This window comes from Atractosteus spatula, chromosome 8 (assembly GCF_055471065.1).
Source record: "Atractosteus spatula isolate fAtrSpa1 chromosome 8, fAtrSpa1.hap1, whole genome shotgun sequence".
Classification (NCBI taxonomy): domain Eukaryota; kingdom Metazoa; phylum Chordata; class Actinopteri; order Semionotiformes; family Lepisosteidae; genus Atractosteus; species Atractosteus spatula.
In genome coordinates this window covers 4,411,194-4,483,282 of record NC_142713.1, presented here as the reverse complement: position 1 = coordinate 4,483,282, position 72,089 = coordinate 4,411,194, and positions in this window count along the sequence as shown.

Genomic DNA, 72,089 nt, shown 5'->3' with positions numbered 1-72,089 from the left:
CAGAGAAGCACATTTTCCATTCAAATGAGTGGAATATTGAGAAAATGGTCTTTGAGAAATATTTGAACCCTAACCCTAACTAGCAAAACCCGAAGGTAGCGTTAGGGTTTTATTCCCATACAATGTAGACAGTTTTTGATGGCATGGCTGTGTTTTAGGGCTGAAAGGATACCTAGGAATTTAGTTCTTTCAATGTTTTCTAAAAATTTTTTTCTGACCTCTAAGGCTATATACAGTGCTTTGCCCCAAAAAGGAATGGTGTCTGAATTGCCCGACAAGCAACAGTTCGACAGAGCCTGATTTAACTTTCAAACTCTTGCCATGGGCTTTAAAATCAAAGGCATATTAACAAATGAAGCCAAAATGTATTAAATGTTTCAGACTTTTAGGGCACTTAAGCCTAAACGTACATTCATTCAGCACTACGTTTAACCCAACATTTCCAATGAAAGAATACCTTTCAATAATTAATTTGACCATTCCTGACACACTCTTTTGGTTTTGGCAGTGTTGTATTGTCTTTTCAGACTCATATTTTGATTCAGAGAAGCACATTTTCCAGTCAAATGAGTGGAATATTGAGAAAATGATCTTTGAGAAATATTTGAACCCTAACCCTAACTAGCAAAACCCGAAGCTAGGGTTAGGGTTTTATTCCCATACAATGTAGACAGTTTTTGATGGCATGGCTGTGTTTTAGGGCTGAAAGGATACCTAGGAATTTAGTTCTTTCAATGTTTTCTAAAAATTTTTTTCTGACCTCTAAGGCTATATACAGTGCTTTGCCCCAAAAAGGAATGGTGTCTGAATTGCCCGACAAGCAACAGTTCGACAGAGCCTGATTTAACTTTCAAACTCTTGCCATGGGCTTTAAAATCAAAGGCATATTAACAAATGAAGCCAAAATGTATTAAATGTTTCAGACTTTTAGGGCACTTAAGACTAAACGTACATTCATTCAGAACTCCGTTTAACACAACATTTCCAATGAAAGAATACCTTTCAAAAATTAATTTGACCATTCCTGACACACTCTTTTGGTTTTGGCAGTGTTGTATTGTCTTTTCAGACTAATATTTTGATTCAGAGAAGCACATTTTCCATTCAAATGAGTGGAATATTGAGAAAATGGTCTTTGAGAAATATTTGAACCCTAACCCTAACTAGCAAAACCCGAAGCTAGGGTTAGGGTTTTATTCCCATACAATGTAGACAGTTTTTGATGGCATGGCTGTGTTTTAGGGCTGAAAGGATACCTAGGAATTTAGTTCTTTCAATATTTTCTAAAATTTTTTTTCTGACCTCTATGGCTGTATACAGTGCTTTGCCCCAAAAAGGAATGGTGTCTGAACTGCCCGACAAGCAACAGTTCGAAATTACCTGATTTAACTTTCAAACTCTTGCCATGGGCTTTAAAATCAAAGGCATATTAACAAATGAAGCCAAAATGTATTAAATGTTTCAGACTTATAGGGCACTTAATCCTAAACGTACATTCATTCAGCACTATGTTTAACACAACATTTCCAATGAAAGAATACCTTTCAAAAATTAATTTGACCATTCCTGCCACACTCTTTTGGTTTTGGCAGTGTTGTATTGTCTTTTCAGACTAATATGTTGATTCAGAGAAGCACATTTTCCATTCAAATGAGTGGAATATTGAGAAAATGGTCTTTGAGAAATATTTGAACCCTAACCCTAACTAGTAAAACCTGAAGCTAGGGTTAGGGTTTTATACCCATACAATGTAGACAGTTTTTGATGGCATGGCTGTGTTTTAGAGCTGAAAGGATACCTAGGAATATAGTTCTTTCAATGTTTTCTAAACATTTTTTTCTGACCTCTATGGCTGTATACAGTGCTTTGCCCCAAAAAGGAATGGTGTCTGAATTGCCTGACAAGCAACAGTTCGAAAGAACCTGATTTAACTTTCAAACTCTTGCCATTGGCTTTAAAATCAAAGGCATATTAACAAATGAAGCCAAAATATATTAAATGTTTCAGACTTTTAGGTCACTTAATCCTAAACGTACATTCATTCAGCACTACGTTTAACACAACATTTCCAATGAAAGAATACCTTTCAAAAATTAATTTGACCATTCCTGACACACTCTTTTAGTTTTGGCAGTGTTGTATTGTCTTTTCAGACTAATATTTTGATTCAGAGAAGCACATTTTCCATTCAAATGAGTGGAATATTGAGAAAATGGTCTTTGAGAAATATTTGAACCCTAACCCTAACTAGCAAAACCCGAAGCTAGGGTTAGGGTTTTATTCCCATACAATGTAGACAGTTTTTGATGGCATGGCTGTGTTTTAGGGCTGAAAGGATACCTAGGAATTTAGTTCTTTCAATGTTTTCTAAATTTTTTTTTCTGACCTCTATGGCTGTATACAGTGCTTTGCCCCAAAAAGGAATGGTGTCTGAGTTGCCCGACAAGCAACAGTTAAAAAGAACCTGATGTAACGTTCAAACTCTTGCCATGGTCTTAAAAATCAAAGGCATATTAACAAATAAAGCCAAAATGTATGAAATGTTTCAGTCTTTTAGGGCACTTAAGCCATAATGTACATTCATTCAGCACTCCGTTTAACACAACATTTCCAATTAAAGAATACCTTTCAAAAATTAATTTGACCATTCCTGACACACTCTGTTGTTTTTGACAGTTTTGTATTGTCTTTTCAGACTAATAGTTCGATTCAGAGAAGCACATTTTCCAGTCAAATGAGTGGAATATTGAGAAAATGGTCTTTGAGAAATAATTGAACCCTAACCCTAACTAGCAAAACCCGAAGCTAGGGTTAGGGTTTTATTCCCATAAAATGTAGACAGTTTTTGATGGCATGGCTGTGTTTTAGGGCTGAAAGGATACCTAGGAATATAGTTCTTTCAATGTTTTCGAAACATTTTTTTCTGACCTCTATGGCTGTATACAGTGCTTTGCCCCAAAAAGGAATGGTGTCGGAATTGCCCGACAAGCAACAGTTCGAAAGAACCTGATTTAACTTTCAAACTCTTGCCATGGGCTTTAAAATCAAAGACATATTAACAAATGAAGCCAAAATGTATTAAATGTTTCAGACTTTTAGGGCACTTAAGCCTAAACGTACATTCATTCAGCACTACGTTTAACACAACATTTCCAATGAAAGAATACCTTTCAAAAATTAATTTGACCATTCGTGACACACTCTGTTGGTTTTGACAGTGTTGTATTGTCTTTTCAGACTAATATTTCGATTCAGAGATGCACATTTTCCATTCAAATGAGTGGAATATTGAGAAAATGGTCTTTGAGAAATATTTGAACCCTAACCCTAACTAGCAAAACCCGAAGCTAGGGTTAGGGTTTTATTCCCATACAAGGTAGACAGTTTTTCATGGCATGGCTGTGTTTTAGGGCTGAAAGGATACCTAGGAATATAGTTCTTTCAATATTTTCTAAACATTTTTTTCTGACCTCTATGGCTGTATACAGTGCTTTGCCCCAAAAAGGAATGGTGTCTGAATTGCCCGACAAGCAGCAGTTCGAAAGAACCTGATTTAACTTTCAAACTCTTGCCATGGGCTTTAAAATCAAAGGCATATCAACAAATGAAGCCAAAACGTATTAAATGTTTCAGACTTTTAGGGCACTTAAGCATAAACGTACATTCATTCAGCACTACGTTTAACACAACATTTCCAATGAAAGAATACCTTTCAAAAATTAATTTGACCATTCCTGACACACTCTGTTGGTTTTGACAGTGTTGTATTGTCTTTTCAGACTAATATTTCGATTCAGAGATGCACATTTTCCATTCAAATGAGTGGAATATTGAGAAAATGGTCTTTGAGAAATATTTGAACCCTAACCCTAACTAGCAAAACCCGAAGCTAGGGTTAGGGTTTTATTCCCATACAATGTAGACAGTTTTTGATGGCATGGCTGTGTTTTAGGGCTGAAAGGATACCTAGGAATATAGTTCTTTCAATGTTTTCTAAACATTTTTTTCTGACCTCTATGGCTGTATACAGTGCTTTGCCCCAAAAAGGAATGGTGTCTGAATTGCCCGACAAGCAACAGTTCGAAAGAACCTGATTTAACGTTCAAGCTCTTGCCATGGGCTTTAAAATCAAAGGCATATTAACAAATGAAGCCAAAATGTATTAAAAGATTCAGACTTTTAGGGCACGAAATCCTAAACGTACATTCATTCAGCACTACGTTTAACACAACATTTCCAATGAAAGAATACCTTTGAAAAATTAATTTGACCATCCCTGACACACTCTTTTGGTTTTGGCAGTGTTATATTGTCTTTTCAGACTAATATTTTGATTCAGAGAAGCACATTTTCCATTCAAATGAGTGGAATATTGAGAAAATGGTCTTTGAGAAATATTTGAACCCTAACCCTATCTAGCAAAACCCGAAGCTAGGGTTAGGGTTTTATTCCCATACAATGTAGACAGTTTTTGATGGTATGGCTGTGTTTTAGAGCTGAAAGGATACCTAGGAATATAGTTCTTTCAATGTTTTCTAAACATTTTTTTCTGACCTATATGGCTGTATACAGTGCTTTGCCCCAAAAAGGAATGGTGTCTGAAATGCCCGACAAGCAACAGTTAAAAAGAACCTGATTTAACGTTCAAACTCTTGCCATGGGCTTTAAAATCAAAGGCATATTAACAAATGAAGCCAAAATGTATTAAAAGATTCAGACTTTTAGGGCACTTAATCCTAAACGTACATTCATTCAGCACTACGTTTAACACAACATTTCCAATGAAAGAATACCTTTGAAAAATTAATTTGACCATTCCTGACACACTCTTTTGGTTTTGGCAGTGTTATATTGTCTTTTCAGACTAATATTTTGATTCAGAGAAGCACATTTTCCATTCAATTGAGTGGAATATTGAGAAAATGGTCTTTGAGAAATATTTGAACCCTAACCCTAACTAGCAAAACCCGAAGCTAGGGTTAGGGTTTTATTCCCATACAATGTAGACAGTTTTTGATGGTATGGCTGTGTTTTAGAGCTGAAAGGATACCTAGGAATATAGTTCTTTCAATGTTTTCTAAACATTTTTTTCTGACCTATATGGCTGTATACAGTGCTTTGCCCCAAAAAGGAATGGTGTCTGAAATGCCCGACAATCAACAGTTAAAAAGAACCTGATTTAACGTTCAAACTCTTGCCATGGGCTTTAAAATCAAAGGCATATTAACAAATGAAGCCAAAATGTATTAAATGTTTCAGACTTTTAGGGCACTTAAGCCCAAACGTACATTCATTCAGCATTACGTTTAACACAACATTTCCAATGAAAGAATACCTTTCAAAAATTAATTTGACCATTCCTGACACACTCTTTTGGTTTTGACAGTGTTGTATTGTCTTTTCAGACTAATATTTTGATTCAGAGAAGCACATTTTCTATTCAAATGAGTGGAATATTGAGAAAATGATCTTTGAGAAATATTTGAACCCTAACTAGCAAAACCCGAAGGTAGGGTTAGGGTTTTATTCCCATACAATGTAGACAGTTTTTGATGGCATGGCTGTGTTTTAGAGCTGAAAGGATACCTAGGAATATAGTTCTTTCAATGTTTTTTAAACATATTTTTCTGACCTCTATGGCTGTATACAGTGCTTTGCCTCCAAAAAAATAGTGTCTGAATTGCCCGACAAGCAACAGTTCGAAAGAACCTGATTTAACTTTCAAACTCTTGCCATGGGCTTTAAAATGAAAGGCATATGAACAAATGAAGCCAAAATGTATTAAATGTTTCAGACTTTTAGGCCACTTAAGCCTAAACGTACGTTCATTCAGCACTCTGTTTAACACAGCATTTCCAATGAAAGAATACCTTTCAAAAATAAATTTGACCATTCCTGACACACTCTTTTGGTTTTGGCAGTGTTGTATTGTCTTTTCAGACTAATATTTTGATTCAGAGAAGCACATTTTCCATTCAAATGAGTGGAATATTGAGAAAATGGTCTTTGAGAAATATTTGAACCCTAACCCTAACCTGCAAAACCCGAAGCTAGGGTTAGGGTTTTATTCCAATACAATGTAGACAGTTTTTGATGGCATGGCTGTGTTTTAGAGCTGAAAGGATACCTAGGAATATAGTTATTTCAATGTTTTCTAAACATTTTTTTCTGACCTCTATGGCTGTATACAGTGCTTTGCCCCCCAAAAAATAGTGTCTGAATTGCCCGACAAGCAACAGTTCAAAAGACCCTGATTTAACTTTCAAACTCTTGCCATGGGCTTTAAAATCAAAGGCATATTAACAAATGAAGCCAAAATGTATTAAATGTTTCAGACTTTTAGGGCACTTAAGCCTAAACGTACATTCATTCAGCACTACGTTTAACCCAATATTTCCAATGAAAGAATACCATTCAAAAATTAATTTGACCATTACTGACACACTCTTTTGGTTTTGGCAGTGTTGTATAGTCTTTTCAGACTAATATTTCGATTCAGAGAAGCACATTTTCCATTCAAATGAGTGGAATATTGAGAAAATGGTCTTTGAGAAATATTTGAACCCTAACCCTAACTAGCAAAACCCGAAGCTAGGGTTAGGGTTTTATTCCCATACAATGTAGACAGTTTTTGATGGCATGGCTGTGTTTTAGAGCTGAAAGGATACCTAGGAATATAGTTCTTTCAATGTTTTCTAAACATTTTTTTCTGACCTCTATGGCTGTATACAGTGCTTTGTCCCCAAAAAAATAGTGTCTGAATTGCCCGACAAGCAACAGTTCGAAAGAACCTGATTTAACTTTCAAACTCTTGCCATGGGCTTTAAAATCAAAGGCATATTAACAAATGAAGCCAAAATGTATTAAATGTTTCAGACTTTTAGGGCACTTAAGCCTAAACGTACATTCATTCAGCATTACGTTTAACACAACATTTCCAATGAAAGAATACCTTTCAAAAATTAATTTGACCATTCCTGACACACTCTTTTGGTTTTGACAGTGTTGTATTGTCTTTTCAGACTAATATTTTGATTCAGAGAAGCACATTTTCTATTCAAATGAGTGGAATATTGAGAAAATGATCTTTGAGAAATATTTGAACCCTAACTAGCAAAACCCGAAGGTAGGGTTAGGGTTTTATTCCCATACAATGTAGACAGTTTTTGATGGCATGGCTGTGTTTTAGAGCTGAAAGGTTACCTAGAAATATAGTTCTTTCAATGTTTTCTAAACATATTTTTCTGACCTCTATGGCTGTATACAGTGCTTTGCTCCAAAAAGGAATGGTGTCTGAATTGCCCGACAAGCAACAGTTCGAAAGAACCTGATTTAACTTTCAAACTCTTGCCATGGGCTTTAAAATGAAAGGCATATGAACAAATGAAGCCAAAATGTATTAAATGTTTCAGACTTTTAGGCCACTTAAGCCTAAACGTACGTTCATTTTGCACTCTGTTTAACACAGCATTTCCAATGAAAGAATACCTTTCAAAAATAAATTTGACAATTCCTGACACACTCTTTTGGTTTTGGCAGTGTTGTATTGTCTTTTCAGACTAATATTTTGATTCAGAGAAGCACATTTTCCATTCAAATGAGTGGAATATTGAGAAAATGGTCTTTGAGAAATATTTGAACCCTAACCCTAACCTGCAAAACCCGAAGCTAGGGTTAGGGTTTTATTCCAATACAATGTAGACAGTTTTTGATGGCATGGCTGTGTTTTAGAGCTGAAAGGATACCTAGGAATATAGTTATTTCAATGTTTTCTAAACATTTTTTTCTGACCTCTATGGCTGTATACAGTGCTTTGCCCCCAAAAAAATAGTGTCTGAATTGCCCGACAAGCAACAGTTCGAAAGACCCTGATTTAACTTTCAAACTCTTGCCATGGGCTTTAAAATCAAAGGCATATTAACAAATGAAGCCAAAATGTATTAAATGTTTCAGACTTTTAGGGCACTTAAGCCTAAACGTACATTCATTCAGCACTACGTTTAACCCAATATTTCCAATGAAAGAATACCATTCAAAAATTAATTTGACCATTCCTGACACACTCTTTTGGTTTTGGCAGTGTTGTATAGTCTTTTCAGACTAATATTTTGATTCAGAGAAGCACATTTTCCATTCAAATGAGTGGAATATTGAGAAAATGGTCTTTGAGAAATATTTGAACCCTAACCCTAACTAGCAAAACCCGAAGCTAGGGTTAGGGTTTTATTCCCATACAATGTAGACAGTTTTTGATGGCATGGCTGTGTTTTAGAGCTGAAAGGATACCTAGGAATATAGTTCTTTCAATGTTTTCTAAACATTTTTTTCTGACCTCTATGGCTGTATACAGTGCTTTGCCTCCAAAAAAATAGTGTCTGAATTGCCCGACAAGCAACAGTTCGAAAGAACCTGATTTAACTTTCACACTCTTGCCATGGGCTTTAAAATCAAAGGCATATTAACAAATGAAGCCAAAATGTATTAAATGTTTCAGACTTTTAGGGCACTTAAGCCTAAACGTACATTCATTCAGCATTACGTTTAACACAACATTTCCAATGAAAGAATACCTTTCAAAAATTAATTTGACCATTCCTGACACACTCTTTTGGTTTTGACAGTGTTGTATTGTCTTTTCAGACTAATATTTTGATTCAGAGAAGCACATTTTCTATTCAAATGAGTGGAATATTGAGAAAATGATCTTTGAGAAATATTTGAACCCTAACTAGCAAAACCCGAAGGTAGGGTTAGGGTTTTATTCCCATACAATGTAGACAGTTTTTGATGGCATGGCTGTGTTTTAGAGCTGAAAGGATACCTAGGAATATAGTTCTTTCAATGTTTTCTAAACATATTTTTCTGACCTCTATGGCTGTATACAGTGCTTTGCCTCCAAAAAAATAGTGTCTGAATTGCCCGACAAGCAACAGTTCGAAAGAACCTGATTTAACTTTCAAACTCTTGCCATGGGCTTTAAAATGAAAGGCATATGAACAAATGAAGCCAAAATGTATTAAATGTTTCAGACTTTTAGGCCACTTAAGCCTAAACGTACGTTCATTCAGCACTCTGTTTAACACAGCATTTCCAATGAAAGAATACCTTTCAAAAATAAATTTGACCATTCCTGACACACTCTTTTGGTTTTGGCAGTGTTGTATTGTCTTTTCAGACTAATATTTTGATTCAGAGAAGCACATTTTCCATTCAAATGAGTGGAATATTGAGAAAATGGTCTTTGAGAAATATTTGAACCCTAACCCTAACCTGCAAAACCCGAAGCTAGGGTTAGGGTTTTATTCCAATACAATGTAGACAGTTTTTGATGGCATGGCTGTGTTTTAGGGCTGAAAGGATACCTAGGAATATAGTTATTTCAATGTTTTCTAAACATTTTTTTCTGACCTCTATGGCTGTATACAGTGCTTTGCCCCCCAAAAAATAGTGTCTGAATTGCCCGACAAGCAAAAGTTCAAAAGACCCTGATTTAACTTTCAAACTCTTGCCATGGGCTTTAAAATCAAAGGCATATTAACAAATGAAGCCAAAATGTATTAAATGTTTCAGACTTTTAGGGCACTTAAGCCTAAACGTACATTCATTCAGCACTACGTTTAACCCAATATTTCCAATGAAAGAATACCATTCAAAAATTAATTTGACCATTACTGACACACTCTTTTGGTTTTGGCAGTGTTGTATAGTCTTTTCAGACTAATATTTCGATTCAGAGAAGCACATTTTCCATTCAAATGAGTGGAATATTGAGAAAATGGTCTTTGAGAAATATTTGAACCCTAACCCTAACTAGCAAAACCCGAAGCTAGGGTTAGGGTTTTATTCCCATACAATGTAGACAGTTTTTGATGGCATGGCTGTGTTTTAGAGCTGAAAGGATACCTAGGAATATAGTTCTTTCAATGTTTTCTAAACATTTTTTTCTGACCTCTATGGCTGTATACAGTGCTTTGTCCCCAAAAAAATAGTGTCTGAATTGCCCGACAAGCAACAGTTCGAAAGAACCTGATTTAACTTTCAAACTCTTGCCATGGGCTTTAAAATCAAAGGCATATTAACAAATGAAGCCAAAATGTATTAAATGTTTCAGACTTTTAGGGCACTTAAGCCTAAACGTACATTCATTCAGCATTACGTTTAACACAACATTTCCAATGAAAGAATACCTTTCAAAAATTAATTTGACCATTCCTGACACACTCTTTTGGTTTTGACAGTGTTGTATTGTCTTTTCAGACTAATATTTTGATTCAGAGAAGCACATTTTCTATTCAAATGAGTGGAATATTGAGAAAATGATCTTTGAGAAATATTTGAACCCTAACTAGCAAAACCCGAAGGTAGGGTTAGGGTTTTATTCCCATACAATGTAGACAGTTTTTGATGGCATGGCTGTGTTTTAGAGCTGAAAGGTTACCTAGAAATATAGTTCTTTCAATGTTTTCTAAACATATTTTTCTGACCTCTATGGCTGTATACAGTGCTTTGCTCCAAAAAGGAATGGTGTCTGAATTGCCCGACAAGCAACAGTTCGAAAGAACCTGATTTAACTTTCAAACTCTTGCCATGGGCTTTAAAATGAAAGGCATATGAACAAATGAAGCCAAAATGTATTAAATGTTTCAGACTTTTAGGCCACTTAAGCCTAAACGTACGTTCATTTTGCACTCTGTTTAACACAGCATTTCCAATGAAAGAATACCTTTCAAAAATAAATTTGACAATTCCTGACACACTCTTTTGGTTTTGGCAGTGTTGTATTGTCTTTTCAGACTAATATTTTGATTCAGAGAAGCACATTTTCCATTCAAATGAGTGGAATATTGAGAAAATGGTCTTTGAGAAATATTTGAACCCTAACCCTAACCTGCAAAACCCGAAGCTAGGGTTAGGGTTTTATTCCAATACAATGTAGACAGTTTTTGATGGCATGGCTGTGTTTTAGAGCTGAAAGGATACCTAGGAATATAGTTATTTCAATTTTTTCTAAACATTTTTTTCTGACCTCTATGGCTGTATACAGTGCTTTGCCCCCAAAAAAATAGTGTCTGAATTGCCCGACAAGCAACAGTTCGAAAGACCCTGATTTAACTTTCAAACTCTTGCCATGGGCTTTAAAATCAAAGGCATATTAACAAATGAAGCCAAAATGTATTAAATGTTTCAGACTTTTAGGGCACTTAAGCCTAAACGTACATTCATTCAGCACTACGTTTAACCCAATATTTCCAATGAAAGAATACCATTCAAAAATTAATTTGACCATTCCTGACACACTCTTTTGGTTTTGGCAGTGTTGTATAGTCTTTTCAGACTAATATTTTGATTCAGAGAAGCACATTTTCCATTCAAATGAGTGGAATATTGAGAAAATGGTCTTTGAGAAATATTTGAACCCTAACCCTAACTAGCAAAACCCGAAGCTAGGGTTAGGGTTTTATTCCCATACAATGTAGACAGTTTTTGATGGCATGGCTGTGTTTTAGAGCTGAAAGGATACCTAGGAATATAGTTCTTTCAATGTTTTCTAAACATTTTTTTCTGACCTCTATGGCTGTATACAGTGCTTTCCCTCCAAAAAAATAGTGTCTGAATTGCCCGACAAGCAACAGTTCGAAAGAACCTGATTTAACTTTCACACTCTTGCCATGGGCTTTAAAATCAAAGGCATATTAACAAATGAAGCCAAAATGTATTAAATGTTTCAGACTTTTAGGGCACTTAAGCCTAAACGTACATTCATTCAGCATTACGTTTAACACAACATTTCCAATGAAAGAATACCTTTCAAAAATTAATTTGACCATTCCTGACACACTCTTTTGGTTTTGACAGTGTTGTATTGTCTTTTCAGACTAATATTTTGATTCAGAGAAGCACATTTTCTATTCAAATGAGTGGAATATTGAGAAAATGATCTTTGAGAAATATTTGAACCCTAACTAGCAAAACCCGAAGCTAGGGTTAGGGTTTTATTCCCATACAATGTAGACAGTTTTTGATGGCATGGCTGTGTTTTAGAGCTGAAAGGATACCTAGGAATATAGTTCTTTCAATGTTTTCTAAACATATTTTTCTGACCTCTATGGCTGTATACAGTGCTTTGCCTCCAAAAAAATAGTGTCTGAATTGCCCGACAAGCAACAGTTCGAAAGAACCTGATTTAACTTTCAAACTCTTGCCATGGGCTTTAAAATGAAAGGCATATGAACAAATGAAGCCAAAATGTATTAAATGTTTCAGACTTTTAGGCCACTTAAGCCTAAACGTATGTTCATTCAGCACTCTGTTTAACACAGCATTTCCAATGAAAGAATACCTTTCAAAAATAAATTTGACCATTCCTGACACACTCTTTTGGTTTTGGCAGTGTTGTATTGTCTTTTCAGACTAATATTTTGATTCAGAGAAGCACATTTTCCATTCAAATGAGTGGAATATTGAGAAAATGGTCTTTGAGAAATATTTGAACCCTAACCCTAACCTGCAAAACCCGAAGCTAGGGTTAGGGTTTTATTCCAATACAATGTAGACAGTTTTTGATGGCATGGCTGTGTTTTAGAGCTGAAAGGATACCTAGGAATATAGTTATTTCAATGTTTTCTAAACATTTTTTTCTGACCTCTATGGCTGTATACAGTGCTTTGCCCCCCAAAAAATAGTGTCTGAATTGCCCGACAAGCAACAGTTCAAAAGACCCTGATTTAACTTTCAAACTCTTGCCATGGGCTTTAAAATCAAAGGCATATTAACAAATGAAGCCAAAATGTATTAAATGTTTCAGACTTTTAGGGCACTTAAGCCTAAACGTACATTCATTCAGCACTACGTTTAACCCAATATTTCCAATGAAAGAATACCATTCAAAAATTAATTTGACCATTACTGACACACTCTTTTGGTTTTGGCAGTGTTGTATAGTCTTTTCAGACTAATATTTTGATTCAGAGAAGCACATTTTCCATTCAAATGAGTGGAATATTGAGAAAATGGTCTTTGAGAAATATTTGAACCCTAACCCTAACTAGCAAAACCCGAAGCTAGGGTTAGGGTTTTATTCCCATACAATGTAGACAGTTTTTGATGGCATGGCTGTGTTTTAGAGCTGAAAGGATACCTAGGAATATAGTTCTTTCAATGTTTTCTAAACATTTTTTTCTGACCTCTATGGCTGTATACAGTGCTTTGTCCCCCAAAAAATAGTGTCTGAATTGCCCGACAAGCAACAGTTCGAAAGAACCTGATTTAACTTTCAAACTCTTGCCATGGGCTTTAAAATCAAAGGCATATTAACAAATGAAGCCAAAATGTATTAAATGTTTCAGACTTTTAGGGCACTTAAGCCTAAACGTACATTCATTCAGCATTACGTTTAACACAACATTTCCAATGAAAGAATACCTTTCAAAAATTAATTTGACCATTCCTGACACACTCTTTTGGTTTTGACAGTGTTGTATTGTCTTTTCAGACTAATATTTTGATTCAGAGAAGCACATTTTCTATTCAAATGAGTGGAATATTGAGAAAATGATCTTTGAGAAATATTTGAACCCTAACTAGCAAAACCCGAAGGTAGGGTTAGGGTTTTATTCCCATACAATGTAGACAGTTTTTGATGGCATGGCTGTGTTTTAGAGCTGAAAGGTTACCTAGAAATATAGTTCTTTCAATGTTTTCTAAACATATTTTTCTGACCTCTATGGCTGTCTACAGTGCTTTGCCCCAAAAAGGAATGGTGTCTGAATTGCCCGACAAGCAACAGTTCGAAAGAACCTGATTTAACTTTCAAACTCTTGCCATGGGCTTTAAAATGAAAGGCATATGAACAAATGAAGCCAAAATGTATTAAATGTTTCAGACTTTTAGGCCACTTAAGCCTAAACGTACGTTCATTCAGCACTCTGTTTAACACAGCATTTCCAATGAAAGAATACCTTTCAAAAATAAATTTGACCATTCCTGACACACTCTTTTGGTTTTGGCAGTGTTGTATTGTCTTTTCAGACTAATATTTTGATTCAGAGAAGCACATTTTCCATTCAAATGAGTGGAATATTGAGAAAATGATCTTTGAGAAATATTTGAACCCTAACTAGCAAAACCCGAAGGTAGGGTTAGGGTTTTATTCCCATACAATGTAGACAGTTTTTGATGGCATGGCTGTGTTTTAGAGCTGAAAGGTTACCTAGAAATATAGTTCTTTCAATGTTTTCTAAACATTTTTTTCTGACCTCTATGGCTGTATACAGTGCTTTGCCCCAAAAAAATAGTGTCTGAATTGCCCGACAAGCAAGTTCGAAAGAACCTTATTTAACTTTCAAACTCTTGCCATGGGCTTTAAAATCAAAGGCATATTGACAAATAAAGCCAAAATGTATTAAATGTCTCAGACTTTTAGGGCACTTAAGCCCAAACGTACGTTCATTCAGCAGTACGTTTAACACAACATTTCCAATGAAAGAATACCTTTCAAAAATTAATTTGACCATTCCTGACACACTCTTTTGGTTTTGGCAGTGTTGTATTGTCTTTTCAGACTAATATTTTGATTCAGAGAAGCACATTTTCCAGTCAAATGAGTGGAATATTGAGAAAATGGTCTTTGAGAAATATTTGAACCCTAACCCTAACTAGCAAAACCCGAAGCTAGGGTTAGGGTTTTATTTCCATACAATGTAGACAGTTTTTGATGGCATGGCTGTGTTTTAGGGCTGAAAGGATACCTAGGAATATAGTTCTTTCAATGTTTTCTAAACATTTTTTTCTGACCTATATCGCTGTATACAGTGCTTTGCCCCAAAAAGGAATGGTGTCTGAATTGCCCGACAAGCAACAGTTCGAAAGAACCTGATTTAACTTTCAAACTCTTGCCATGGGCTTTAAAATCAAAGGCATATTAACAAATGAAGCCAAAATGTATTAAATGTTTCAGACTTTTAGGGCACTTAAGCCTAAACGTACCTTCATTCTGCACTCCTTTTAACACAACATTTCCAATGAAAGAATACCTTTCAAAAATTAATTTTACCATTCCTGACACACTCTTTTGGTTTTAGCAGTGTTGTATTGTCTTTTCAGACTAATATTTTGATTCAGAGAAGCACATTTTCCATTCAAATGAGTGGAATATTGAGAAAATGGTCTTTGAGAAATATTTGAACCCTAACCCTAATTAGCAAAACCCGAAGCTAGGGTTAGGGTTTTATTCCCATACAATGTAGACAGTTTTTGATGGCATGGCTGTGTTTTAGAGCTGAAAGGATACCTAGGAATATAGTTATTTCAATGTTTTCTAAACATTTTTTTCTGACCTCTATGGCTGTATACAGTGCTTTGCCCCCAAAAAAATAGTGTCTGAATTGCCCGACAAGCAACAGTTCAAAAGAACCTGATTTAACTTTCAAACTCTTGCCATGGGCTTTAAAATCAAAGGCATATTAACAAATGAAGCCAAAATGTATTAAATGTTTCAGACTTTTAGGGCACTTAACGCTAAATGTACATTCATTCAGCACTACGTTTAACACAAAATTTCCAATGAAAGAATACCTTTCAAAAATTAATTTTACCATTCCTGACACACTCTTTTGGTTTTAGCAGTGTTGTATTGTCTTTTCAGACTAATATTTTGATTCAGAGAAGCACATTTTCCATTCAAATGAGTGGAATATTGAGAAAATGGTCTTTGAGAAATATTTGAACCCTAACCCTAACTAGCAAAACCCGAAGCTAGGGTTAGGGTTTTATTCCCATATAATGTAGACAGTTTTTGATGGCATGGCTGTGTTTTAGAGCTGAAAGGATACCTAGGAATATAGTTCTTTCAATGTTTTCTAAACATTTTTTTCTGACCTATATGGCTGTATACAGTGCTTTGGCCAAAAAAGGAATAGTGTCTGAATTGCCCGACAAGCAACAGTTTGAAAGAACCTGATTTAACTTTCAAACTCTTGCCATGGGCTTTAAAATCAAAGGCATATTAACAAATGAAGCCAAAATGTATTAAATGTTTCAGACTTTTAGGGCACTTAAGCCTAAACGTACATTCATTCAGAACTCCGTTTAACACAACATTTCCAATGAAAGAATACCATTCAAAAATTAATTTGACCATTCCTGACACACTCTTTTGGTTTTGGCAGTGTTGAATTGTCTTTTCAGACTAATATTTTGATTCAGAGAAGCACATTTTCCATTCAAATGAGTGGAATATTGAGAAAATGGTCTTTGAGAAATATTTGAACCCTAACCCAACTAGCAAAACCCGAAGCTAGGGTTAGGGTTTTATTCCCATACAATATAGAAAGTTTTTGATGGCATGGCTGTGTTTTAGGGCTGAAAGGATACCTAGGAATTTAGTTCTTTCAATGTTTTCTGAACATTTTTTTATGACCTCTATGGCTGTATACAGTGCTTTGCCCCAAAAAGGAATGGTGTCTGAATTGCCCGACAAGCAACAGTTCGAAAGAACCTGATTTAACGTTCAAGCTCTTGCCATGGGCTTTAAAATCAAAGGCATATTAACAAATGAAGCCAAAATGTATTAAAAGATTCAGACTTTTAGGGCATGAAGTCCTAAACGTACATTCATTCAGCACTACGTTTAACACAACATTTCCAATGAAAGAATACCTTTGAAAAATTAATTTGACCATCCCTGACACACTCTTTTGGTTTTGGCAGTGTTATATTGTCTTTTCAGACTAATATTTTGATTCAGAGAAGCACATTTTCCATTCAAATGAGTGGAATATTGAGAAAATGGTCTTTGAGAAATATTTGAACCCTAACCCTAACTAGCAAAACCCGAAGCTAGGGTTAGGGTTTTATTCCCATACAATGTAGACAGTTTTTCATGGCATGGCTGTGTTTTAGGGCTGAAAGGATACCTAGGAATATAGTTCTTTCAATGTTTTCTAAACATTTTTTTCTGACCTCTATGGCTGTATACAGTGCTTTGCCCCAAAAATGAATGGTGTCTGAATAGCCCGACAAGCAGCAGTTCGAAAGAACCTGATTTAACTTTCAAACTCTTGCCATGGGCTTTAAAATCAAAGGCATATCAACAAATGAAGCCAAAACGTATTAAATGTTTCAGACTTTTAGGGCACTTAAGCCTAAACGTACATTCATTCAGCACTACGTTTAACACAACATTTCCAATGAAAGAATACCTTTCAAAAATTAATTTGACCATTCCTGACACACTCTGTTGGTTTTGACAGTGTTGTATTGTCTTTTCAGACTAATAGTTCGATTCAGAGAAGCACATTTTCCAGTCAAATGAGTGGAATATTGAGAAAATGGTTTTTGAGAAATATTTGAACCCTAACCCTAACTAGCAAAACCCGAAGCTAGGGTTAGGGTTTTATTCCCATACAATGTAGACAGTTTTTGATGGCATGGCTGTGTTTTAGGGCTGAAAGGATACCTAGGAATTTAGTTCTTTCAATGTTTTCTAAACATTTTTTTCTGACCTATATGGCTGTATACAGTGCTTTGCCCCAAAAAGGAATGGTGTCTGAATTGCCCGACAAGCAACAGTTCGAAAGAACCTGATTTAACTTTCAAACTCTTGCCATGGGCTTTAAAATCAAAGGCATATTAACAAATGAAGCCAAAATGTATTAAATGTTTCAGACTTTTAGGGCACTTAAGCCTAAACGTACATTCATTCAGCACTACGTTTAACACAACATTTCCAATGAAAGAATACCTTTCAAAAATTAATTTGACCATTCCTGACACACTCTTTTGGTTTTGGCAGTGTTGTATTGTCTTTTCAGACTAATATTTCGATTCAGAGAAGCACATTTTCCATTCAAATGAGTGGAATATTGAGAAAATGGTCTTTGAGAAATATTTGAACCCTAACCCTAACTAGCAAAACCCGAAGCTAGGGTTAGGGTTTTATTCCCATAAAATGTAGACAGTTTTTGATGGCATGGCTGTGTTTTAGGGCTGAAAGGATACCTAGGAATTTAGTTCTTTTAATGTTTTCAAAACATTTTATTCTGACCTATATGGCTGTATACAGTGCTTTGCCCCAAAAAGGAATGGTGTCTGAATTGCCCGACAAGCAACAGTTCGAAAGAACCTGATTTAACTTTCAAACTCTTGCCATGGGCTTTAAAATCAAAGGCATATTAACAAATGAAGCCAAAATGTATTAAATGTTTCAGACTTTTAGGGCACTTAAGCCTAAACGTACCTTCATTCTGCACTCCTTTTAACACAACATTTCCAATGAAAGAATACCTTTCAAAAATTAATTTTACCATTCCTGACACACTCTTTTGGTTTTAGCAGTGTTGTATTGTCTTTTCAGACTAATATTTTGATTCAGAGAAGCACATTTTCCATTCAAATGAGTGGAATATTGAGAAAATGGTCTTTGAGAAATATTTGAACCCTAACCCTAATTAGCAAAACCCGAAGCTAGGGTTAGGGTTTTATTCCCATACAATGTAGACAGTTTTTGATGGCATGGCTGTGTTTTAGAGCTGAAAGGATACCTAGGAATATAGTTATTTCAATGTTTTCTAAACATTTTTTTCTGACCTCTATGGCTGTATACAGTGCTTTGCCCCCAAAAAAATAGTGTCTGAATTGCCCGACAAGCAACAGTTCAAAAGAACCTGATTTAACTTTCAAACTCTTGCCATGGGCTTTAAAATCAAAGGCATATTAACAAATGAAGCCAAAATGTATTAAATGTTTCAGACTTTTAGGGCACTTAAGCCTAAATGTACATTCATTCAGCACTACGTTTAACACAAAATTTCCAATGAAAGAATACCTTTCAAAAATTAATTTTACCATTCCTGACACACTCTTTTGGTTTTAGCAGTGTTGTATTGTCTTTTCAGACTAATATTTTGATTCAGAGAAGCACATTTTCCATTCAAATGAGTGGAATATTGAGAAAATGGTCTTTGAGAAATATTTGAACCCTAACCCTAACTAGCAAAACCCGAAGCTAGGGTTAGGGTTTTATTCCCATATAATGTAGACAGTTTTTGATGGCATGGCTGTGTTTTAGAGCTGAAAGGATACCTAGGAATATAGTTCTTTCAATGTTTTCTAAACATTTTTTTCTGACCTATATGGCTGTATACAGTGCTTTGGCCAAAAAAGGAATAGTGTCTGAATTGCCCGACAAGCAACAGTTTGAAAGAACCTGATTTAACTTTCAAACTCTTGCCATGGGCTTTAAAATCAAAGGCATATTAACAAATGAAGCCAAAATGTATTAAATGTTTCAGACTTTTAGGGCACTTAAGCCTAAACGTACATTCATTCAGAACTCCGTTTAACACAACATTTCCAATGAAAGAATACCATTCAAAAATTAATTTGACCATTCCTGACACACTCTTTTGGTTTTGGCAGTGTTGAATTGTCTTTTCAGACTAATATTTTGATTCAGAGAAGCACATTTTCCATTCAAATGAGTGGAATATTGAGAAAATGGTCTTTGAGAAATATTTGAACCCTAACCCAACTAGCAAAACCCGAAGCTAGGGTTAGGGTTTTATTCCCATACAATATAGAAAGTTTTTGATGGCATGGCTGTGTTTTAGGGCTGAAAGGATACCTAGGAATTTAGTTCTTTCAATGTTTTCTGAACATTTTTTTATGACCTCTATGGCTGTATACAGTGCTTTGCCCCAAAAAGGAATGGTGTCTGAATTGCCCGACAAGCAACAGTTCGAAAGAACCTGATTTAACGTTCAAGCTCTTGCCATGGGCTTTAAAATCAAAGGCATATTAACAAATGAAGCCAAAATGTATTAAAAGATTCAGACTTTTAGGGCACGAAGTCCTAAACGTACATTCATTCAGCACTACGTTTAACACAACATTTCCAATGAAAGAATACCTTTGAAAAATTAATTTGACCATCCTTGACACACTCTTTTGGTTTTGGCAGTGTTATATTGTCTTTTCAGACTAATATTTTGATTCAGAGAAGCACATTTTCCATTCAAATGAGTGGAATATTGAGAAAATGGTCTTTGAGAAATATTTGAACCCTAACCCTAACTAGCAAAACCCGAAGCTAGGGTTAGGGTTTTATTCCCATACAATGTAGACAGTTTTTCATGGCATGGCTGTGTTTTAGGGCTGAAAGGATACCTAGGAATATAGTTCTTTCAATGTTTTCTAAACATTTTTTTCTGACCTCTATGGCTGTATACAGTGCTTTGCCCCAAAAATGAATGGTGTCTGAATTGCCCGACAAGCAGCAGTTCGAAAGAACCTGATTTAACTTTCAAACTCTTGCCATGGGCTTTAAAATCAAAGGCATATCAACAAATGAAGCCAAAACGTATTAAATGTTTCAGACTTCTAGGGCACTTAAGCATAAACGTACATTCATTCAGCACTACGTTTAACACAACATTTCCAATGAAAGAATACCTTTCAAAAATTAATTTGACCATTCCTGACACACTCTGTTGGTTTTGACAGTGTTGTATTGTCTTTTCAGACTAATATTTCGATTCAGAGATGCACATTTTCCATTCAAATGAGTGGAATATTGAGAAAATGGTCTTTGAGAAATATTTGAACCCTAACCCTAACTAGCAAAACCCGAAGCTAGGGTTAGGGTTTTATTCCCATACAATGTAGACAGTTTTTGATGGCATGGCTGTGTTTTAGGGCTGAAAGGATACCTAGGAATATAGTTCTTTCAATGTTTTCTAAACATTTTTTTCTGACCTCTATGGCTGTATACAGTGCTTTGCCCCAAAAATGAATGGTGTCTGAATTGCCCGACAAGCAGCAGTTCGAAAGAACCTGATTTAACTTTCAAACTCTTGCCATGGGCTTTAAAATCAAAGGCATATCAACAAATGAAGCCAAAACGTATTAAATGTTTCAGACTTTTAGGGCACTTAAGCCTAAACGTACATTCATTCAGCACTACGTTTAACACAACATTTCCAAAGAAAGAATACCTTTCAAAAATTAATTTGACCATTCCTGAAACACTCTGTTGGTTTTGACAGTGTTGTATTGTCTTTTCAGACTGATATTTTGATTCAGAGAAGCACATTTTCCAGTCAAATGAGTGGAATATTGAGAAAATGGTCTTTGAGAAATATTTGAACCCTAACCCTAACTAGCAAAACCCGAAGCTAGGGTTAGGGTTTTATTCCCATACAATGTAGACAGTTTTTGATGGCATGGCTGTGTTTTAGGGCTGAAAGGATACCTAGGAATTTAGTTCTTTCAATGTTTTCTAAACATTTTTTTCTGACCTATATGGCTGTATACAGTGCTTTGCCCCAAAAAGGAATGGTGTCTGAATTGCCCGACAAGCAACAGTTCGAAAGAACCTGATTTAACTTTCAAACTCTTGCCATGGGCTTTAAAATCAAAGGCATATTAACAAATGAAGCCAAAATGTATTAAATGTTTCAGACTTTTAGGGCACTTAAGCCTAAACGTACGTTCATTCAGCACTACGTTTAACACAACATTTCCAATGAAAGAATACCATTCAAAAATTAATTTGACCGTTCCTGACACACTCTGTTGGTTTTGACAGTGTTGTATTGTCTTTTCAGACTAATAGTTCGATTCAGAGAAGCACATTTTCCAGTCAAATGAGTGGAATATTGAGAAAATGGTTTTTGAGAAATAATTGAACCCTAACCCTAACTAGCAAAACCCGAAGCTAGGGTTAGGGTTTTATTCCCATAAAATGTAGACAGTTTTTGATGGCATGGCTGTGTTTTAGGGCTGAAAGGATACCTAGGAATTTAGTTCTTTCAATGTTTTCTAAACATTTTTTTCTGACCTCTATGGCTGTATACAGTGCTTTGCCCCAAAAAGGAATGGTGTCTGAATTGCCCGACAAGCAACAGTTCGAAAAAACCTGATTTAACTTTCAAACTCTTGCCATGGGCTTTAAAATCAAAGGCATATTAACAAATGAAGCCAAAATGTATTAAATGTTTCAGACTTTTAGGGCACTTAAGCCTAAACGTACATTCATTCAGCACTACGTTTAACACAACATTTCCAATGAAAGAATACCTTTCAAAAATTAATTTGACCATTCCTGACACACTCTTTTGGTTTTGGCAGTGTTGTATTGTCTTTTCAGACTAATATTTCGATTCAGAGAAGCACATTTTCCATTCAAATGAGTGGAATATTGAGAAAATGGTCTTTGAGAAATATTTGAACCCTAACCCTAACTAGCAAAACCCGAAGCTAGGGTTAGGGTTTTATTCCCATACAATGTAGACAGTTTTTGATGGCATGGCTGTGTTTTAGGGCTGAAAGGATACCTAGGAATTTAGTTCTTTCAATGTTTTCTAAACATTTTTTTCTGACCTCTATGGCTGTATACAGTGCTTTGCCCCAAAAAGGAATAGTGTCTGAATTGCCCGACAAGCAACCGTTCGAAAGAACCTGATTTAACTTTCAAACTCTTGCCATGGGCTTTAAAATCAAAGGCATATTAACAAATGAGGCCAAAATGTATTAAATGTTTCAGACTTTTAGGGCACTTAAGCCTAAACGTACATTCATTCAGCACTACGTTTAACACAACATTTCCAATGAAAGAATACCTTTCAAAAATTAATTTGACCATTCCTGACACACTCTGTTGGTTTTGACAGTGTAGTATTGTCTTTTCAGACTAATATTTTGATTCAGAGATGCACATTTTCCATTCAAATGAGTGGAATATTGAGAAAATGGTCTTTGAGAAATATTTGAACCCTAACCCTAACTAGCAAAACCCGAAGCTAGGGTTAGGGTTTTATTCCCATACAATGTAGACAGTTTTTGATGGCATGGCTGTGTTTTAGGGCTGAAAGGATACCTAGGAATTTATTTCTTTCAATGTTTTCTAAACATTTTTTTCTGACCTCTATGGCTGTATACAGAGCTTTGCCCCAAAAAGGAATAGTGTCTGAATTGCCCGACAAGCAACCGTTCGAAAGAACCTGATTTAACTTTCAAACTCTTGCCATGGGCTTTAAAATCAAAGGCATATTAACAAATGAAGCCAAAATGTATTAAATGTTTCAGACTTTTAGGGCACTTAAGCCTAAAACTACATTCATTCAGCACTCCGTTTAACACAACATTTCCAATGAAAGAATACCTTTCAAAAATTAATTTGACCATTCCTGACACACTCTGTTGGTTTTGACAGTTTTGTATTGTCTTTTCAGACTAATATTTTGATTCAGAGAAGCACATTTTCCAGTCAAATGAGTGGAATATTGAGAAAATGGTCTTTGAGAAATATTTGAACCCTAACCCTAACTAGCAAAACCCGAAGCTAGGGTTAGGGTTTTATTCCCATAAAATGTAGACAGTTTTTGATGGCATGGCTGTGTTTTAGGGCTGAAAGGATACCTAGGAATATAGTTCTTTCAATGTTTTCTAAACATTTTTTTCTGACCTCTATGGCTGTATACAGTGCTTTGCCCCAAAAATGAATGGTGTCTGAATTGCCCGACAAGCAGCAGTTCGAAAGAACCTGATTTAACTTTCAAACTCTTGCCATGGGCTTTAAAATCAAAGGCATATCAACAAATGAAGCCAAAACGTATTAAATGTTTCAGACTTTTAGGGCACTTAAGCCTAAACGTACATTCATTCAGCACTACGTTTAACACAACATTTCCAAAGAAAGAATACCTTTCAAAAATTAATTTGACCATTCCTGAAACACTCTGTTGGTTTTGACAGTGTTGTATTGTCTTTTCAGACTGATATTTTGATTAAGAGAAGCACATTTTCCAGTCAAATGAGTGGAATATTGAGAAAATGGTCTTTGAGAAATATTTGAACCCTAACCCTAACTAGCAAAACCCGAAGCTAGGGTTAGGGTTTTATTCCCATACAATGTAGACAGTTTTTGATGGCATGGCTGTGTTTTAGGGCTGAAAGGATACCTAGGAATTTATTTCTTTCAATGTTTTCTAAACATTTTTTTCTGACCTATATGGCTGTATACAGTGCTTTGCCCCAAAAAGGAATGGTGTCTGAATTGCCCGACAAGCAACAGTTCGAAAGAACCTGATTTAACTTTCAAACTCTTGCCATGGGCTTTAAAATCAAAGGCATATTAACAAATGAAGCCAAAATGTATTAAATGTTTCAGACTTTTAGGGCACTTAAGCCTAAACGTACGTTCATTCAGCACTACGTTTAACACAACATTTCCAATGAAAGAATACCATTCAAAAATTAATTTGACCGTTCCTGACACACTCTGTTGGTTTTGACAGTGTTGTATTGTCTTTTCAGACTAATAGTTCGATTCAGAGAAGCACATTTTCCAGTCAAATGAGTGGAATATTGAGAAAATGGTTTTTGAGAAATAATTGAACCCTAACCCTAACTAGCAAAACCCGAAGCTAGGGTTAGGGTTTTATTCCCATAAAATGTAGACAGTTTTTGATGGCATGGCTGTGTTTTAGGGCTGAAAGGATACCTAGGAATTTAGTTCTTTCAATGTTTTCTAAACATTTTTTTCTGACCTCTATGGCTGTATACAGTGCTTTGCCCCAAAAAGGAATGGTGTATGAATTGCCCGACAAGCAACAGTTCGAAAAAACCTGATTTAACTTTCAAACTCTTGCCATGGGCTTTAAAATCAAAGGCATATTAACAAATGAAGCCAAAATGTATTAAATGTTTCAGACTTTTAGGGCACTTAAGCCTAAACGTACATTCATTCAGCACTACGTTTAACACAACATTTCCAATGAAAGAATACCTTTCAAAAATTAATTTGACCATTCCTGACACACTCTTTTGGTTTTGGCAGTGTTGTATTGTCTTTTCAGACTAATATTTCGATTCAGAGAAGCACATTTTCCATTCAAATGAGTGGAATATTGAGAAAATGGTCTTTGAGAAATATTTGAACCCTAACCCTAACTAGCAAAACCCGAAGCTAGGGTTAGGGTTTTATTCCCATACAATGTAGACAGTTTTTGATGGCATGGCTGTGTTTTAGGGCTGAAAGGATACCTAGGAATTTAGTTCTTTCAATGTTTTCTAAACATTTTTTTCTGACCTCTATGGCTGTATACAGTGCTTTGCCCCAAAAAGGAATAGTGTCTGAATTGCCCGACAAGCAACCGTTCGAAAGAACCTGATTTAACTTTCAAACTCTTGCCATGGGCTTTAAAATCAAAGGCATATTAACAAATGAGGCCAAAATGTATTAAACGTTTCAGACTTTTAGGGCACTTAAGCCTAAACGTACGTTCATTCAGCACTACGTTTAACACAACATTTCCAATGAAAGAATACCTTTCAAAAATTAATTTGACCATTCCTGACACACTCTGTTGGTTTTGACAGTTTTGTATTGTCTTTTCAGACTAATATTTTGATTCAGAGAAGCACATTTTCCAGTCAAATGAGTGGAATATTGAGAAAATGGTCTTTGAGAAATATTTGAACCGTAACCCTAACTAGCAAAACCCGAAGCTAGGGTTAGGGTTTTATTCCCATAAAATGTAGACAGTTTTTGATGGCATGGCTGTGTTTTAGGGCTGAAAGGATACCTAGGAATATAGTTCTTTCAATGTTTTCTAAACATTTTTTTCTGACCTCTATGGCTGTATACAGTGCTTTGCCCCAAAAAGGAATGGTGTCTGAATTGCCCGACAAGCAACAGTTCGAAAGAACCTGATTTAACTTTCAAACTCTTGCCATGGGCTTTAAAATCAAAGGCATATTAACAAATGAAGCCAAAATGTATTAAATGTTTCAGACTTTTAGGGCACTTAAGCCTAAACGTACATTCATTCAGCACTACGTTTAACACAACATTTCCAATGAAAGAATACCTTTCAAAAATTAATTTGACCATTCCTGACACACTCTGTTGGTTTTGACAGTGTTGTATTGTCTTTTCAGACTAATATTTTGATTCAGAGAAGCACATTTTCCAGTCAAATGAGTGGAATATTGAGAAAATGGTCTTTGAGAAATATTTGAACCCTAACCCTAACTAGCAAAACCCGAAGCTAGGGTTAGGGTTTTATTCCCATAAAATGTAGACAGTTTTTGATGGCATGGCTGTGTTTTAGGGCTGAAAGGATACCTAGGAAAATAGTTCTTTCAATGTTTTCTAAACATTTTTTTCTGACCTCTATGGCTGTATACAGTGGTTTGCCCCAAAAAGGAATGGTGTCTGAATTGCCCGACAAGCAACCGTTCGAAAGAACCTGATTTAACTTTCAAACTCTTGCCATGGGCTTTAAAATCAAAGGCATATTAACAAATGAAGCCAAAATGTATTAAATGTTTCAGACTTTTAGGGCACTTAAGCCTAAACGTACATTCATTCAGCACTCCGTTTAACACAACATTTCCAATGAATTAATACCTTTCAAAAATTAATTTGACCATTCCTGACACACTCTTTTGGTTTTGACAGTGTTGTATTGTCTTTTCAGACTAATATTTTGATTCAAAGATGCACATTTTCCATTCAAATGAGTGGAATATTGAGAAAATGGTCTTTGAGAAATATTTGAACCCTAACCCTAACTAGCAAAACCCGAAGCTAGGGTTAGGGTTTTATTCCCATAAAATGTAGACAGTTTTTGATGGCATGGCTGTGTTTTAGGGCTGAAAGGATACCTAGGAATTTAGTTCTTTCAATGTTTTCTAAACATTTTTTTCTGACCTATATGGCTGTATACAGTGCTTTGCCCCAAAAAGGAATAGTGTCTGAATTGCCCGACAAGCAACCGTTCGAAAGAACCTGATTTAACTTTCAAACTCTTGCCATGGGCTTTAAAATCAAAGGCATATTAACAAATGAAGCCAAAATGTATTAAATGTTTCAGACTTTTAGGGCACTTAAGCCTAAACGTACATTCATTCAGCACTACGTTTAACACAACATTTCCAATGAAAGAATACCTTTCAAAAATTAATTTGACCATTCCTGACACACTCTTTTGGTTTTGGCAGTGTTGTATTGTCTTTTCAGACTAATATTTCGATTCAGAGAAGCACATTTTCCATTCAAATGAGTGGAATATTGAGAAAATGGTCTTTGAGAAATATTTGAACCCTAACCCTAACTAGCAAAACCCGAAGCTAGGGTTAGGGTTTTATTCCCATACAATGTAGACAGTTTTTGATGGCATGGCTGTGTTTTAGGGCTGAAAGGATACATAGGAATTTAGTTCTTTCAATGTTTTCTAAACATTTTTTTCTGACCTATATGGCTGTATACAGTGCTTTGCCCCAAAAAGGAATAGTGTCTGAATTGCCCGACAAGCAACCGTTCGAAAGAACCTGATTTAACTTTCAAACTCTTGCCATGGGCTTTAAAATCAAAGGCATATTAACAAATGAAGCCAAAATGTATTAAATGTTTCAGACTTTTAGGGCACTTAAGCCTAAACGTACATTCATTCAGCACTACGTTTAACACAACATTTCCAATGAAAGAATACCTTTCAAAAATTAATTTGACCATTCCTGACACACTCTTTTGGTTTTGGCAGTGTTGTATTGTCTTTTCAGACTAATATTTCGATTCAGAGAAGCACATTTTCCATTCAAATGAGTGGAATATTGAGAAAATGGTCTTTGAGAAATATTTGAACCCTAACCCTAACTAGCAAAACCCGAAGCTAGGGTTAGGGTTTTATTCCCATACAATGTAGACAGTTTTTGATGGCATGGCTGTGTTTTAGGGCTGAAAGGATACCTAGGAATTTAGTTCTTTCAATGTTTTGTAAACATTTTTTTCTGACCTATATGGCTGTATACAGTGCTTTGCCCCAAAAAGGAATAGTGTCTGAATTGCCCGACAAGCAACCGTTCGAAAGAACCTGATTTAACTTTCAAACTCTTGCCATGGGCTTTAAAATCAAAGGCATATTAACAAATGAAGCCAAAATGTATTAAATGTTTCTGACTTTTAGGGCATTTAAGCCTAAACGTACGTTCATTCAGCACTCCGTTTAACACAACATTTCCAATGAAGGAATACCTTTCAAAAATTAATTTGACCATTCCTGACACACTCTTTTGGTTTTGACAGTGTTGAATTGTCTTTTCAGACTAATATTTTGATTCAGAGAAGCACATTTTCCAGTCAAATGAGTGGAATATTGAGAAAATGGTCTTTGAGAAATATTTGAACCCTAACCCTAACTAGCAAAACCCGAAGCTAGGGTTAGGGTTTTATTCCCTTAAAATGTAGACAGTTTTTGCTGGCATGGCTGTGTTTTAGGGCTGAAAGGATACCTAGGAATTTAGTTCTTTCAATGTTTTCTAAACATTTTTTTCTGACCTATATGGCTGTATACAGTGCTTTGCCCCAAAAAGGAATAGTGTCTGAATTGCCCGACAAGCAACCGTTCGAAAGAACCTGATTTAACTTTCAAACTCTTGCCATGGGCTTTAAAATCAAAGGCATATTAACAAATGAAGCCAAAATGTATTAAATGTTTCAGACTTTTAGGGCACTTAAGCCTAAACGTACATTCATTCAGCACTACGTTTAACACAACATTTCCAATGAAAGAATACCTTTCAAAAATTAATTTGACCATTCCTGACACACTCTTTTGGTTTTGGCAGTGTTGTATTGTCTTTTCAGACTAATATTTCGATTCAGAGAAGCACATTTTCCATTCAAATGAGTGGAATATTGAGAAAATGGTCTTTGAGAAATATTTGAACCCTAACCCTAACTAGCAAAACCCGAAGCTAGGGTTAGGGTTTTATTCCCATACAATGTAGACAGTTTTTGATGGCATGGCTGTGTTTTAGGGCTGAAAGGATACATAGGAATTTAGTTCTTTCAATGTTTTCTAAACATTTTTTTCTGACCTATATGGCTGTATACAGTGCTTTGCCCCAAAAAGGAATAGTGTCTGAATTGCCCGACAAGCAACAGTTCGAAAGAACCTGATTTAACTTTCAAACTCTTGCCATGGGCTTTAAAATCAAAGGCATATTAACAAATGAAGCCAAAATGTATTAAATGTTTCAGACTTTTAGGGCATTTAAGCCTAAACGTACGTTCATTCAGCACTCCGTTTAACACAACATTTCCAATGAAAGAATACCTTTCAAAAATTAATTTGACCATTCCTGACACACTCTTTTGGTTTTGGCAGTGTTGTATTGTCTTTTCAGACTAATATTTCGATTCAGAGAAGCACATTTTCCATTCAAATGAGTGGAATATTGAGAAAATGGTCTTTGAGAAATATTTGAACCCTAACCCTAACTAGCAAAACCCGAAGCTAGGGTTAGGGTTTTATTCCCATACAATATAGACAGTTTTTGATGGCATGGCTGTGTTTTAGAGCTGAAAGGATACCTAGGAATTTAGTTCTTTCAATGTTTTCTAAAAAATTTTTTTGACCTCCATGGATGTATACAGTGCATTGCCCCAAAAAGGAATGGTGTCTGAATTGCTCGACAAGCAACAGTTCGAAAGAACCTGATTTAACTTTCAAACTCTTGCCATGGACTTTAAAATCAAAGGCATATTAACAAATGAAGCCAAAATGTATTAAATGTTTCAGACTTTTAGGGCACTTAAGCCGAAACGTACGTTCATTCAGCACTACGTTTAACACAACATTTCCAATGAATAAATACCATTCAAAAATTAATTTGACCATTCCTGACACACTCTGTTGGTTTTGACAGTGTTGTATTGTCTTTTCAGACTAATATTTTGGTTCAGAGAAGCTCATTTTCCAGTCAAATGAGTGGAATTTTGAGAAAATGGTCTTTGAGAAATATTTGAACCCTAACCCTAACTAGCAAAACCCGAAGCTAGGGTTAGGGTTTTATTCCCATAAAATGTAGACAGTTTTTGATGGCATGGCTGTGTTTTAGGGCTGAAAGGATACCTAGGAATATAGTTCTTTCAATGTTTTCTAAACATTTTTTTCTGACCTCTATGGCTGTATACAGTGCTTTGCCCCAAAAAGGAATGGTGTCTGAATTGCCCGACAAGCAACAGTTCGAAAGAACCTGATTTAACTTTCAAACTCTTGCCATGGGCTTTAAAATCAAAGGCATATTAACAAATGAAGCCAAAATGTATTAAATGTTTCAGACTTTTAGGGCACTTAAGCCTAAACGTACATTCATTCAGCACTCCGTTTAACACAACATTTCCCATTAAAGAATACCTTTCAAAAATTAATTTGAACATTCCTGACACACTCTTTTGGTTTTGGCAGTGTTGTATTGTCTTTTCAGACTAATATTTCGATTCAGAGAAGCACATTTTCCAGTCAAATGAGTGGAATATTGAGAAAATGGTCTTTGAGAAATATTTGAACCCTAACCTTAACTAGCAAAACCCGAAGCTAGGGTTAGGGTGTTATTCCCATAAAATGTAGACAGTTTTTGATGGCATGGCTGTGTTTTAGGGCTGAAAGGATACCTAGGAATATAGTTCTTTCAATGTTTTCTAAACATTTTTTTCTGACCTATATGGCTGTATACAGTGCTTTGCCCCAAAATGGAATGGTGTCTGAATTGCCCGACAAGCAACCGTTCGAAAGAACCTGATTTAACTTTCAAACTCTTGCCATGGGCTTTAAAATCAAAGGCATATTAACAAATGAAGCCAAAATGTATTCAATGTTTCAGACTTTTAGGGCACTTAAGCCTAAACGAACATTCATTCAGCACTACGTTTAACACAACATTTCCAATGAAAGAGTACCTTTCAAAAATTAATTTGACCATTCCTGACACACTCTGTTGGTTTTGACAGTGTTGTATTGTCTTTTCAGACTAATAGTTCGATTCAGAGAAGCACATTTTCCAGTCAAATGAGTGGAATATTGAGAAAATGGTCTTTGAGAAATATTTGAACCCTAACCCTAACTAGCAAAACCCGAAGCTAGGGTTAGGGTTTTATTCCCATAAAATGTAGACAGTTTTTGATGGCATGGCTGTGTTTTAGGGCTGAAAGGATACCTAGGAATATAGTTCTTTCAATGTTTTCTAAACATTTTTTTCTGACCTCTATGGCTGTATACAGTGCTTTGCCCCAAAAAGGAATGGTGTCTGAATTGCCCGACAAGCAACAGTTCGAAAGAACCTGATTTAACTTTCAAACTCTTGCCATGGGCTTTAAAATCAAAGGCATATTAACAAATGAAGCCAAAATGTAATAAATGTTTCAGACTTTTAGGGCACTTAAGCCTAAACGTACATTCATTCAGCACTACGTTTAACACAACATTTCCAATGAAAGAATAACTTTCAAAAATTAATTTGACCATTCCTGACACACTCTGTTGGTTTTGACAGTGTTGTATTGTCTTTTCAGACTAATATTTTGATTCAGAGATGCACATTTTCCATTCAAATGAGTGGAATATTGAGAAAATGGTCTTTGAGAAATATTTGAACCCTAACCCTAACTAGCAAAACCCGAAGCTAGGGTTAGGGTTTTATTCCCATAAAATGTAGACAGTTTTTGATGGCATGGCTGTGTTTTAGGGCTGAAAGGATACCTAGGAATTTAGTTCTTTCAATGTTTTCTAAACATTTTTTTCTGACCTCTATGGCTGTATACAGTGCTTTGCCCCAAAAAGGAATGGTGTCTGAACTGCCCGACAAGCAACAGTTCGAAAGAACCTGATTTAATTTTCAAACTCTTGCCATGGGCTTTAAAATCAAAGGCATATTAACAAATGAAGCCAAAATGTATTAAATGTTTCAGACTTTTAGGGCACTTAAGCCTAAACGTACATTCATTCAGCACTTCGTTTAACACAACATTTCCAATGAAAGAATACCTTTCAAAAATTAATTTGACCATTCCTGACACACTCTGTTGGTTTTGACAGTTTTGTATTGTCTTTTCAGACTAATATTTTGATTCAGAGAAGCACATTTTCCAGTCAAATGAGTGGAATATTGAGAAAATGGTCTTTGAGAAATATTTGAACCCTAACCCTAACTAGCAAAACCCGAAGCTAGGGTTAGGGTTTTATTCCCATAAAATGTAGACAGTTTTTGATGGCATGGCTGTGTTTTAGGGCTGAAAGGATACCTAGGAATATAGTTCTTTCAATGTTTTCTAAACATTTTTTTCTGACCTATATGGCTGTATACAGTGCTTTGCCCCAAAAAGGAATGGTGTCTGAATTGCCCGACAAGCAACCGTTCGAAAGAACATGATTTAACTTTCAAACTCTTGCCATGGGCTTTAAAATCAAAGGCATATTAACAAATGAAGCCAAAATGTATTCAATGTTTCAGACTTTTAGGGCACTTAAGCCTAAACGAACATTCATTCAGCACTACGTTTAACACAACATTTCCAATGAAAGAGTACCTTTCAAAAATTAATTTGACCATTCCTGACACACTCTGTTGGTTTTGACAGTGTTGTATTGTCTTTTCAGACTAATATTTCGACTCAGAGAAGCACATTTTCCAGTCAAATGAGTGGAATATTGAGAAAATGGTCTTTGAGAAATATTTGAACCCTAACCCTAACTAGCAAAACCCGAAGCTAGGGTTAGGGTTTTATTCCCATAAAATGTAGACTGTTTTTCATGGCATGGCTGTGTTTTAGGGCTGAAAGGATACCTAGGAATTTAGTTCTTTTAATGTTTTCTAAACATTTTATTCTGACCTATATGGCTGTATACAGTGCTTTGCCCCAAAAAGGAATAGTGTCTGAATTGCCCGACAAGCAACCGTTCGAAAGAACCTGATTTAACTTTCAAACTCTTGCCATGGGCTTTAAAATCAAAGGCATATTAACAAATGAAGCCAAAATGTATTAAATGTTTCAGACTTTTAGGGCACTTAAGCCTAAACGTACATTCATTCAGCACTACGTTTAACACAACATTTCCAATGAAAGAATACCTTTCAAAAATTAATTTGACCATTCCTGACACACTCTTTTGGTTTTGGCAGTGTTGTATTGTCTTTTCAGACTAATATTTCGATTCAGAGAAGCACATTTTCCATTCAAATGAGTGGAATATTGAGAAAATGGTCTTTGAGAAATATTTGAACCCTAACCCTAACTAGCAAAACCCGAAGCTAGGGTTAGGGTTTTATTCCCATACAATGTAGACAGTTTTTGATGGCATGGCTGTGTTTTAGGGCTGAAAGGATACCTAGGAATTTAGTTCTTTCAATGTTTTCTAAACATTTTTTTCTGACCTATATGGCTGTATACAGTGCTTTGCCCCAAAAAGGAATAGTGTCTGAATTGCCCGACAAGCAACCGTTCGAAAGAACCTGATTTAACTTTCAAACTCTTGCCATGGGCTTTAAAATCAAAGGCATATTAACAAATGAAGCCAAAATGTATTAAATGTTTCTGACTTTTAGGGCATTTAAGCCTAAACGTACGTTCATTCAGCACTCCGTTTAACACAACATTTCCAATGAAGGAAGACTTTTCAAAAATTAATTTGACCATTCCTGACACACTCTTTTGGTTTTGACAGTGTTGAGTTGTCTTTTCAGACTAATATTTTGATTCAGAGAAGCACATTTTCCAGTCAAATGAGTGGAATATTGAGAAAATGGTCTTTGAGAAATATTTGAACCCTAACCCTAACTAGCAAAACCCGAAGCTAGGGTTAGGGTTTTATTCCCTTAAAATGTAGACAGTTTTTGCTGGCATGGCTGTGTTTTAGAGCTGAAAGGATACCTAGGAAAATAGTTCTTTCAATGTTTTCTAAACATTTTTTTCTGACCTCTATGGCTGTATACAGTGGTTTGCCCCAAAAAGGAATGGTGTCTGAATTGCCCGACAAGCAACCGTTCGAAAGAACCTGATTTAACTTTCAAACTCTTGCCATGGGCTTTAAAATCAAAGGCATATTAACAAATGAAGCCAAAATGTATTAAATGTTTCAGACTTTTAGGGCACTTAAGCCTAAACGTACATTCATTCAGCACTCCGTTTAACACAACATTTCCAATGAATTAATACCTTTCAAAAATTAATTTGACCATTCCTGACACACTCTTTTGGTTTTGACAGTGTTGTATTGTCTTTTCAGACTAATATTTTGATTCAAAGATGCACATTTTCCATTCAAATGAGTGGAATATTGAGAAAATGGTCTTTGAGAAATATTTGAACCCTAACCCTAACTAGCAAAACCCGAAGCTAGGGTTAGGGTTTTATTCCCATAAAATGTAGACAGTTTTTGATGGCATGGCTGTGTTTTAGGGCTGAAAGGATACCTAGGAATTTAGTTCTTTCAATGTTTTCTAAACATTTTTTTCTGACCTATATGGCTGTATACAGTGCTTTGCCCCAAAAAGGAATAGTGTCTGAATTGCCCGACAAGCAACCGTTCGAAAGAACCTGATTTAACTTTCAAACTCTTGCCATGGGCTTTAAAATCAAAGGCATATTAACAAATGAAGCCAAAATGTATTAAATGTTTCAGACTTTTAGGGCACTTAAGCCTAAACGTACATTCATTCAGCACTACGTTTAACACAACATTTCCAATGAAAGAATACCTTTCAAAAATTAATTTGACCATTCCTGACACACTCTTTTGGTTTTGGCAGTGTTGTATTGTCTTTTCAGACTAATATTTCGATTCAGAGAAGCACATTTTCCATTCAAATGAGTGGAATATTGAGAAAATGGTCTTTGAGAAATATTTGAACCCTAACCCTAACTAGCAAAACCCGAAGCTAGGGTTAGGGTTTTATTCCCATACAATGTAGACAGTTTTTGATGGCATGGCTGTGTTTTAGGGCTGAAAGGATACATAGGAATTTAGTTCTTTCAATGTTTTCTAAACATTTTTTTCTGACCTATATGGCTGTATACAGTGCTTTGCCCCAAAAAGGAATAGTGTCTGAATTGCCCGACAAGCAACCGTTCGAAAGAACCTGATTTAACTTTCAAACTCTTGCCATGGGCTTTAAAATCAAAGGCATATTAACAAATGAAGCCAAAATGTATTAAATGTTTCAGACTTTTAGGGCACTTAAGCCTAAACGTACATTCATTCAGCACTACGTTTAACACAACATTTCCAATGAAAGAATACCTTTCAAAAATTAATTTGACCATTCCTGACACACTCTTTTGGTTTTGGCAGTGTTGTATTGTCTTTTCAGACTAATATTTCGATTCAGAGAAGCACATTTTCCATTCAAATGAGTGGAATATTGAGAAAATGGTCTTTGAGAAATATTTGAACCCTAACCCTAACTAGCAAAACCCGAAGCTAGGGTTAGGGTTTTATTCCCATACAATGTAGACAGTTTTTGATGGCATGGCTGTGTTTTAGGGCTGAAAGGATACCTAGGAATTTAGTTCTTTCAATGTTTTGTAAACATTTTTTTCTGACCTATATGGCTGTATACAGTGCTTTGCCCCAAAAAGGAATAGTGTCTGAATTGCCCGACAAGCAACCGTTCGAAAGAACCTGATTTAACTTTCAAACTCTTGCCATGGGCTTTAAAATCAAAGGCATATTAACAAATGAAGCCAAAATGTATTAAATGTTTCTGACTTTTAGGGCATTTAAGCCTAAACGTACGTTCATTCAGCACTCCGTTTAACACAACATTTCCAATGAAGGAATACCTTTCAGAAATTAATTTGACCATTCCTGACACACTCTTTTGGTTTTGACAGTGTTGAATTGTCTTTTCAGACTAATATTTTGATTCAGAGAAGCACATTTTCCAGTCAAATGAGTGGAATATTGAGAAAATGGTCTTTGAGAAATATTTGAACCCTAACCCTAACTAGCAAAACCCGAAGCTAGGGTTAGGGTTTTATTCCCTTAAAATGTAGACAGTTTTTGCTGGCATGGCTGTGTTTTAGGGCTGAAAGGATACCTAGGAATTTAGTTCTTTCAATGTTTTCTAAACATTTTTTTCTGACCTATATGGCTGTATACAGTGCTTTGCCCCAAAAAGGAATAGTGTCTGAATTGCCCGACAAGCAACCGTTCGAAAGAACCTGATTTAACTTTCAAACTCTTGCCATGGGCTTTAAAATCAAAGGCATATTAACAAATGAAGCCAAAATGTATTAAATGTTTCAGACTTTTAGGGCACTTAAGCCTAAACGTACATTCATTCAGCACTACGTTTAACACAACATTTCCAATGAAAGAATACCTTTCAAAAATTAATTTGACCATTCCTGACACACTCTTTTGGTTTTGGCAGTGTTGTATTGTCTTTTCAGACTAATATTTCGATTCAGAGAAGCACATTTTCCATTCAAATGAGTGGAATATTGAGAAAATGGTCTTTGAGAAATATTTGAACCCTAACCCTAACTAGCAAAACCCGAAGCTAGGGTTAGGGTTTTATTCCCATACAATGTAGACAGTTTTTGATGGCATGGCTGTGTTTTAGGGCTGAAAGGATACATAGGAATTTAGTTCTTTCAATGTTTTCTAAACATTTTTTTCTGACCTATATGGCTGTATACAGTGCTTTGCCCCAAAAAGGAATAGTGTCTGAATTGCCCGACAAGCAACAGTTCGAAAGAACCTGATTTAACTTTCAAACTCTTGCCATGGGCTTTAAAATCAAAGGCATATTAACAAATGAAGCCAAAATGTATTAAATGTTTCAGACTTTTAGGGCATTTAAGCCTAAACGTACGTTCATTCAGCACTCCGTTTAACACAACATTTCCAATGAAAGAATACCTTTCAAAAATTAATTTGACCATTCCTGACACACTCTTTTGGTTTTGGCAGTGTTGTATTGTCTTTTCAGACTAATATTTCGATTCAGAGAAGCACATTTTCCATTCAAATGAGTGGAATATTGAGAAAATGGTCTTTGAGAAATATTTGAACCCTAACCCTAACTAGCAAAACCCGAAGCTAGGGTTAGGGTTTTATTCCCATACAATATAGACAGTTTTTGATGGCATGGCTGTGTTTTAGAGCTGAAAGGATACCTAGGAATTTAGTTCTTTCAATGTTTTCTAAAAAATTTTTTTGACCTCCATGGATGTATACAGTGCATTGCCCCAAAAAGGAATGGTGTCTGAATTGCTCGACAAGCAACAGTTCGAAAGAACCTGATTTAACTTTCAAACTCTTGCCATGGACTTTAAAATCAAAGGCATATTAACAAATGAAGCCAAAATGTATTAAATGTTTCAGACTTTTAGGGCACTTAAGCCGAAACGTACGTTCATTCAGCACTACGTTTAACACAACATTTCCCATTAAAGAATACCTTTCAAAAATTAATTTGAACATTCCTGACACACTCTTTTGGTTTTGGCAGTGTTGTATTGTCTTTTCAGACTAATATTTCGATTCAGAGAAGCACATTTTCCAGTCAAATGAGTGGAATATTGAGAAAATGGTCTTTGAGAAATATTTGAACCCTAACCTTAACTAGCAAAACCCGAAGCTAGGGTTAGGGTGTTATTCCCATAAAATGTAGACAGTTTTTGATGGCATGGCTGTGTTTTAGGGCTGAAAGGATACCTAGGAATATAGTTCTTTCAATGTTTTCTAAACATTTTTTTCTGACCTATATGGCTGTATACAGTGCTTTGCCCCAAAATGGAATGGTGTCTGAATTGCCCGACAAGCAACCGTTCGAAAGAACCTGATTTAACTTTCAAACTCTTGCCATGGGCTTTAAAATCAAAGGCATATTAACAAATGAAGCCAAAATGTATTCAATGTTTCAGACTTTTAGGGCACTTAAGCCTAAACGAACATTCATTCAGCACTACGTTTAACACAACATTTCCAATGAAAGAGTACCTTTCAAAAATTAATTTGACCATTCCTGACACACTCTGTTGGTTTTGACAGTGTTGTATTGTCTTTTCAGACTAATAGTTCGATTCAGAGAAGCACATTTTCCAGTCAAATGAGTGGAATATTGAGAAAATGGTCTTTGAGAAATATTTGAACCCTAACCCTAACTAGCAAAACCCGAAGCTAGGGTTAGGGTTTTATTCCCATAAAATGTAGACAGTTTTTGATGGCATGGCTGTGTTTTAGGGCTGAAAGGATACCTAGGAATATAGTTCTTTCAATGTTTTCTAAACATTTTTTTCTGACCTCTATGGCTGTATACAGTGCTTTGCCCCAAAAAGGAATGGTGTCTGAATTGCCCGACAAGCAACAGTTCGAAAGAACCTGATTTAACTTTCAAACTCTTGCTATGGGCTTTAAAATCAAAGGCATATTAACAAATGAAGCCAAAATGTAATAAATGTTTCAGACTTTTAGGGCACTTAAGCCTAAACGTACATTCATTCAGCGCTACGTTTAACACAACATTTCCAATGAAAGAATAACTTTCAAAAATTAATTTGACCATTCCTGACACACTCTGTTGGTTTTGACAGTGTTGTATTGTCTTTTCAGACTAATATTTTGATTCAGAGATGCACATTTTCCATTCAAATGAGTGGAATATTGAGAAAATGGTCTTTGAGAAATATTTGAACCCTAACCCTAACTAGCAAAACCCGAAGCTAGGGTTAGGGTTTTATTCCCATAAAATGTAGACAGTTTTTGATGGCATGGCTGTGTTTTAGGGCTGAAAGGATACCTAGGAATTTAGTTCTTTCAATGTTTTCTAAACATTTTTTTCTGACCTCTATGGCTGTATACAGTGCTTTGCCCCAAAAAGGAATGGTGTCTGAACTGCCCGACAAGCAACAGTTCGAAAGAACCTGATTTAATTTTCAAACTCTTGCCATGGGCTTTAAAATCAAAGGCATATTAACAAATGAAGCCAAAATGTATTAAATGTTTCAGACTTTTAGGGCACTTAAGCCTAAACGTACATTCATTCAGCACTTCGTTTAACACAACATTTCCAATGAAAGAATACCTTTCAAAAATTAATTTGACCATTCCTGACACACTCTGTTGGTTTTGACAGTTTTGTATTGTCTTTTCAGACTAATATTTTGATTCAGAGAAGCACATTTTCCAGTCAAATGAGTGGAATATTGAGAAAATGGTCTTTGAGAAATATTTGAACCCTAACCCTAACTAGCAAAACCCGAAGCTAGGGTTAGGGTTTTATTCCCATAAAATGTAGACAGTTTTTGATGGCATGGCTGTGTTTTAGGGCTGAAAGGATACCTAGGAATATAGTTCTTTCAATGTTTTCTAAACATTTTTTTCTGACCTATATGGCTGTATACAGTGCTTTGCCCCAAAAAGGAATGGTGTCTGAATTGCCCGACAAGCAACCGTTCGAAAGAACATGATTTAACTTTCAAACTCTTGCCATGGGCTTTAAAATCAAAGGCATATTAACAAATGAAGCCAAAATGTATTCAATGTTTCAGACTTTTAGGGCACTTAAGCCTAAACGAACATTCATTCAGCACTACGTTTAACACAACATTTCCAATGAAAGAGTACCTTTCAAAAATTAATTTGACCATTCCTGACACACTCTTTTGGTTTTGACAGTGTTGTATTGTCTTTTCAGACTAATATTTTGATTCAGAGAAGCACATTTTCCTGTCAAATGAGTGGAATATTGAGAAAATTGTCTTTGAGAAATATTTGAACCCTAACCCTAACTTGCAAAACTTGAAGCTAGGGTTAGGGTTTTATTCCCATACAAGGTAGACAGTTTTTGATGCTACGGATGTGTTTTAGGGCTGAAAGGATACTTAGGAATATAGTTCTTTCAATGTTTTCTAAACATTTTTTTCTGACCTATATGGCTGTATACAGTGCTTTGCCCCAAAAAGGAATGGTGTCTGAATTTCCCGACAAGCAACAGTTCGGAAGAACTTGATTTAACTTTCAAACTCTTGCCATGGGCTTTAAAATCAAAGGCATATTAACAAATGAAGCCAAAATGTATTAAATGTTTCAGACTTTTAGGGCATTTAAGCCTAAACGTACGTTCATTCAGCACTCCGTTTAACACAACATCTCCAATGAAAGAATACCTTTCAAAAATTAATTTGACCATTCCTGACACACTCTTTTGGATTTGGCAGTGTTGTATTGTCTTTTCAGACTAATATTTCGATTCAGAGAAGCACATTTTCCATTCAAATGAGTGGAATTTTGAGAAAATGGTCTTTGAGAAATATTTGAACCCTAACCCTAACTAGCAAAACCCGAAGCTAGGGTTAGGGTTTAATTCCCATACAATGTAGACAGTTTTTAATGGCATGGCTGTGTTTTAGGGCTGAAAGGATACCTAGGAATTTAGTTCTTTCAATGATTTCTAAACATTTTTTTCTGACCTCTATAGCTGTATACAGTGCTTTGCCCCAAAAAGGAATGGTGTCTGAATTGCCCGATAAGCAACCGTTCGAAAGAACCTGATTTAACTTTCAAACTCTTGCCATGGGCTTTAAAATCAAAGGCATATTAACAAATGAAGCCAAAATGTATTAAATGTTTCAGACTTTTAGGGCACTTAAGCCTAAACGTACATTCATTCAGCACTACGTTTAACACAACATTTCCAATGAAAGAATACCTTTCAAAAATTAATTTGACCATTCCTGACACACTCTGTTGGTTTTGACAGTTTTGTATTGTCTTTTCAGACTAATAGTTCGATTCAGAGAAGCACATTTTCCAGTCAAATGAGTGGAATATTGAGAAAATGGTCTTTGAGAAATATTTGAACCCTAACCCTAACTAGCAAAACCCGAAGCTAGGGTTAGGGCTTTATTCCCATACAATGTAGACAGTTTTTGATGGTATGGCTGTGTTTCAGAGCTGAAAGGATTCCTAGGAATATAGTTCTTTCAATGTTTTCTAAACATTTTTTTCTGACCTCTATGGCTGTATACAGTGCTTTGCTCCAAAAAGGAATAGTGTCTGAATTGCCCGACAAGCAACCGTTCGAAAGAACCTGATTTAACTTTCAAACTCTTGCCATGGGCTTTAAAATCAAAGGCATATTAACAAATGAAGCCAAAATGTATTAAATGTTTCAGACTTTTAGGGCACTTAAGCCTAAACGTACATTCATTCAGCACTCCGTTGAACAAAAAATTTCCAATGAAAGAATACCTTTCAAAAATTAATTTGACCATTCCTGACACACTCTTTTTGTTTTGGCAGTGTTGTATTGTCTTTTCAGACTAAAATTTTGATTCAGACAAGCAAATTTTCCAGTCAAATGAGTGGAATATTGAGAAAATTGCACTGAGAAATATTTGAACCCTAACTAGCAAAACCCGAAGCTAGGGTAAAGGTTTTATTCCCATACAATGTAGACAGTTTTTGATGCCATGGCTGTGTTTTAGGGCTGAAAGTTTTCTTAGGAATATAGTTCTTTCAATGTTTTCTAATCATTTTTTTCTGACCTATATGGCTGTGTACAGTGCTTTGCCCCAAAAAAGAATGGTGTCTGAATCGCCCGACAAGCAACAGTTCGAAAGAACCTGATTTAACTTTCAAACTCTTGCCATGGGCTTAAAAAACAAAGGCATATTAACAAATAAAGCCAAACTGTCTTAGTTTTTTCAGACTTTTAGGCCACTTTAGCCTAAACATACATTCATTCAGCAATCCGTTCAACATTGAATTTCCAATGAAAGAATACCTTTCAAAAATTAATATGACCATTCCTGACATACTCTTTTGGTTTTGGCAGTGTTGTATTGTCTTTTCAGACTAATATTTTGATTCAGAGAAGCAAATTTTCCTGTCAAATGAGTGGAATATTGAGAAAATTGTCTTTGAGAAATATTTGAACCCTAACCCTAACTTGCAAAACTTGAAGCTAGGGTTAGGGTTTTATTCCCATACAAGGTAGACAGTTTTTGATGCTACGGATGTGTTTTAGGGCTGAAAGGATACTTAGGAATATAGTTCTTTCAATGTTTTCTAAACATTTTTTTCTGACCTATATGGCTGTATACAGTGCTTTGCCCCAAAAAGGAATGGTGTCTGAATTTCCCGACAAGCAACAGTTCGGAAGAACTTGATTTAACTTTCAAACTCTTGCCATGGGCTTTAAAATCAAAGGCATATTAACAAATAAAGCCAAAATGTAATTTTTCTTTCAGACTTTTAGGCCACTTGAGCCTAAACGTACATTCATTCAGCACTCCATTTAACAGAAAATTTCCAATGAAAGAATACCTTTCAAAAATTATGACCATTCCTGACACACTCTTTTGGTTTTGGCAGTGTTGTATTGTCTTTTCAGACTAATATTTTGATTCAGAGAAGCACATTTTCCAGTCAAATGAGTGGAATATTGAGAAAATGGTCTTTGAGAAATATTTGAACCCTAACCCTAACTAGCAAAGCCCGAAGCTAGGGTTAGGGTTTTATTCCCATACAATGTAGACAGTTTTTGATGCCAGAGCTGTGTTTTAGGGCTGAAAGGATACTTTGGAATATAGGTCTTACTATGTTTTCTAAATATTTTTTTCTGACCTATAATGCTGTATACAGTGCTTTGCCCCAAGAAGGAATGGTGTCTGAATTGCCCGACAAGCAACAGTTCGAAAGAACCTGATTTAACTTTCAAACTCTTGCAATGGGCTTTAAAATCAAAGGCATATTAACAAATGAAGCCAAACTGTCTTAGTTTTTTCAGACTTTTAGGCCACTTTAGCCTAAACATACATTCATTCAGCAATCCGTTCAACATTGAATTTCCAATGAAAGAATACCTTTCAAAAATTAATATGACCATTCCTGACATACTCTTTTGGTTTTGGCAGTGTTGTATTGTCTTTTCAGACTAATATTTTGATTCAGAGAAGCAAATTTTCCAGTCAAATGAGTGGAATATTGAGAAAATTGTCTTTGAGAAATATTTGAACCCTAACCCTAACTAGCAAAACCCAAAGCTAGGGTTATTGTTTTATTCCCATACAATGTGCTTTTGGTGCCACTGTTGTGTTTAAGGACTGAAAAGATACATAGGAATACAGTTCTTTCAATGTTTTCTAATCATTTTTTTCTGACCTACAGATGCAGCCATTCAAAGTGCGCGGCAGAGACACGTACCGGAGGTTATTGGCTACGGCCTTGCGCATCGTGACGCGCGATGACGCTAATACCGCGGTACGTAATTGGTTGACCGACAGGGGCACTCGTGGTGTGTTGGTCGGTCATCGAAAGATTTAAATGTCTTTACTGTGCCCGTTTTAGTATTGAATATTTATATGGAATTTTTCCACTGAAGGGAAATCTTAGTTGCTGAGCATAAAAAGAATAGGAGCATAACACATGTGAAGGCCATAAATGATATTAATTTTAGAACATAAACATACAGTATTACAGTATATGGCTGGTCTCGGTAGTTTAAAGAAAAAATACACACCAGTATTCCATTTCTCCCTAAACATTTTAAGCATTGAAGTCTTTAATATGTGAAATAGCGTGTTAAAAAGTGGTAGTTTTAAGCTTTTCTGCTAATATAATACGGAATCGCGTATATAAAGAAATTAATAACGATATAATTATATTCGTGTACTGCGACAGGGCTGTGTAGAGCTGTTTCACCTCTCTCTTCATGTGACTTCCCCAGTAGCCTACTGGTTTCCGTGCCTGTTTAGTAATGCACAGTGTAGCGGCGAGGCTTATTAATAAGGAAGAATTAAGTGTTCTGAGCCTTCCCAAATGAGGCCCCATTTCTCTGTTCATCTCTGTGGTGCAGCCACAGAGAAACTATTCATGCAGGCTGATAAGGTTTCCTAGGACAGCTCCCAAAGGGGGATGCACTTAGCTAAGCCTGGCTATCATGATCAATGGTCATCCATTGGCGCCTATCTGTCTAGGGAGTGCCAGATGGACATCTGGACTGCATTCCTAAGTGTCAGGAGTAAGTGACTCATATCTCACCTTGATCAACCAATCAGGGACTGGTAGGGCTGAGTAACCCACGTGGGACTCTGATGCCCATGGAGCTGAAGTTCCTCCAGGTAAAAACAGGCAACACAGAGATTCAGTGAGATTCAGTGAGACTTCTGTGGACTTTTCTAAAGGGAATTCAAAGGAGAATTCCAGGGCAGGACAGCCCAGGAGCAGAAGGCTCCCAAGGGCAGGACATTCTCGCAGCGCGCCTCCTGACCATCCTGAGACTCAGCCCGGACAACCACGGAATGGCCAGTGTGTCCGAGTGCCAGAACTTTGCTTTGTTCTAAGAGTCTAGAGCGGAGGTTGCCAGAGAGTAACCAGAGGATCCACCCGAGGTTAGCACCAGCAGCAGGCCTCGTGAACAGGTCGGAACTGTGGAAAGCTGAATCACTATTCAGAACTAGCTCTTCATCAGGAACGAACCGGTCCTCTTCCTGACTTGCTGGGATCCACAGTCATCTTTTCTCCTGTGCACAAACTTTGCTAGTTAAAGCCAACACTAACTAGCCGGTCAGTGAGCATCAGCAGCGCACCGTCGCAAGCCACACAGCACAGCCTGGCACACAGCCAGAGAGCGCGGATTGGACAGCAACAGCCTGCAACTGTTTCTTTGTGCCCGCAGGAGATCTGAATCCCCAAAGATTGGATGAGTATTCAACTTCAATGCATTACAGCTCGAGAATTCAATTGTTATCCCAACCAGTTGATATCAATTTAATTCCTAAGAGTTATGTACTTGTTTTGAGTATCTAATGTAGAAGTTATAACCAAGTTCATTTACGAAACGGTCTTAATGAATGATATACTGAACGTATGTCCTCTTGATATGTGTAACTCTTCGTAACTGATTGAATATATCTTTTGTATTCTGATAACCCTCTCGATAAGATCTGTTAGGTTTACATGCATATTCTATGTATTAATAAATGTATCCTCGTGTATTAGTACCTGTGTGTGTGCGTTGTTTGAGTTATGTTGCATGGTTGGATTCTAAAGCCATCGCAAGAATCAATTTTGTGATTTACTGCTACAATTAATAATTGTCACAGTAAATGCCCAAACCCTACAGAACTGGTGCCTTCAGAGAGCCACTACATTTACATTTTGGCTATGGCAACGTTACAACAGGTTGTGTGTTCAAATCCAGCCGGCGCCGTGACTTTTCTTTTAACAAACGTTTCTTTGAAAAAATAGAATAGCAATATTATGGACAATTAATTGACTTTTTATATTTCTAAATATCACAACATGATCGAATTTAAGTCATTTTTAATAACAACGAATAGTCACCTTCTTTCCTTCTGACAACTGTCCCTGCTTCTGCTTCCTGCTTCTATCGTGTGTGTGTTTTTTTTCAAATACATTTTAGAAAAGTGTAATCTATACTAAAAAGCTTTACACCACCTGCTATATAGATAGATATTGTAATACTTTTGGGTTTGGATAGGACGGACACAAGAACTCAGACTTGCGGAGTTAAAGCAAGTAAAAGCCTTTATTTTTCTTCTCCGTCACCACCTGCCAGCCCGGCTCTCCCGCACCCCCGACCAGAGACACACAGCCCCCGCCCGCCAACAGCGCGAGAGAGAGAGAAACACCCAGGGGTGCAGAACACCCAGGGGTCCAGTCACATGACTTTGGGGCTGAGTTTCGAAAGCTTAACCTATCAACAAGACAGCAAAGACATTTTTCCAAGAAAGTTTAGCCTTTGTCACTATTGAAACCACTAAATAAAGACATACATATAGAAATGGACAATTAATTGACTTTTATATTTCTAAATATCACAACATGTTCGTATCCAAGTCATTTTTAATTACAATGGGTAAACTGGGTAAACTATCACAAAGCTTTAGAGAACTTAACATTTTTATTATTAACAAATTGTAAATACGATGTTTACATTGGCGTTATTAATTTTTCACTTGAGTGTATGGAGGATTGTGAGAGCAGACCCTCCCTCTTAGGCTGCGCAAATGATTGATTACATTTTTATTAAGAAATGGAGGCTGTATGCGTTACAATATAAACATTTACTGTCAAACTTTAAATCAACAGTTGATTTAAAGACAATCTGTCAAAGGGCAATGAAATACAATTTAAACTGTATTACAGCAGCACAGTGTGCTTTTTCATCGTGTGTCTCTCTCTGGTCGGGGCACGGGAGAGCTCGCTGGCAGGTGGTGACAGAAAGAAGCACCAAAGTCTTTCATGTGTTTTTCATCACTCTCTGCGGGAGTGCTGGCTGTGACGAATTAAACCGGTTTCACAGGTATTTTCAAGTGGTCGAGTCTTCAGCGGGAGGGGGGGACAAGCTGCCCAGCCGACAAAAAGTCACACCTACCACAGCATTTCGTTGATTTAACTAACAAGGATGGGACATTAGCTAGCCAATATGATAAAGGAATAACTTTTTTATTTCTTTAGCACATTTATTTGAACATTTCCATCGATTGTACAAGCACTGAAAAACTGTTCAATCCCTAGTTCGTCGAGCATTTTCTTTTACTATAACAGATAGAAAAACTCCCTTGCTTTTAACAGAGCGTTTCATAATTTCTAACAACGAAAATTATTTAAACTGCGACACTTTTATCATTCAACGAGAGCTCAAAATATCACAAGGATCCTCAAGAGATCAACAAAGACAACAGAAAAAGATATGTGTATAAGATACTGTCCATGGGAGTCCAAGTTTTTTTATCTATGCTAAGTAGTCTTTAATATTTCTTCATTACACAGTGAAGTCAAAATTCCGGGATGTGCCTATGTACGCTGGGCAAACGTTCCGAGGTAAAGTTCTTCCAGCACGGGGGTACCTTTAAAGTGGAGACGACGGCACCGAAATGTTTTGGCATGCATAAAAAACAGCAATTCTGTCAGTAAGCCCTAAATGAATTAATAGCAAACATGGTTTACATAAAAGACATTTTTCTAAGAAAGTTTAGCCTTTGTCACTAATGAAACCACCAAATAAAGACATAAATATAGAAATCCTAAGATTTTTAAAATACATGACTTTGCTAAAATGTATTTAAAAATAAAAACGATTACAAACGCCAGCAGAGAGAGAGAGAGTGTTTACTTTGTCAGCACCCAGACAAAAATACAATGCTTTTATTCATTCTTAATCAGATGGTGAGAGTAAAGGGGGAGCGATAAGGTTGAAGGTGAGGAAAAAGATTCCCTTCCCCCCACGGAAAGACAGACACATGTTTTCACAGTTTAGAAGTCCCTTAGATAAAACATCAACTTTATTTAAACTCCAACAAAAGTATTAATGGTTATAACAATAATAAAAAACTTTATTTTACATATCACCTTTAAAAGTGGCATCTCAAAGCAATACAGTAGATGTAAAAACAGTTAAAAGGACCACAGATTACAAAGTAAATACCCAGACAAACGCAAACGCGTTTTTAATAAAATGCTTTTATTACCCGGGCGTAACAATTGTTTCCTTTTTCTGATCTGGATACTCGTCTCACCTGCCCTGTTCTTTGTTTTCTTATTTATTTGCTGATTATGCCTGCTGCGATCCACTCCTGCCCTTACACCTAAAGAAGACTATTTTAAATTTCTTTGCGCGGTCCATAGTGCAATTAACCCTTGCTAATACATTTGCGGTCTTTTCAAAGTATGTGCTATCCTTTGACAAAACAAGGCTTGCCAGATAATGTGAATCGAAACCTGTTTTTCTAGCTTTTAAAGTCGTGCGATGTGTAAGCAGGAACACATCATTATATCTTACATATGAAAAATACATAATATAGCTCCCAAACAAACGCAAATGTGTTTTTAATAAAATGCTTTTATTCACTCATAAACTGACAATTTCAGGAAGAATAAGGAAGGACTAAGGAAGTTGTCATCTGTTGTTGAAGCTCTGTGAGCTCGGTGACTTTGAGACCACTTGTTATCCCAAGTTGTTTGAATCGCCACAATTCAAATAGAGAAAAAAGAGCTGACTGACAAGATTTAAGATGTGGCTGTCAATGTTGGATTAAAAAAAACACATTGCCCGACATTAGTTGCATTGCTTGAAAACTAATTTTATTTTGAGAGACTGGATAAGTAATTCAAGTGTTTTTTTAACTTCCTGAAAAACAAGTAATAATTTAACAATATGTGCAGGAGTTTTATGATATGTCGCTGTTGTGAATGTCTGTGGAGTGTATCTTATTTGCCTGTCCTGGCTGTGCTCTCTCCTTCGCCCTCCTCCCCCCCCCCTCTCTCAATTCAATTCAATTCAATTCAATTCAAGGTGCTTTATTAGCATGACAGATGGGTACAATCAGTGTTGGGTATTTACTTTGTAATCTGTGGTCCTTTTAACTGTTTTTACATCTACTGTATTGCTTTGAGATGTCACTTTTAAAGGTGATATATAAAGTTTTTTATTATTGTTATAGAGAAACATGATCAGATTTTCCCTGGTTCAGAAAAAAAGATCTAAAGTATACTAGTTTGTCACTCTTCTCATTCCCTCTTTGCTAAATGGCTTTTCATACTAATCTGATCAATCTAACTGCCTGTTTTCTGTGCTTTCTCTATCCTTTAAAATAAACTATTATTCCACAATGCAGGGTATTACATGGCCAGTATCACAGGCCAGTTCACAGGTTTGCATGCATAATTTAATTTTGAAAGCCACTGAGACATCAGATACTACTGTTGTTATATGAAAAAGAAACAAAACAAAAAGCATCCGTTTTCCTTGTAAATAGTTCCCTGCGGGAGAGCCGGGCTGGCAGGTGGTGACGGAGAAGAAAAATAAAGGCTTTTACTTGCTTTAACTCCGCAAGTCTGAGTTCTTTTGTCCGTCCTATCCGAACCCGAAAGTATTACAATATGTATCTTTATAGCAGGTGGTGTACAGCTTTTTAGTATAGATTACACTTTTCTAAAATGTATTTAAAAAATAAAAACGATTACAATCTAATCTTTCCACGTTTGATCCCAAGATCCCAAGAAAAATAAATCTATATGGGGAGAAAGCTATGCTGAAAGTTTATTAAGATACTTAGAAGACAAAGATATCAATTTATGTTGCATTTGTCTGATTGTGAATCAAAAAACACATATATTTAAACACGCGTTTGCAATTTAAATCAAAACACGATTTAAATCAATATAAATATTTATATTGTAACGCATAGGTGACTATTCATTGTTATTAAAATGACCTAAATTCGATCATGTTGTGATATTTAGAAATATAAATTTGTTTGGTGCGAGTGAAGTTTTATTTAATCTCTGACCCAGGGAAAAGTTTTATTTTTTCAAAGAAATGTTTGTTAAAAAGAAGTCTTGGTTTTAGCTGGATTTGAACACCCAACGTGTGATGTATAAGTCGGGAACCTAACCCACAGCCCCACTGGCAAGGTCACATGAGGAGTGTTGAAAAAGCCCTAGAGAAACAGTATCAGCAGACATTGTACAGCGTGTACTATTCTTGTGTTGCGGTACATGAATATAGTTGTATCGTTATTAATTTCTTTAGATATGCGATTCCATATTATATTCCCTTTTAATCAAATTCTAAAAGTATGCTTGTTGAAATTAATATCATTTATGGCCTTCACACGCGTTACAATATGCTCCTATTCTTTTTATGCTCAGCTGCTAAGATTACCCTTCAGTGGTAAAATTCCATATAAATATTCAGTACTTAAACGGGCACAGTAAAGACATTAAATATACATATACATACTGTACAGTACAGTTTGAATACAGTAATATGTTTATGTTCCTAAATCAATCTCTTTTATGAGCATGTGAAAGGCATGGTGAATCGGAGATTCTCAAAAATTACCGTACTTTGCATGATTGGAAACAAATGCGTGACTGCGAAATGCTGTGGTGTTACTTTTACAGAGACGGTCAATGAAAAAAAGAATGTGGACCAGGGCAATACTTTGAGTTTGCAGCTTGTCCAAAGTCATTCATTATTAATACTATTAGTAATATCTTCGTTAAAGACTTTGATGGTGACAGCTCAAACATGAGAGGTTGAGCTTTATCAGCTCCACCTTGCGGCAAAATAATGCGGTATCGCCTGCTCCTTTTTGAATGGCTGCATCTGTATATGGCTGTATACAGTGCTTTGCCCCAAAAAGGAATGGTGTCTGAATTGCCCGACAAGCAACAGTTCGAAAGAACCTGATTTAACTTTCAAACTCTTGCTATGGGCTTTAACAGACTTGTAGGCCACGTGAGCCTAAACATACATTCATTAAGCAATCCGTTCAACACAAAATTTAATTTGACCATTCCTGATACACTCTTTTGGTTTTGGCAGTGTTGTATTGTCTTTTCAGACTAATATTTTGATTCAGAGAAGCACATTTTCCAGTCAAATGAGTGGAATATTGAGAAAATGGTCTTTGAGAAATATTTAAACCCTAACCCTAACTAGCAAAACCCGAAGCTAGGGTTAAAGTTTTATTCCCATACAATGTAGACAGTTTTTGATGGCGTGGCATTGTTTTAGGGCTGAAAGGATACTTAGGAATATAGTTCTTTCAATTTTTTCTAAACATTTTTTCTGACCTACAGCACATATTCCCCGAACGAAGGAGTTGGATTCTTAGGATCTGAAGGAGGTTTTTACACCAGCTCTCGAAGAGTGTGGGGTAAGTGTTTTTGATTTCTTATTTTGGTGTCTTTAAGTTTTATCTTAAACTCCTGGGCCGGCGTGCGCCGTTTTTTTTGTGTTAGGTTAGAGTATAGAGAGCGTAGATCTGGGTCGCACTCGGGTGTACTTTCTCGCTTAGGTTTTTCACGGAAGGTGAGTTGGGGGTCAACAATGCAGATATTAATTGTCTAATTACTTTGCCTAGGAACCAGGGGTTTGATGTAAGCTTTAAGTCTGCGGGTTTAATGGTGGAATTTTGGGGTAAGATTCAGAAATCAACTTCTGCTCTATTAGACAAGTTTAAATGTGAGAAGTTGACAGATTTATCAGGGAAGATGGTGATTGTGAGAATGTTTAATGAGTTGGTGTCTGGAGAGGATATTGTGACTTGGTTGTCTAGATTTTTTATGGTTAAGGGTGGTCCTGTGAAAGTTTTGGATGACGATGGAATTTGGTCATGTGCCTGGCGAGTACCGGTAAGTCTGTATGAACACATAGGTGTGTTTGAGGGATATAAGCACATACCTTCACAAATTGTATTAGGGGAAAATAGGGGCCTGGTTTTCTATCAGGGACAGCTGAAATTGTGTAGACGGTGCGGGGAGCTGGGTCATTTGGTGGAGGCATGCACACAAGTTGTATGTGGGAAGTGTAAAGAAGTGGGCCATAGTTTTGAGGAGTGTACAAATGGGAGGAAGTGTAATTTGTGTGGTAGTGGGGAGCACTTGTTTAGGAATTGTCCAAACTCTTTTGCAAAAAAACTGAAAAAGGAAAATGTGGTGCGGGCCTTTGTAGGAAGTGGGGTGGAGAAAGAGGAGGAGGGCGAAGAAAACTTAGAGAAACAGGGGGAAACTGGTAAAGTGGCTGGGGGAATAGTAGGTGAAACTGAGGAAGGAGGGAGAAGTGAAAGTAAGGGGGAAGGTTTGAACGAAGAGGCAGACAAGTATGGAAAGGGCGGTTATAAGGAAGTAGAGGAGGAGAGTGAGGGTGATACCAGTAATGAGGGAAATGAAGAGAGCTCTTGTGAAGGGGAAGGGTTTTCTTCAGAGGCGAGCAAAACCTCCTTTGATGAGGAGTCATCAGATATGGAGGCACAAGATACGGGGACAACACACAAAAGGGTGATATCGGAATCATCTGATTCAGAGGGGGACATCATTCCAGGTGGTAAGGTAAGAGAGAGTACGGTAGAGAATGTTTCCTGCCCAGTTTGGATACAGTCACCAACTAGTCCACATGATCACAGAGAGTTCCCTCTTGAAGCACAGAATCAAAAACCTTATGTGGAAGATAGTTTAGGAATAAGTGTGGGGGAAGGTAAGAAAAAGAAAAAGAAGTCGTCTAATTTAGACTCCTGGAAGGGGGAAGATGCCTTAGGTTTGTAGTCTTAGTGTTTTCCCCATCGATTACTTATGGCTCTGAAACTAGCAGTACTGAACGTAAGGGGCATGTACTCTTTGAAAAAAGTGGCAATAGTGCTGGGATTTTTGGAAAACGTGGTGGCTGATATAATTCTCTTGCAGGAATGTGGATTGCCTTATAAGAGGACCTATGCGGAGATGGAGAGTAGGTGGCGATTGGGCCCTTCTTTATGGAGCGGTTCAAATGAAAACAAATCGGACGGACTTGCAATTTTAATTAAGAATAGAAATGTGACTATAAATGACTCAAAAGTGATTCAGCTGGGACGGATGATGGCAACAACGCTCACCTTCCAAACCGTGAAGCTTCATCTGGTTAACGTGTACTGCCCGACCGACAAACAAAACCATTATGATATGCTTTGCAAACTCAGGAACTGGGTCTTAGGGAAGGACCCTTTAGTTATAGCAGGGCATTTTAATTGTATATTGGAGAAAAGGGATAAACTGAATAGGAGACTGGATAAGACATTGAAATTGCTTAGAGATATGTGTGGAGATTTTAAATTAAGTGATGTTTTTAAGAACTATAATCAAGGGGGTGGGAATTTTACGTTGTATAGACCCAATGGGACCCAAGCATCACAAATAGATTTTGTTTTTACAAGGAGTTTTAAGGGAGCTCCGGAGGGTGTGAAGCTGGTGTTTTTTTCAGACCACTGCCTTTTGACTTGCGCACTCTCTTTACCTATCCAAGTTGAAGTGGGGAAAGGGTATTGGAAGTTGAATACATCCCTTCTAGCCGACGAAGGAATTAGAGAAGTCTATAAGAGGAACTTTTTGGAGTGGTGTTCTCTGAAAGACTCCTTTGAGACAATGGGGCAGTGGTGGGAGATGGTGAAAGAGCGGACAAAGTCCTTTTTCCTATCTGTCGGGAGGGCAAGGAGTCGGAGGAACAATAGAGTGGAAAGGGGTCTTCAGAAGAGACTCAAAGATATTATGTTTTGTTGGCAGAAGGGTGGGATTTTGCAAGAGAAATTCAAGAGGTGAAACTGCAGCTTGCAGCTTTGGCTGAGGAGAGGGCAAGGAGACTCATATTCCTGTAGCGGCAATGCTTGTTAATAAGACAGAATTAAGTGTTGCTGTGCTTTCCCAAATTAGGCCCCATTTCTCTCTTCATCTCTGTGGTGCAGCCACAGAGAAGCTATTCATGCAGGCTGATTTAAAGATGTTTTCTTTTGATAAGGGACAGCTCCCAAATGGGGATGCACTTAGCTAAGCCTGGCTATCATGATCAATGGTCATCCATTGGCGCCTATCTGTTTAGTGAGTGCCAGATGGACATCTGGACTGCATTCCTAAGTGTCAGGAGTAAGTGACTCATATCTCACCTTGATCACCTTGAACCAATTAGGGACTGGTAGGGCCGAGTAACCCACGTGGGACTCTGATGCCCATGGAACTTTCAGCCAATGAATGAGCTGAAGTTCCTCCAGGTAAAAACAGGCAACACAGAGCTCCAAGACTATTCTAAAGACTTTTCTAAAGAGAATTCTAAGGAGAATTCCAGGGGTGCGAGACAATTCCAGGGCAGGATGGCCCAGGAGCAGAAAGGCTCCCAAGGGCAGGACATTCTCGCAGCGCGCCTCCTGACCATCCTGAGACTCAGCCCGGACCACCACGGAACGGCCAGTGTGTCCGAGTGCCAGAACTTTCCTCTGTTCTAAGAGTCTAGAGAGGAGGTTGCCACGAGTAACCAAAGGATCCACCCGAGGTTAGCACCAGCAGCAAGCCTCATGAACAGGTCAGAACTGTGGACAGCTGAATCAGTATTCAGAACTAGCGCTTCATCAGGAACGAACCGGTCCTCTTCCTGACTTGCTGGGACGCACAGTCATCTTTTCTCCTGTGCACAACTGTGCTAGTTTCAGCCAAAACTAACTAGCCGGTCTTCAGAGAGCATCAGCAACGCACCGTCGCAAGACGCACAGCACAGCCTGGCATGGGGCCAGAGAGCGCGGATTGGACAGCAACAAGCCTGCAACTGTTTCTTTGTGCCCGCAGGAGATCTGAATCCCCAGAGATTGGATGAGTATTCAACTTCACTGCATTACAGCTGGAGAATTCAATTGTTATCCCAACCAGTTGATATGAATTTAATTCCTAAGAGTTATGTACTTGTTTTGAGTATCTAATGTAGAAGTTGTAACCAAGTTAAATTACGAAATGGTCTAAATGAATGATATACTGAACGTATGTCCTCTTGATATATGTAACTCTTCGTAACTGATTGAATATATACCTTTTGTATTCTGATAACCCTCTCGATAAGATCTGTTAGGTTTACATGCGTATTCTATGTATTAATAAATGTATCCTCGTGTATTAGTACCTGTGTGTGTACGTTGTTTGAGTTATATCGCAAGGTTGGATTCTAAAGCCATTAAAAGACTCATTTTGTGATTTACGGCTACAATTAATAATTGTCCCCGTAAATGCCCAAACCCTACAGAACTGGTGCCTCGTGAGAGCACACTACATTCCATAGTAATGTAAGAGATCTGGAAGAAGGGAAGAATTGCACAAGGTTTTTTTTCAAAAAAGTTCTAGTTGGAGGAGAACAGATGAATGGGCTATGAGGTGAGGATGGCAATCTTAAGGTCTCAACTAAGGACATGGTAGCTACGGCAAAGAGTTTTTATGGAGATTTATTTGGACCGAAGAAAACTTCTGTATTATTGTAAGATAGGCTTGTGAGGGGAATGCAAGAGACAGGGAAGGAGTGGTCAGGATTGTCTGCAGACTTGACCCTGGAAGAATTAACAGCAAGTCTACATACCTGCAAGTCGGGGAAGACACCGGGTGTGGATGGACTAACCTTTGAATTTTACAAGAGGTTTTGGGATATTTTGGGGACTGATTTCTGGAAGGTTTTAAAGGAATTCAATGACCTTGAATTCAGTTTAGACTTTGAGAAAGCTTATGACCGGGTCTCGCACGAGTACCTGTTTAAAGTGCTCCAAAAGATGGGAATTCCGCAGGGGTTCATAGAGAGGGTGGGACTGCTGTATAGGGATGTCAACAGCAGAATAATTGTTAATGAGTTTCTATCCAAAGCAGTGAGAATCAGCTGCGGTGTCTGACAGGGATGTCCGTTATCGCCGATCCTCTTTGTGTGCTGTATTGAGCCACTAGCACAGGCATTGAGGAGGGAAGTAGGAATAAAGGGAGTGGTCATTCCAGGCAGTGGGGGCCTAGAGGTTAAGACAGTACTACATATGGATGATGTGTCAATTTTATGTTCTGACTGCAAGAGTATAGATCTAGCTCTGCGAGTCACTGAAGATTATTCCGCAGCATCAGGTGCAAAACTAAACAGAGACAAGTCGGAACCGATGCTTTTTAACGGTTGGCGTGAGGAGGTGCCAGGAGATCTGGGAGTTCGAGTTCGTACAGATAGTGTTAAAGTACTGGGAATTGTCTTTGACGGGCAGGGGTCCGGGGACAGGAATTGGGTGGGAGTAGTTAAAACTGTGCGGAAAAAAATGGTGTTATGGTCCTTGTGATCTCTGACTTTGCAGGACAGAGTACTGGTCATAAAGGCAGTGGTCCTACCCTTGATTTTGTATGTTGGCTTAGTGTTCTTCCCATCAAGATCAGTGCTAGCAGTACTTAACGGGCTTCTGTTTCGTTTCTTTTGGGGTTCAAACTGGAAGAGGGTCCGGAGAGAGGTGCTTACAAGAAGGGTGGAGGCAGGGGGTGTAGGGATGCCAGACATATTTCTATTCCTGATGTGTAATTATGTGGCTAGCCATTTTCAAATTGCCACTATGGGACAAGGGAAAATTTATTATTTAAGTATGTTTTTATTTGGGTCATATTTGAGGAGGTTGGGTCTTTCTATTCCCCTAACAGTACCTGTCTCATTTGAGCCGCCTTATGCTTTCTATAGGATTTTTTTGTTTTTAGCACAAAGGGCTTTGGAATCAGAGACACTGGCCATCCTAGTGATGTCAAGGGCATTAGGAGGTATTATACAGGGCAGGGCCTGTAATGAATGCATTATTTAAATAAAGCAAATGTTCGTTGTTCATATATAATTATTCACTAGCTCGTAATAAAGTTTCATACAATTAAGGAACAACTCTGATACATCTGATGCCATGTCCGCAGCCTCATAGATGAGGAATGCAAAGCTGTTTGGGGACGTATTGCCCACTCTGGGTTGCTGAACAGGCACCATGACATGGCATGGCTTATCGCTCAAGGATCTTTAGCCACAAGAGAAGTAATGTTCTCGAGAGGAATGGGGAAAACAGCTTGTTGTCCCATGGATGGATGTGACCGGCCAGAAACAATCCACCATGCGCTGTGAGACTGTGGAGCAGCACAGGAGATATGGAGAACGGCCAGCTGGATGGCTTGTTTCCTAGGAGACATTGGGCTGTCGGCCCAGGCAGTGCTGTACGGCCAGGGCCTGGGAGCTCTACCAAGAAAAAAGGAGAGTAGAGCCTGGAAGGCGATCTGCTGTGTTCCAGTGGCGATATGGTGGAGGCGCAACATTAAAATAAGGAAAGGAGTGATGCCTTCATCTCTTTCTGTACTGTACACCACAGCACGGTATCTTTGGGACTATCTGCTACTTCATCAGAGAACCTCCAGTGCAGAGGAAGTGAGAGCCTTTTGGAAGATGAACTCTTGGCCGGGACAAGACTGGCTTAGCCAGTGCTGCTCCGCAGTGCCATAGGTTCACCAGCTCAGACCGAGGCTTATTGTTTAAGGCATACCCTGCCCTGTACAAGACTATGAAATGCCTTGGAAGAGGTGTATTTGTCTTTATGGCCTGTAAAATGTAAACCTTGATCGGTTTTGTTACCTGTCATATCTACGTTTTATTGCTGAGTCTGTGTTGTATCGGTATTTCGCAAAAGTGATGGGATTGAACTTGTCTATTTTGTGAATGGAATGTCTACATTTTTTGTACTGCCTTGAAGATTTTGTATCAATATTTCTTAATTATAAAAATGATATTTAGGAAAAGTGATATTGTAATGTTATCTTCACTTTTTTTCTCTTGCATATATGGCTCTATACACTGCATTGCCCTAAAGGGGAAGGTTCTAAATTGCCCTAAAAGCAAGAGTTTGAAAGAAACTGGTAAAATGTTTCAAACTGTTGCATTTGGCATTGAATGCACTGGCATTTTAACAGATACAGTCTACATTTATGGGGTATTCCTGACTTTTTAACCCATTGAACCCTGAAACCATGCTCATTGAGATCACCATTCAATGTGAAATTTCCAATAACAGAATAATTGTGTCACACAATGGCCTGAGCAAGGCTAAAGTAGGTCCGTTTTATCTCAGACTGGCTCCGCCACAAAAGCACCCAAGCAAACAAGTGCAGTCTATTTACTGGGCTCCCAGTCCCCCACACCAAAAAACAAAACCCCCAAAAAAGAAACAAAACTAATTGTTCAAATAAACATAAATCCTCCTTTTTTACCTGTTCTCTCTCTGTTGATATAAAACTACCTAACAACCAACAGCCTCTTAGGCTGAGGAGCCAGCTTAAATAGCTCCCCCTCTGGAACAAACCATTTCACTAATTCAAAGTGGTTTTTCCCATTTCCTTAAATAACCCTTGAAAACTGGGGTTAGGTTTGGCCTTCTGAGGCCACCATAGGCTGACTCACCCCAGAAGTACTGACACCAAGCAAACAGTGAGTAACATCCATTTTGAGAGCGCTCTCCATTCACACCACAATACTTACTCATACCTGTGTTTTAAGAATTTGAATTTATATGAAATTAAGTAAAAGCAGTTACTATTCAAACCCTGAGTGTGCACCCTCAGGAACTTAAATAGCAACCACTCAATGGAAGGTGTATGAATGTTGTATTTTCTGTGCTATCTGTACCCCGTGACAGACTCCTCTGTCACAAATTGTCAAAAAATAAATTTGTACCCTAGTTGTTACATGTTCCTTGGTTTGGCAAGGTTACTTAGTTTTATAACTGAATATTTTGATGTCCTGAGTTATATTTTCTGCTCAAATGACTTTATTACTCCTCATAGAAAATCTGAACCTTAACCCTAACCTGCCCAAACCTTAGCTATGGTTAAGGTTTGGATTCTTTGAAAACATGGAGGATGTTTGATGGCATGGCTGTGTTGTAGGACTGAAATGATATTTAGGAAAAGTGATATTGTAATGTTATCTTCATTTTTTTTTCTTCCATATATGGCTCTAGACACTGCATTACCCTAAAAGGGAAGGTTCTAAATTGCCCTAAAAGCAATTGTTTGAAAGAATCTGGTAAAATGTTTTAAACTGTTGCATTTGGCATTAAATGCACTGGCATTTTACCAGATACAGCTTAAATTTATGGGGTATTCCTGACTCTTAACCCATTGAACCCTGAAACCAGGATCATTGAGATCACCATTCAAAGTGAAATTTCCAATAACAGAATAATTGTCAAAAAATAAAATTGTACTCTAGTTGATACATTTTCCTTGGTTTGGCAAGGTTGCTTAGTCTTTTGAAACAAATATTTTGATGTCCTGAGTTATGTTTTCTACTCAAATGACTGCAATACTCCTCCTAGAAAATCTGAACCTTTATCCTAACCTGCCCAAACCTTAGCTAGGGTTAGGATTCTTAGAAAACATAGAGGATGTTTGATGGCATGGCTGTGTTGTAGGACTGAAATGATATTTCGGAAAAGTGATATTGTAATGTTATCTTCACTTTTTTTTCTTGCATATATGGCTCTATACAGTACACTGCATAGCCCTACAGGGGAAGGCTCTAAATTGCCCTAAAAGAAAGAGTGTTACGTCCCAGTGTGTGGTCTGTGTGTGTTTTTTTTTGTTCCACACTGCTGACCCTTGATTGTTCTCCCTCCCCCATTGGCCCACCATCACACCACTGTTTCAGTATGATGTCATCATCAATTAGCTCTCAGCCAATCAGAGTGCATCTTATTCAGCATATAACATCGAGGTTTTCTGAAGGAACAGGCCTTTTGTTTGACTTCAGTCCTGTTTGGTTTTGGTTATCGCTTCGCTTTTGCTTCAGCTTTGTTGGTTTGTTGTTTTGTTCTGTGTGTGTATTTTTGTAGCTTCGGCTTTGTTGTTTTGTTGGTTTCTGTTGTTTTATTTGTACTTTCATTTGTTTGTGTTTATCCTTGTTTTGTCATTACCTTGCCCTAACGTGTTACATGTTCAACCTTTGTGTTCTTTTGTACCCAGTTCCTGTTGATTACTCTTGTTTTCCCTTATTTGTATTCCTGGTTCACTTGTGTTTCTGTGTGAACTTTTGTGTATAAGGTTAGTTTAGGTTGTTGGGTACACTTTACACACTTAGTTGATTTTGTATTAGTACACTAGTTTAGTACGGGTGAGTGCCATTTGTCTTGTATGGTTTTGGGTAGTCAGGGGAGGTTAGTTAGGCTGTTGAAGACGCCGTGTGTTTCGGGTTTTCTTTTGTAGTTAGGTTAGCTTTCCCTCACTGTCCTACCCAGCTCCATTTTGTTTATTTTCTTTTCTTTGGCACCACTCTAGTTCCTTACCCTTGTTATCACGCTTCCTAGTCCCTCACCGAAACCCACCTGCTTCCAAACGAATTATCCTAAATGTTACACCCCTTTACCCCTAGACACTTGGGGTCGTAACATTATTGGGGGCTTGTCCGTGATCTCAAATTCACGTCCTAAAGTTTTTTTTTGGTTGCAGAACTTTGGTGCTGGTATATTTGTGCATTTTGGGACTGGTTAGTGTCATTTGGTATTTTTTGTGGAATAAGGACTGGTAAAGGATTTTGAGTTTTGGATTGTGTTTTTGGCAAAGTACTGTAGTTATGGCTACTTTTGATTTGCGAATGTTTGTGGAGGAACCTTCCTTTGAGCAGCTGAATAAGTGTAAGAAGGACGAATTGTTCCAAATTGCTGATCACTTCCGGATTCAGGTATCGGAGAAAGCTCTTAAAAGGGACATCAAGAGGATGATGGATAGGTTGGTGGAGTTAGAGGTCATTGCATTAGCAAGCAAGGACGCCGGTTCTCCTGGGGCTGGTGCTAAACCTGCTATGGTTGTGGAAGAACAGGATGAGGTGCAGGGGGTGGCTGAAGACTTAGCGGAGGCTGAGGTCAAGGCCACCTTGCCTCCCTTTGAACCGTTCTCTCTGGTCTCCACCGGGTCAAAAAGCGATACTCGCCTGAAAGTTCGTTTGGCCCGCTTGCACATGGAGGTGCAGGAAAAAGCCCAAGTATGCCAGGCAGAATTTGAATTGCGCCTTGCAATTCGTAAGATGGAGATCGAGGCGGAGAAAGAGGTTAAGCTCCAACAGCTTGAACTGGAAGCAAGAAAGAATGCTCCTGCTGCACAGCCGACCCACTTCGAGGCCTTTAGTGTATCTCCTTTGCAAGATCCACTCTCTACCACCTTTGATGTAAGTAATCACATTGCTTTAGTTCCTCTGTTTAGGGAGACGGAAGTTGATTCATACTTTGGTGCATTCCAGTGAATTGCCACATCACTTCGTTGGCCTTAGGAGGTTTGGTCACTGCTTTTGCAGTGTAGATTAGTGGGCAAAGCTCAGGAAGTTTGTTCTACACCTTCTTTAGAGGAAAGTTTGCACTATGATACTGTGAAGGCTGCAATCTTACGGGCTTACGAATTAGATCCTGGGGCTTATAGACAACGCTTCTGAAATCATAAGTGTCAGGCCAGACGTTTGTTGAATTCGCTAGAGAGAAGGGCACTCTCTTTGATAAATGGTTTGTAGCCAGTAAAGTGAGTGACTTTAACTCATTGTGTGAGTTAATGCTCTTAGAAGAATTTAAAAACTGTCTGCCTGAACGTGTTGTTGTCTATCTAAATGAACAAAAAGTGTCTTCCTTGTCACAAGCTACTGTTTTGGCAGATGAGTTTGTGCTCATGCACAAAAACGTTTTCATGTCTGCGTGTGCGGAGAAGACTTTATCTATTCCCAGTTCCCAGTCTCAGTCTCCCTCAGTAAAAACTACTGTAGTTCTTCACGTCCTAAAGAGGAGCATGAATGTTTTTACCGTCATAGAAAAGGACATATTATTGCTGATTGCATGACGGTTAAACGTAAACAAAGTGCTCAGCAAGCTAAGAGTGCTGGGTTTGTTAAGACTGTTTCCCGTTTTGATCTTCCTTTATCTAACGAAAACAATCCCCCTGACCCTTGTTATGAACCATTTCTTATGAATGGATTCGTTTCGCTAATGGGTAAACAAAAAGATCAGAAACCAATTCAAATATTAAGAGATACAGGTGCAGCCCAGTCGTTTATTGTTGCGGACGCACTGCCTTTGTCTGATCAATCTTTCTGTGGTTCCAGTGTATTAGTTCAAGGCATCGAAATGGGTTTTATGAAAGTGCCTTTACACCATGTACTGTACATCTACAATGTGGTTTAGTTACTGGATTTGTTAGTTAGGGTACGTCCTTCGCTACCCGTTAAAGGGGTAAGCTTTATACTGGGAAATTACTTGGCCGGGGGTAAAGTCTAGCCTATTGTTTGATTGGTTTTGTTTCTTCTTTGTCTAAACATTAGATGTTTGTTTTTATGGGTGGGGGTGTTACGTCCCAGTGTGTGGTCTGTGTTTTTGTTGTTATGTTCCACACTGCTGACCCTTGATTGTTCTCCCTCCCCCATTGGCCCACCATCACACCACTGTTTCAGTATGATGTCATCATCAATTAGCTCTCAGCCAATCAGAGTGCATCTTATTCAGCATATAACATCGAGGTTTTCTGAAGGAACAGGCCTTTTGTTTGACTTCGGTCCCGTTTTGTTTTGGTTATTGCTTCGTCTTTGCTTCAGCTTTGTTGGTTTGTTGTTTTGTTCTGTGTGTGTATTTTCATATAGCTTCGGCTTTGTTGTTTTGTTGGTTTCTGTTGTTTTATTTGTACTTTCATTTGTTTGTGTTTATCCTTGTTTTGCCATTACCTTAACCTAACGTGTTACATGTTCAACCTTTGTGTTCTTTTGTACCCAGTTCCTGTTGATTACTCTTGTTTTCCCTTATTTGTATTCCTGGTTCACTTGTGTTTTTGTGTGAACTTTTGTGTAAAAGGTTAGTTTAGGTTGTTGGGTACACTTTACACACTTAGTTGATTTTGTATTAGTACACTAGTTTAGTATGGGTGAGTGCCATTTGTCTTGTATGGTTTTGGGTAGTCAGGAGAGGTTAGTTAGGGTGTTGAAGACGTCGAAGACTGTGTGTTTCGGGTTTTCTTTTGTAGTTAGGTTAGCTTTCCCTCACTGTCCTACCCAGCTCCATTTTGTTTATTTTCTTTTCTTTGGCACCACTCTAGTTCCATACCCTTGTTATCATGCTTCCTAGTCCCTCACCAAAACCCACCTGCTTCCAAACGAATAATCCTAAATGTTACACCCCTTAACCCCTCGACACTTGGGGTCGTAACAAAGAGTTTGAAAGAAAAAGGTAAAATGTTTCAAACTGTTGCATTTGGCATTGAATGCTCTGGCATTTTAACAGATACGGCTTAAATTTATGGGGTATTTCTGAGTCTTAACCCATTGAACCCTGAAACCATGCTCATTGAGATCACCATTCAATGTGAAATTTCCAATAACATTATAATTGTCAAAAAATAAAATTGTACCCTAGGTGATACATTTTCCTTGGTTTAGCAAGCTTTCTTAGTTTTTTTTAAACTTATATTTTGATTTCCTGAGTTTTATTTTTTGCTCAAATGACTGCAATACTCCTCCTAGAAATTCTGATCCTTAACCCTAAGCTGCCCAAACCTTCGCTAGGGTTAGGGTTAGGATTCTTTGAAAACATAGAGGATGTTTGATGGCATGGCTGTGTTGTAATACTGAAATGATATTTAGGAAAAGTGATATTGTAATGTTATCTTCACTTTTTTTTCTTGCATATATGGCTCTATACACTTCAATGCCCTAAAGGGGAAAGTTCTAAATTGCCCTAAAGGTAAGAGTTTGAAAGAAAATGGTAAAATGTTTCAAACTGTTGCATTTGGCATTGAATTCACGAGCATTTTAACAGATACAGCTTAAATTTATGGAGTATTCCTGACTCTTAACCCATTGAACCCTGAAACCATGCTTACTGAGATCAGAATTCAAAGTGAAATTTCAAATGACTGAATAATTGTCAAAAAATAAAATTGTACCCTAGCTGATGAATTTTCCTTGGTTTGGCAAGGTTGCTTAGACTTTTGAAACGAAAATTTTTATGTCCTGAGTTATATTTTCGGCTCAAATGACTGCAGTACTCCTCCTAGAAAATCTGAACCTTAACCCTAACCTGTCCAAACCGTAGTTAGGGTTAGGATTCTTAGAAAACATACAGGATGTTTGATGGCATGGCTGTGATTTAGGGGAGTATCGGATTTCTACAGTACATTCATTCAGCACTCCGTTTAACACAAAATTTCCTATGAAAGAATACCTTTCAAAAATTAATTTGACCATTCTTCACACACACTTTTGGTTTTGACAGTGTTGTATTGTCTTTTCAGACTAATATTTTGATTCAGAGAAGCACATTTCCCAGTCAAATGAGTGGAATATTGAGAAAATGGTCTTTGAGAAATTTTGAACCCTAACCCTAACTAGCAAAACCTGAAGCTAGGGTTAGGGTTTTATTCCCATACAATGTAGACAGTTTTTGATGGCATGGCTGTGTTTTAGAGCTGAAAGGATACCTAGGAATATAGTTCTTTCAATGTTTTCTAAACATTTTTTCTGACCTTTATGGCTGTATACAGTGCTTTGCCCCAAAAAGGAATGGTGTCTGAATTGCCCGACAAGCAACAGTTAAAAAGAACCTGATTTAACGTTCAAACTCTTGCCATGGGCTTTAAAATCAAAGGCATATTAACAAATAAAGCCAAAATATATTAAATGTTTCTGACTTTGATGGCACTTAAGCCTAAACGTACGTTCATTCAGCACTACGTTTAACACAACATTTCCAATGAAAGAATACCTTTCAAAAATTAATTTGACCATTCCTGACACACTCTTTTGGTTTTGGCAGTGTTGTATTGTCTTTTCAGACTAATATTTTGATTCAGAGAGCAAATTTTCCAGTCAAATGAGTGGAATATTGAGAAAATGGTCTTTCAGAAATTTTGAACCCTTACCCTATCAAGCAAAACCCGACGCTAGGGTTAGGGTTTTATTCCCATACAATGTAGACAGTTTTTGATGGCATGGCTGTGTTTTAGGGCTGAAAGGATACCTAGGAATTTAGTTCTTTCAATGTTTTCTAAACATTTTTTCTGACCTCTATGGCTGTATACAGTGCTTTGCCCCAAAAAGGAATGGTGTCTGAATTGCCCGACAAGCAACAGTTCGAAAGAACCTGATTTAACTTTCAAACTCTTGCCATGGGCTTTAAAATCAAAGGCATATTAACAAATAAAGCCAAAATGTATTAAATGTTTCAGACTTTTAGGGCACTTAATCCTAAACGTACATTCATTCAGCACTACGTTTAACACAACATTTCCAATGAAAAAATACCTTTCAAAAATTAATTTGACCATTCCTGACACATTCTTTGGGTTTTCGCAGTGTTGTATTGTCTTTTCAGACTAATATTTTGATTCAGAGAATATCATTTTCCAGTCAAATGAGTGGAATATTGAGAAAATGGTCTTTGAGAAATATTTGAACCTTAACCCTAAATAGCAAAACCCGAAGCTAGGGTTAGGGTTTTATTCCCATACAATGTAGACAGTTTTTGATGGCATGGCTGTGTTTTAGGGCTGAAAGGATACCTAGGAATTTAGTTCTTTCAATGTTTTCTAAACATTTTTTTCTCACCAATATGGCTGTATACAGTGGTTTGCACCAAAAAGGAATGGTGTCTGAATTACCCGACAAGCAACAGTTAAAAAGAACCTGATTTAACGTTCAAACTCTTGCCATGGGCTTTAAAATCAAAGGCATATTAACAAATGAAGCCAAAATGTATTAAATGTTTCAGACTTTTAGGGCACTTAAGCCTAAACGTACGTTCATTCAGCACTCCTTTTAACACAACATTTCCAATGAAAGAATACCTTTCAAAAATTAATTTGACCATTCCTGACACACTCTTTTGGTTTTGGCAGTGTTGTATTGTCTTTTCAGACTAATATTTTGATTCGGAGAAGCACATTTTCCAGTCAAATGAGTGGAATATTGAGAATTTGGTCTTTGAGAATTATTTGAACCCTAACCCTAACTAGCAAAACCCGAAGCTAGGGTTAGGGTTTTATTCCCATACAATGGAGACAGTTTTTGTTGGCATGGCTGTGTTTTAGGGCTGAAAGGATACCTAGGAATTTAGTTCTTTCAATGTTTTCTAAACATTTTTTTCTGACCTCTATGGCTGTATACAGTGCTTTGCCCCAAAAAGGAATGGTGTCTGAATAGCCCGACAAGCAACAGTTAAAAAGAACCTGATTTAACTTTCAAACTCTTGCCATGGGCTTTAAAATCAAAGGCATATTAACAATTGAAGCCAAAATGTATTAAATGTTTCAGACTTCTAGGGCACTTAAGCCTAAACTTACGTTCATTCAGCACTACGTTTAACACAACATTTCCAATGAAAGAATACCTTTCAAAAATTAATTTGACCATTCCTGACACACTCTTTTGGTGTTGGCAGTGTTGTATTGTCTTTTCAGACTAATATTTTGATTCAGAGAAGCACATTTTCCATTCAAATGAGTGGAATATTGAGAAAATGGTCTTTGAGAAATATTTGAACCCTAACCCTAACTAGCAAAACCCGAAGCTAGGGTTAGGGTTTTATTCCCATACAATGTAGACAGTTTTTTATGGCATGGCTGTGTTTTAGGGCTGAAAGGATAACTAGGAATTTAGTTCTTTCAATGTTTTCTAAACATTTTTTTCTGACCTATATGGCTGTATACAGTGCTTTGCCCCAAAAAGGAATGGTGTCTGAATAGCCCGACAAGCAACAGTTCGAAAGAACCTGATTAAACTCTCAAACTCTTGCCATGGACTTTAAAATCAAAGGCATATTAACAAATGAAGCCAAAATGTATTAAATGTTTCAGTCTTTTAAGGCACTTAAGCCTAAACGTACGTTCATTCAGCACTACGTTTAACACAACATTTCCAATAAAAGAGTTCCTTTCAAAAATTAATTTGACCATTCCTGACACACTCTTTTGGTTTTGGCAGTGTTATATTGTCTTTTCAGACTAATATTTTGATTCAGAGAAGCACATTTTCCAGTCAAATGAGTGGAATATTGAGAAAATGGTCTTTGAGAAATATTTTAACCCTAACCCTAACTAGCAAAACCCGAAGCTAGGGTTAGGGTTTTATTCCCATACAATGTAGACAGTTTTTGATGGCATGGCTGTGTTTTAGGGCTGAAAGGATACCTAGGAATTTAGTTCTTTCAATGTTTTCTAAACATTTTTTTCTGACATCTATGGCTGTATACAGTGCTTTGCCCCAAAAAGAAATGGTGTCTGTATTGCCCGACAAGCAACAGTTCGAAAAACCTGATTTAACTTTCAAACTCTTGCCATGGGCTTTAAAATCAAAGGCATATTAACAAATGAAGCCAAAATGTATTAAATGTTTCAGACTTCTAGGGCACTTAAGCCTAAACGTACGTTCATTCAGCACTGCGTTTAACACAAGATTTCCAATGAAAGAATACCTTTCAAAAATTAATTTGACCATTCCTGACACACTCTTTTGGTTTTGGCAGTGTTATATTGTCTTTTCAGACTAATATTTTGATTCAGAGAAGCACATTTTCCAGTCAAATGAGTGGAATATTGAGAAAATGGTCTTTGAGAAATATTTGAACCCTAACCCTAACTAGCAAAACCCGAAGCTAGGGTTAGGGTTTTATTCCCATAGAATGTAGACAGTTTTTGATGGCATGGCTGTGTTTTAGGGCTGAAAGGATACCTAGGAATTTAGTTCTTTCAATGTTTTCTAAACATTTTTTTCTGACCTCTACGGCTGTATACAGTGCTTTGCCCCAAAAAGGAATGGTTTCTGAATTGCCCGACAAGCAACAGTTCGAAAGAAACTGATTTAACTTTCAAACTCTTGCCATGGGCTTTAAAATCAAAGGCATATTAACAATTGAAGCCAAAATGTATTAAATGTTTCAGACTTCTAGGGCACTTAAGCCTAAACTTACGTTCATTCAGCACTACGTTTAACACAACATTTCCAATGAAAGAATACCTTTCAAAAATTAATTTGACCATTCCTGACACACTCTTTTGGTGTTGGCAGTGTTGTATTGTCTTTTCAGACTAATATTTTGATTCAGAGAAGCACATTTTCCTTTCAAATGAGTGGAATATTGAGAAAATGGTCTTTGAGAAATATTTGAACCCTAACTAGCAAAACCCGAAGCTAGGGTTAGGGTTTTATTCCCATACAATGTAGGCAGTTTTTGATGGCATGGCTGTGTTTTAGGGCTGAAAGGATACCTAGGAATATAGTTCTTTCAATGTTTTCTAAACATTTTTTTCTGACCTATATGGCTGTATACAGTGCTTTGCCCCAAAAAGGAATGGTGTCTGAATAAACCGACAAGCAACAGTTAAAAAGAACCTGATATAAATTTCAAACTCTTGCCATGGGCTTTAAAATCAAAGGCATATTAACAAATGAAGCCAAAATGTATTAAATGTTTCAGACTTTTAGGGCACTTAAGCCTAAACGTACGTTCATTCAGCACTACGTTTAACACAACATTTCCAATGAAAGAATACCTTTCAAAAATTAATTTGACCATTCCTGACACATTCTTTTGGTTTTGGCAGTGTTATATTGTCTTTTCAGACTAATATTTTGATTCAGAGAAGCACATTTTCCAGTCAAATGAGTGGAATATTGAGAAAACGATCTTTGAGAATTATTTGAACCCTAACCCTAACTAGCAAAACCCGAAGCTAGGGTTAGGGTTTTATTCCCATACAATGTAGACAGTTTTTGATGGCATGGCTGTGTTTTAGGGCTGAAAGGATACCTAGGAATATAGTTCTTTCAATGTTTTCTAAACATTTTTTTCTGACCTCTATAGCTGTATACAGTGCTTTGCCCCAAAAAGGAATGGTGTCTGAATAGCCCGACAAGCAACAGTTAAAAAGAACCTGATTTAACATTCAAACTCTTGCCATGGGCTTTAAAATCAAAGGCATATTAACAAATGAAGCCAAAATGTATTAAAAGTTTCAGACTTTTGGGGCACTTAATCCTAAACGTACATTCATTCAGCACTACGTTTAACACAACATTTCCAATGAAAGAATACCTTTCAAAAATTAATTTGACCATTCCTGACACACTCTTTTGGTTTTGGTAATTTTGTATTGTCTTTTCAGACTAATATTTTGATTCAGAGAAGCACATTTTCCAGTCAAATGAGTGGAATATTGAGAAAATGGTCTTTGAGAAATATTTGAACACTAACCCTAACTAGCAAAACCCGAAGCTAGGGTTAGGGTTTTATTCCCATACAATGTAGACAGTTTTTGATGGCATGGCTGTGTTTTAGAGCTGAAAGGATATCTAGGAATATAGTTCTTTCAATGTTTTCTAAACATTTTTTTCTGACCTCTATGGCTGTATACAGTGCTTTGCCACAAAAAGGAATGGTGTCTGAATTGCCCGACAAGAAACAGTTCGAAAGAAACTGATTTAACGTTCAAACTCTTGCCATGGGCTTTAAAATCAAAGGCATATTAACAAATGAAGCCAAAATGTATTAAATGTTTCAGACTTCTAGGGCACTTAAGCCTAAACGTACGTTCATTCAGCACTATATTTAACACAACATTTCCAATGAAAGAGTTCCTTTCAAAAAATAATTTGACCATTCCTGACACACTCTTTTGGTTTTGGCAGTGTTATATTGTCTTTTCAGACTAATATTTTAATTCAGAGAAGCACATTTTCCATTCAAATGAGTGGAATATTGAGAAAATGGTCTTTGAGAATTATTTGAACCCTAACCCTATCTAGCAAAACCCGAAGCTAGGGTTAGGGTTTTGTTCCCATACAATGTAGACAGTTTTTGATGGCATGGCTGTGTTTTAGGGATGAATGGATACCTAGGAATATAGTTCTTTCAATGTTTTCTAAACATTTTTTTCTGACCTATATGGCAGTATACAGTGCTGTGCCCCAAAAAGGAATAGTGTCTGAATAGCCCGACAAGCAACAGTTAAAAAGAACCTGATTTAACGTTCAAACTCTTGCCATGGGCTTTAAAATCAAAGGCATATTAACAAATGAAGCCAAAATGTATTAAATATTTCAGACTTTAAGGGCACTTAAGCCTAAACGTACGTTCATTCAGCACTACGTTTAACACAACATTTCCAATGAAAGAATACCTTTCAAAAATTAATTTGACCATTCCTGACACACTCTTTTGGTTTTGGTAATTTTGTATTGTCTTTTCAGACTAATATTTTGATTCAGAGAAGCACATTTTCCAGTCAAATGAGTGGAATATTGAGAAAATGGTCTTTGAGAAATATTTGAACACTAACCCTAACTAGCAAAACCCGAAGCTAGGGTTAGGGTTTTATTCCCATACAATGTAGACAGTTTTTGATGGCATGGCTGTGTTTTAGAGCTGAAAGGATACCTAGGAGTATAGTTCTTTCAATGTTTTCTAAACATTTTTTTCTGACCTATATGGCTGTATACAGTGCTTTGTCCCAAAAAGGAATGGTGTCTGAATAGCCCGACAAGCAACAGTTAAAAAGAACCTGATTTAACGTTCAAACTCTTGCCATGGGCTTTAAAATCAAAGGCATATTAACAAATGAAGCCAAAATGTATTAGATGTTTCAGACTTTTAGCGCACTTAAGACTAAACGTACGTTCATTCAGCACTCCGTTTAACACAACATTTCCAATGAAAGAATACCGTTCAAAAATTAATTTGACCATTCCTGACACACTCTTTTGGTTTTGGCAGTGTTGTATTGTCTTTTCAGACTAATATTTTGATTCAGAGAAGCACATTTTCCAGTCAAATGAGTGGAACATTGAGAAAACGGTCTTTGAGAATTATTTGAACCCTAACCCTAACTAGCAGAACCCGAAGCTAGGGTTAGGGTTTTATTCCCATACAATGTAGACAGTTTTTGATGGCATGGCTGTGTTTTAGAGCTGAAAGGATACCTAGGAATATAGTTCTTTCAATGTTTTCTAAACATTTTTTTCTGACCTATATGGCAGTATACAGTGCTGTGCCCCAAAAAGGAATAGTGTCTGAATAGCCCGACAAGCAACAGTTAAAAAGAACCTGATTTAACGTTCAAACTCTTGCCATGGGCTTTAAAATCAAAGGCATATTAACAAATGAAGCCAAAATGTATTAAATATTTCAGACTTTAAGGGCACTTAAGCCTAAACGTACGTTCATTCAGCACTACGTTTAACACAACATTTCCAATGAAAGAATTCCTTTCAAAAATTAATTTGACCATTCCTGACACACTCTTTTGGTTTTGGCAGTGTTGTATTGTCTTTTCAGACTAATATTTTGATTCAGAGAAGCACATTTTCCAGTCAAATGAGTGGAATATTGAGAAAATGGTCTTTGAGAAATATTTGAACCCTAACCCTAACTAGCAAAACCCGAAGCTAGGGTTAGGGTTTTATTACCATACAATGTAGACAGTTTTTGATGGCATGGCTGTGTTTTAGAGCTGAAAGGATACCTAGGAATATAGTTCTTTCAATGTTTTCTAAACATTTTTTTCTGACCTCTATGGCTGTATACAGTGCTTTGCCACAAAAAGGAATGGTGTCTGAATTGCCCGACAAGAAAGAGTTCGAAAGAAACTGATTTAACTTTCAAACTCTTGCCATGGGCTTTAAAATCAAAGGCATATTAACAAATGATGCCAAAATGTATTAAATGTTTCAGACTTTTGGGGCACTTCAGCCTAAACGTACATTCATTCAGCACTACATTTAACACAACATTTCCAATGAAAGAATACCTTTCAAAAATTAATTTGACCATTCCTGACACACTCTTTTGGTTTTGGTAATTTTGTATTGTCTTTTCAGACTAATATTTTGATCAGAGAAGCACATTTTCCATTCAAATGAGTGGAATATTGAGAAAATGGTCTTTGAGAAATATTTGAACCCTAACCCTAACTAGCAAAACCCGAAGCTAGGGTTAGGGTTTTATTCCCATACAATGTAGACAGTTTTTGATGGCATGGCTGTGTTTTAGAGCTGAAAGGATACCTAGGAGTATAGTTCTTTCAATGTTTTCTAAACATTTTTTTCTGACCTATATGGCTGTATACAGTGCTTTGTCCCAAAAAGGAATGGTGTCTGAATAGCCCGACAAGCAACAGTTAAAAAGAACCTGATTTAACGTTCAAACTCTTGCCATGGGCTTTAAAATCAAAGGCATATTAACAAATGAAGCCAAAATGTATTAAATGTTTCAGACTTTTAGGGCACATAAGCCTAAACGTACGTTCACTCAGCACTACGTTTAACACAACATTTCCAATGAAAGAATACCTTTCAAAAAATAATTTGACCATTCCTGACACACTCTTTTGGTTTTGGCAGTGTTGTATTGTCTTTTCAGACTAATATTTTGATTCAGAGAAGCACATTTTCCAGTCAAATGAGTGGAATATTGAGAAAATGGTCTTTGAGAAATATTTGAACCCTAACCCTAACTAGCAAAACCCGAAGCTAGGGTTAGGGTTTTATTCCCATACAATGTAGACAGTTTTTGATGGCATGGCTGTGTTTTAGAGCTGAAAGGATACCTAGGAATATAGTTCTTTCAATGTTTTCTAAACATTTTTTTCTGACCTCTATGGCTGTATACACTGCTTTGCCACAAAAAGGAATGGTGTCTGAATTGCCCGACAAGAAAGAGTTCGAAAGAAACTGATTTAACGTTCAAACTCTTGCCATGGGCTTTAAAATCAAAGGCATATTAACAAATGAAGCCAAAATGTATTAAATATTTCAGACTTTAAGGGCACTTAAGCCTAAACGTACGTTCATTCAGCACTACGTTTAACACAACATTTCCAATGAAAGAATACCTTTCAAAAATTAATTTGACCATTCCTGACACACTCTTTTGGTTTTGGCAGTGTTATATTTTTCAGACTAGTATTTTGATGCAGAGAAGCACATTTTCCATT